This window comes from Pinus tabuliformis, chromosome 4_1 (assembly GCF_031772625.1).
Source record: "Pinus tabuliformis cultivar Carrire ecotype Pingquan chromosome 4_1, CPIR1, whole genome shotgun sequence".
NCBI lineage: Eukaryota > Viridiplantae > Streptophyta > Pinopsida > Pinales > Pinaceae > Pinus > Pinus tabuliformis.
The window spans coordinates 886,133,842-886,205,930 of record NC_142303.1 but is presented as its reverse complement, the minus strand read 5'-3'; positions in this window follow the sequence as shown (position 1 = coordinate 886,205,930).

Sequence of the window (72,089 nt, the reverse complement as noted above, 5' to 3'; positions counted from 1 at the left end):
TATCTAGAGTTAATATATATCATGATATATTATAATTTAACAAATTTAATGTTGTATTAATCTAAAAGTATTAAATTTAATAATATTAATATTATAATTATTAATTTATTATATTAGATTTATTAATAATAATAATATTAATCTTTTAATATTAATATTAAAGTTAATTAAAAAAAATAAAATTGCATGGTACTAATAATAATTTGGCCCATAGACTTCACCTAAATAAAAAAAAAATTGAGTGTTCATAAATATAAAGTGGATTATGGAGTAAATATAAAAAGAGGTTTATTTATATTTTTATTTATTTACCATACCTCTTTTATTTACCATGGTATTTGGCCCATAGGCTTGGTATACAATTAGATATTGATTTCTAATCTTATTTGATATATTTCTATTTATTTACCATACCTCTTTATACCTTTTTTTATATTTATTTATTTACCATATCTATTTTATAAATATGGGATTTGTACCATGGTATTTAGCCTATGGTATTAAAATGGTATTTGGCCCATAGTATTAAAATGGTATTTGGACCATACTTCTAGTTTATTTATATTTTTATTTATTTACCATATTTTTGGTTTGAGTGTTCGTAAACTTCTTTATATTTGAAATTTATATTATGTTTATACATAATAATAATTAGATTGATTTTTAAACAGGATAGACATTAAATTAAAAATGTTCAATATTAAACATTGCATGTTAAATGTTTACATTTACATTCACATGTTTAAATAAAAGTCCAAAATAAAATATTAAAAAATTTAGGATCAAGATTTTCAATTCCTTTGTGTTGTTGCCATGGATGTGGCCTTTGTTGCAAAGTTCTTTTTCCTGCCCCTATCGCCTGCTGGGTCTGCTGGTGCCGTTTTCGCCCTCCCTCGATGTCGCCTTGTGTGGTTGGTTGTTGCTTTCGTTTGGTTCCCTCTGTAGTCGTTGCGGTTGATTTCTGTGGCAAACGTGTCTTCTTTGTTGCCCTCTCTCAGGGCTTGTGAAGCCTCCTTGCTTAGGCGCATAGGCGCAGTCGAGGGTCTCTGTCGTCGGCCGTTGGGCCTGTAGGGTTGTTTTTGAAATGGTCCCTAGTCGCTTTTAACGTGGAGATGGGAGTTGAAGGGGCGGCGTCGATGTTGCTCTCCGGTTGTGTCGACCTTGGTTTCGTGCTTCTTCTTTGTTTTTCACTTCAATATTATTGTGTTTCTGCCATAGCTTTCTTTGGGAGGGGGTACCGGAGGTTGTTTTTTCGGGGTTATATGTGCAGCTTGTGCCCAAGTTTAGTCTAAAACTCACTGCAAGTTTTTCTGCTGCCTTTGGCCTGTGCCCAAGTTTTGTCTAAGACTTACCGTTAGGTTTTTTTGCTCGCTTCTAAGTTTTAGTTTCGCCCTGAAGTGAATGTTTTGGCAGGCTTCTAACTATGTACCTATAATGCCCCAGGCATCTGCAAAAAAATAATTGTTTTTTTAATAAGATACAGTTTTTTTAAAAAATATTATTATTATTATTATTAAAATAATTATTTTATATTAAATTTAAAATTTTAATTGAAATTTACTTAAAATAAAATTTTAAATAAATATTGTAATTTAAATTCTTTATGTTTTATATGTTTTAGTCAAAATTTCAAAAAATTTGTAAAAATTTGTTAGAAGTACAAATTTAATAAATAAATCTCCAACAATTTAAATATCTAAAAATATTTTCAGATACTAGATTAATTTATATATTAAAAACAGTTTTAAAAAAACCAACTAACAAAACAAAACAAAAACAAACAACATGATTTAAAAAAACAATTTTACTGAATTCTAATCAAAACTCTAAAACTTTAAAATAATTAAATAACACAGTAATTAAATCATATGATGCCCAATCCCACCTCATACAAAATTCCAATAAAACATATGAAATGATATGATGCCCCTATCTCACCTTATAACAAAATCCAATAAAAAGATCTGTCATTTCAATTAGAAAATTAAAAACCTCAATGTTCCTTGAACATGGGTTCACTGTCCTGAATTGACACCATGATTGTGACAAGCTTGTAAACTGGCATCTGCTCAAGTATCTGAGATTTGTTATATTTTTCCACCACATTGGTTATGACTATACATCACATTAATGAAAACCTGCACCACATCACATTATCTTAAAATTAGCTTAACCATCTCAGGCTCAGGCCATTTATGAAGTTCAAATGTTATAATTTGAATTTTACACTCTTGTTTCCATATACTGCTTTAGAAAATGTTGTCTTTAACTCAGACCCCCAATGAATAAATTGGATCTCCCTCAAATCTATTTTTTTCTTTTTTTCTAATTCATAATGACTTAGAATCGTGTAATTTTCTCGGATTCTTTTTTATTTAATTTTATCCTATGAGATACTTTGAGTTGCAGTAAAATCCTCGTTTATCAAAGTGGCTAAATTTCATAACTTTTCTTAATTGCAAATTTATATTAGCTTTAGTTTATAGTATTCTGCTGCACTAAAATTCCAAGCTGGCTTAGAAGTGTGAAGATTTGGAGGAAGCTCTTTCTCAAAATAGGAACGATAGTGTGTAACAGCACGAGAACCCAAACACATAAACCTCAGTTCTGCATCTGCTTGAGATTAGAGTACCGTGTATTCTGACAAACACACTATATCTGATACTCACAATATAAAAACTTTAGCTTCCTGATATTAAATAGGATCTGAAACCTTGTAAGTGCAATTATATTGTTTTGATTCAACACAGGAAAGAGATTTGGATTTTATTAAATTTTAATAAAAATATTTTTAAATTTGATGAATTGAAACTGAAAAGCTCATTTTACAATTTAGTATAAGAGGATGTGTAAATATGTTGTCAATTATCTCTTTTAAAATAAAAATAAAAAATAAAAATTATTTTTTAAATAGAAAAATAATATGGATTATAATAATAAAAAATGAATATGCTGTAAAGCAAATAGAAGTAAAAAAAATGTGCCCTCAACATGTTTCAATCTTATACTTTTCAAAAATATGTCAACAAAAGATTTAAATAAATTATTTGAAGATCTATAATAACTTCACATATATCTATATATAGAAAAAAAATTGTTAAAATAAAATATTTTAATGTCATATATAAAAAAAATATTCTCTATGGGTTTATCAATAAAATATTTTAAAGACATCTACTTAAGAATATATTAATAATAAAAAAAACATTTTAATAAAATCTCTAGATGTTCATGTTATGTAAAATATTTTAATGTCAATTACATACATATTATATATCATTTAAAAAAATTTATGTATATATTATCAAAAAAATTATTTTTTCATGGTTAAAATGTTTATTTAGTTCTATATATATTTTATTTAGCATTCAAAAATACAATTTAAACAATGAAAACTATTTAAAATAAATCTATAATAGTATATAATAATAGACAAATTAATTAATTAAATTTTGGTTAAGTATTAGAGAGTAATATATTAAATTCATAATAAACATTTCTTATAATAATATTTCATACCTATAAGGCAAAATATTATGTTAAACCACTCAAAATTTCACATGTAAACATAAATCCAACCCTAAATACTAATTACCAACCTGTAATATGAAAAAGCCCAAAACCCTGTCCTTTGTACTTCTTTCATGTTCTAAATGCGTAGACAGTTGGCACAGGCCTGAGTTCAACATAAAACTTCTACAAGAGCTTATATGTGAAGATGCATTTGTAACATTACAGAACATGACAGCAAAGTGTTTACCAAAGACCCAGCACGAAACGACAGTCCAGCCACAGAGGGCAGTGTACCGCTGAACAGCATCCAATGAAGAATTCTCTGCGAACTCTGTTCATCGGCAGAACTCTGTGAGAGATTCTTGCGTACCGCAATCCAAGTAAAATGAATGGGAGCCATACAAATCTGTATTTAGATTTATAGCAGAAATGTCAGGGGGAACAATTTGATCCCGTTGGGTTGCGTATTCTCTGCCAATCCGTACAGCGAGGCTGTTGAGAGAAGCCCAGTGTTGAGCTCCAAATACAGGTATTTGAAGATCATGCTCTCAGCGTAGGAGACATTGAAGAGCTCGTTCCCACTAAATTTGTGTTTAGTGCAACCAAAATGGATCAGCAACGGAAGAGAAGCTCAACATGCCGGCAGAAAACTTGAGAGCAACTCTTAAGGAATTTTCCACCTCTGGGTCTCCGCATCACTCATATGAATTCTCACCCAATCCTGTGTTTCATTCCTGCATTACATCTCAAATTTGTCAGCCCCGCTAACTCAAAAAAATACAAAGCCCAAAACACAGATACTGCAAATCCAATCTAGATCACATACTGAAGCAGAAAATCAAATTGAAAACACAAATCAAGGGAAATCCAGTGGCAAACACAAGCAATAAAACCAAAACGGTATTTGACATAAAGCTGAAACACAAATCAAGGTAAATCCAGTGGCGAACACAAACATAAAGCTGAAGATGTAGCCTATACAGCCTATACCCCATTGAATGTAATTGTTGCTAGCCGTTAGGTAGTGTACTTAGTCAATAGTTTTGGTAGTGCAAGTAGTAGTTTGCAATGATGAGTAGACCATATCAAACAAGGTGTTAGATTGAGTCAAACAAGTAGTTTTGTATATTCTATAACCAATTTTGGGTATGGTCTGGCAAAGTTGTATCTTAATGTCACAAGAGCTCTAAAGCTACATCGGTTTTTCCATATTGGTAATTCTATGATTTAGTATGTTTTTTGACTTTTTCTTTTAAATTCTGACATAGTATGAGAGTTGTAGCTTGATCCATCAAGCTAAAGAGAGCTTGTAAAAAAGGAGGTTGTGTTGAATATTTGTTTTTTGTATTGGAGTTTTTATGTTTGTCTGGAGCCAATCTATAGATCTGCCTAGACCACCATTAAGGCACAGTAACTACCATTGATTCTTTTTGCAGAGGTTTTTGTTTGTGTTGTAATCATTGACAAAGCACTATCAGGAGAGGAGCAACCACTAAGTTTTGCAAAGGAGAATTCGAAGAGGGGCCACCAAAGACATAAGCTGCCCTCTTTGAGTTTCATAGGGAAGAACCCCCACGCTAATGTTTATCTAACCCGCACTAAGTCAAGAGACCCAAGAGAGTGTTGTAGTTCGATATTGTCATCAATATAGAGTTGTAGCTCAATCCTGTTATCAAGAGGAGGAGTTGTTATATAAGGTAGTGAAAACAAAAAACAAAAAAAATGCCTTATATGCTAAACCCTTAAAGTTACCATCAATTTTCTTTACAAAGGAACCACCGTCAAGAGAGGGGCCCTATACACCAAAGTTGAGGTGAGTTTTCTTTATGGATTTGTGCATCCATCATAACTCCAAGTTTCTTTGTGGAGTTGCCACCAAATTTGCTTGCACTGAATTTTTTTTTTTGAAGCCACCATTGCAAATCCCATTCAAAGTCTTATAGGGGAAACTCCAATTGCACCAAGGTTTCTTTATATTCTCAAAGACACCATTATAAGCCATATCTTCTTGCACTGAGGTTTTAAGACCTCTGTTAGGGTTTCAATGAGTTGAAAATCGAGGAGAAGCCCTTGAATTCATAGTAAGAGGAAGCTGTTACATAAGTCACTCATGACTTTCACCAACAATAATAACACAGGGTTTGACACTGAATGGCACAAATATCCAATGTGGGCAATTAAGATGAAGAGTTTTTTAAAGAATTTGGATTGTTGGGAAGCAGTAGTCACAAATATGAAGAACCTAAAGCTACAAACTTAGCAGCAATGCCAAATTCACAATGAAATGCTTTAGCATAGAGCAAAAGAAAGGATTCAAGAACACCATGGAATCTACACAATGGAGTTGAAGACTTCATATTCCCTAAGATTGCAACAACAACTAATGCTCATCAAGCTTCGGAAATTTTGGAAACAACATACAAAGGCATAGACAAGGTTAAGAATGCAAAACTTAAGATCTTTAGGAAGAAGTTTGAAGCTTTGCACATGAGAGATACTAAAATAGTAGATCAATTTATGACTTAGGTCATGGAGATAATAAATCAGTGTATAAATCATGATGAGGATGTCACTGATTAAAAGGTGGTTAAGAAAATTCTCAGAAGTGTCCCACCTTTATTTGACATGTTTGTGATAGCCACAAAAGAAACTAAAGATCTACCCCAATTTTCAATTAAAGAATTGATAGGATCAATGTTAAATCATCAGTCAAGAATTAAAAGTAGAAATGACTCATTAGAAAATTATTTTCAAATTCAAGCCACAATTAGTATAGTAAGAGGCATAGGTAATAGAAACAAAGACAAAAGAGAAAGAGGATATTCTAGCAACAAAAGCAATGCATCAAGTTAGCCTAAGCAATCACATAATTAGCCTTAAAATCAAAGTGGAAGAGGCAAATGCAATAGAGGAAGAGGAAGGATGGACAAGTCAAATATGTAGTGCTATTACTGCAAGAAGTATGTCCATTTTGAAAGTGAATGTAGGAAGAAATAGTAAGATTTGAAAAAAGTCAATGCAAATGTTTCAAGCACTAATGAAGGTACAACATATTCCGTTGTTCTTTCTTATTCAACAACACAAGTAAACATCAATGAAGATCTTTGGTTACTAGATAGTGGTTGTAGTAACCATATGACAAGTAACAAAGATGTTTTTTTTTTAAGTTTTGATGAAACAATTAAATCTGAAATTAAATTCGGTGATGATCATCTTGTTAATCCTTTAGGCAAAGATATTGTTATAATTGTCAAAAATAAAAATGAAAGGAGGACATTCATGGTGTCTATTATGTACAAAGTCTGAAACACAATATATTAATTGTATGATAGATGAGTGAAAATGGTTTTGAAGTCAAGTTTAAAGGTCCTATCTGCATAATTCTTGATAAGCCACCTAGTTAAAGAGTAATGGCAAGGTTCCAAATGACCAAAAATATGATGTTTCCTCTAGTCATGATAAATGTCAAACAATCATTATCACATACTTTGTTTGGAATAAGTTTTGATGACACTTGGTTATGGTATCTTAGATATGGCCATTTAGCTTTTAATAGTCTTGATCTTTTGCAAAAGAAGTCTATGGTCCTAGGTCTACCTATGATAGATGTCCATCATAATCCATGTGAAAGTTATATCATTGTCGAACATCAAAGAAATAATTCTCCAAATGTTGCCATCTATAGAGCCCAAAGTCCACTTGAGCTAATACACACAGACCTTTGTGGTCCAATGCAAACCTAGTCAATAGAAGGAAGTTTTTACTTTTTAATCATTATTGATGATTCTAGTATTATGACATGGGTCTTCTTCATAAAAAAAATCTAATACTTTTGAAAAATTCAAATAATTTAAAGCCATTGCAGAAAAGAAAAGTAGCAAGCAAATTAAAGTAGGAAGATCATATGGAGGAGGTGAATATGACTCCCGAGAATTTACAACATATTGGAGAGATCAAAGTATCGAAAAGAAATTTACAACAAGGTACACTCCATAACAAAAGAGAGGAGCAAAAAGAAAAATGTCAAACCATCATAAAAATGGCAAGAAGCATGTTGAAGGTAACTTAAAATTTCCAAATCAATGTTGGGCAGAAGCAGTAGTATACTTAGTTTATTTATTGAATATATCTCCAACCAAAAACGTCAAAGACAAATTTCTCTTACAAGCTCAAAGTTGTATGAAGACAAGTGTATCATACTTAAGAATCTTTGGTTGTGTAGCCTATGCACATGCTCCAGAAGAAATGACAAGAAAATTGGATGACAAACATGAAAATTTTATATTTGTTCATTATGGTGAAGAATCCAAGGCATATATATATCAAACATTTTTTAGGGTGAAAGGCTTTTCGCTCTGCTATGGTTTCTAGAACTCTAGGGTTTCAAGATTATTTTATGAATGACTATCGTCAACTTAGTTTCTCCTTGCATACGAAAATGATAGTCAGCCCCGACGTCAGTTTTTAGCTGATTGGGCTTATGTCAGTGCCTCCCACGGGAGGGGATTAGCCCCCTCCTTCAAGAATGTTGTAACTGGTGCTCATCGCCCTTCCTCTGGCCTATCCTCAAGCGCATGACAACAAAAGGGAAAGCTAGCGGACTTGCTAGTGTTGGGATCTCAATGGAAGTCCAAAATGAGGGGTCTTTTCCTCCCAAAGGAAGCTCAAAATCCTCGTGTAGTGATCCCTAATCACCGTATGGAAAAATCCTGACATTTCATGTAAGATCATGTGATAATTTTCAAATTTATGGGCTTTTCGCCTAAGGAGTCTAGTATCCTTAGATGGATCCAGCTCAATTGGCAACCAAAAACCCCAATCGATCTCTGCTTAAGGGAAAAGGGTCCTTCATAGTGATTTTTGAGGATCTGGAAGATCGAAAGAGAGTTATGGACAATGAGCCTTACTTCATGAACAACACAGGGTTATTCATGAGGCATTGGGAACCCTGCTAAAATCCGGAGAAGGAACAGTTTCTGGAAGTGCCTATTTGGGTCCGTCTTTACTCTCTTCCAGAGGATTTCTGGGAGATGGACATCTTGGAATCGATTTGTAATTCCATTGGAAAATTTGTGCAAGTCTTTGGAATCACTAAACGCTGAAGGTTTTCCTCCTACTCCAGAATCTGTATTTACATGAACATCTACCAACCACTGTTGGAATCAATGGATAATGATTATTAGGATGAAGTTTCGATGGATTATGAGCATGCCCCTTTCAAATGCAGAATTGTTCATGATTACGGGCACCTATTCCGTGATTACCCTCAACAATAGAAAGAGGCATTCATCCCTCTTGTTAATATGCCCTAAGAGGGCTTCTAGGAGGTCTCAATTCAACGCTCTTTGACTAACAGGGATCCTCCCAACCATGCTCTGTTGCCTTTGCCATCAGCGGCCTCGAACTGCCCATTAGGGAATCGTTTTTCTCTTTTGGTCGAACCAGTGGAGAAAGAAAAGCCAAAAGCACCAAAAGCAGTGAGTCAACCTCAAGTAGCAATGGAAGTGGAAGCGGGCCCTAAAAACCCTAAGAGAAACAACCAAGTAAAAGGAAATCTCCAGAGGAGTTTTTGATTAGTAAGGATATTCAACGAGTCCTCTCCTAAGCTTAGTAGACCTTAGAGCATGAAGATAAAATGGATCAGCTCAATTCTGATGTGTTGGTTTTGGTAGCCTTTCTGCGGAATTGGGCCAAGGCAGGATCTGACGATATTCCCTAACAAAAATTGGACCAATTCCACCGAATCTACAAGGAATGGGAACAATGTCCAGATCCTGTGGAATATTCCCCAAACTTGTCCTTGGCTTACCGTGACGAGGAGGCATCCTCTAAGCATGTTGAATATAGTTCATGGTTTGAGAAGAGAAAGAAGGGTAGAAAAACCACTAGTGAAGTGCTTAGGGAATTTGGGATGATCCTAGTCAACTCAAGACAAACCAATGTCCTCATGGAGTAATAACAACACTTTGTACCCCCTCCTCAATGAAGGTAGTCTCCTGGAACATAAGGGGCCTCAACTCAAAAGGTAAGTTGAGGTACTTAAGAGATAGAATTTAGCAGGAACAACCAGATCTTATAATTTTTAAATAAACTAAGGTAACACGCGTGAAGCTAATTGAAACCATGAGTAGAAGTTGGCCCACGATAGATTGTATGGCATTGGATGCCAAAGGCAGTGCAGGAGGGCTAGGGATTATTTGGGACACCAGACCTATCTCATTTGGGGCTTGGATCACTTTCCCCAACACTCTTTTAGGACAATTCGAATGTACAGGCTCCTAAGAGAAGGTTTGGTTAACAAGGGTGTATGGTCCTACTCTCCTGGGGGGAAGTCAGGTTTTCTTAGTAGTTTACGGAAGCTAAAAGAAATTATGGGCGAGAACAATTGGATTCTTACATAATATTTCAATCTGATCAAGGATTTGGGTGAAAATAAAGGAGGACTCAGGCGGCTAAATCCTATTTCTCTCTTATTTCAGGAAACTATTCAACATCTCAAAGTAGAAGACATTGATTTCATTAATGGCTCCTTTACATGGAACATTCGACGAGGGGAAAGCACTAGATTGCTTCGCATCTAGATCATTTCCTAATTTCAGATGATATTCTCCAACAAGATATGTACCTTCAAGCTTCTATTCTTCCATGCTTGGGATCAGATCATTGGCATGTCTACCTGGAAATTGACTTGAGAATGGCCCCAAGGAATAGACCTTTCCACTTTGAGGCCTTCTGGCTTGAAAGGCCTGATTTCATTGCAAAGTTAGAGGAATGGTGGAAGGACATCATGGTAGTGGGGCATAGTCACATGGAAACTTTCCAACTAAAATTGAAGGAACTTAAGAAAAGGATAAAAGATTGGAATCATTTTGATTTCAACGATATCCAAAAAGACAAGCGGCGACTACAGAAGGAAATGTAGTCAATTTGACAATGGATTATCTTAGAAGGCTAGACGGGTACCCTTACATCACGGGAGGGGAGGGCTAGGTCCTAAATGATTTGGAGGAAAGGAGAAAAGATGAGGAAATCCTATGGAGGAAAAAATCAAGGGTCCAATGGCTCAGAGAAGGAGAGAGAAACAAAAAATTCTTCCATAGAACCATGTTAAAGCATCGCCTATTTAATCGGATCTTCTCCCTCAATGGCTCAGGAGGTCAGCGACTTGTTCAACATGAGGAAATTTCAGAGGAGTTGATCTCCCATTTCCAGACCCTATTCACAAAACAAAGGGTAGAGCGAAGTGAGGCCATCTCCAAAGTTAGACAATGTATTCCTCAATTAATTTCAGCAGATCAAAATGAGGTCCTCATGAGGGAGATCTCCTATGAAAAATTTGAAGAGGTTGTTCATGCACTTCCCTCTAACAAAGCTTTGGCTCCTGATGGATTCACCTCAAATTTATTTAAAGTTGGTTGGAACTTTCTTAGGCTAGAAATTCATGAATTGGTTGAGGAATCTCGTTGAACCCAAAGAATTTGGTCGGGTCTTAATGCCACACTCATCCCAAAGAAAGGTGTTGTGTTGGACCCAAATGGATTCAGGCCAATTTCTCTTTGCAATGTTATATATAAAATAATTTTAGGAATTCTAGTTCAACATCTTAAACTGTTAATGAAATCTATCATCAAACCTGAGAAATCATGTTTCATGGAAGATCAGAAAGTTATGGATGGTATTCTAGTGGCTCACAAGGTATTCCATTCTCCGACTTCGTCCGGATATCCAAGTATGCTTATTAAACTTGACTTGTCTAAAGCTTATGACCATCTGAATTGGAATTATCTCCTCTCTATTCTTGATGCTTTTGGCTTCTCTCATTCATGGATCACTTGGGTAAAATATTTGATTGAGACTCCATTCTACTCCATCATCATCAATGGTTCACCATCTTGTACTTTTCGGGGTTCTAGGGGCCTAAGAAAAGGGGATCCCCTCTCCCCTTTTCTTCTCATTATTGTAGCTAAGGGTCTGGGCCGTCTTATTAAATCTGTATCCAAGTCCAAATGTCTTAAGAGCCTAAGGTTATCTCCAAAGGCTCCTCCTATAACACATCAACAATTCGTTAATGACAACATGCTATATGGGAAGCCGACTTTAAAAGAAACTAAGCGCTTTGGTTTTTCTCGAGGAATCCAGCAAGCTTCGGGCACACTCATTAATGGGGAAGATTCAAATATTTTCTTTTCCAACACCCATCCCAGGGTTCAAAGACAATTGGCTAGGAACCTCGGTTTTCATATCAGTTCACTCCCAATCACTTATCTTGGAATCCCCTTGGTCTATAATTCTCGTAGATCACCATGACGGAAAGAGTTATTGAGCTACATTGATTGTAAGCTTTCCAGCCAGTCCTTCAGGGTTCTAAACTCGACTAGTCGACTAATTCTCTTAAAAGAAGTTCTTCAGTCTATCCCAGTCTATCAGCTTTCATCCCTTCCATCCCCTTGAAGTATTTACAAGAACATTACTTCCAAATTTCATATATTTCTCTGGTCAGGAGTGCATATTGGTAGGAAGTGGGCGTTGATGGTCTGGGATACATTATGTAGACCAAATACCCATGGTGGTCTTGGCCTGAAAGATACAGAGATCTTATCAAAATTTCTAAGTGCAAAAAATTGGTGGCGATGGGTATTACAAAAATGGCTCGTTCAGCATTCTCGACCCTTTGTCTAATCATCAGCACTTGCCGAGTGGTTCTTATATATGGAACCTGGCCAAAGAGAATCATGACATAATACATGATCATGGCTTCTGGGAATTCAGGAATGACTGTCAGGCTAGATTTTGGGAGGAGGCTTGGATTCAACACCTCAAGCTTAGTAAAGAAGAGCACCTCAGGGATATCCATATATTTACCTCTCAATTAGGAGTAGTGCGAGTTAAATACTTATGGAAGGACAATAATAGGTCGTCAAAATGGAGAGTGTGGAAGTCTCCAGCACACTAGCCAGATCACGATCCCCCCTTGACTTGGGAGGCCTTGGCCTTGATCCTCCAACAACACCCTATCTTAAACAATCAGGAGCCTGATAAAATCATATGGGGTCATATCCCTAGGGGTATGTTTTCTATTAACAAAGCATATTCTATTCTCTCCACCTCAGCGGATCTAGCCCTAGATCCTCTATGTAAAAGAATTTTTTACTCAGGGCTCTTCTCAAAAGTATTGCTATTCCTCTAGCTGATTGGGCATGGAAAATTTCTTACTTGGGATAAGCTTCGGAAGAAAGGGTTTTGTGGTCCATCACGATGTCTTATTTGTTCTAGCACTGAGGAAACAACAGACCATCTTCTTAATTTTTGTCCTGTGGCAATGGATATTTGGGGGCAAATTTCCACGTTGTTTGGGTTGTAGATCGGTTTGAGAATAGTCTAAGAGAATCGTTGGAATTGTGGCACTGGAAGCTCTTCAAGAATCCCATAGTGAATAGAGCATGGTGTCTCTCACAGGGTTTCATCCTTTGGAATCTTTGGAAAGCTAGAAACAGAGCAGTGTTTCACTCAGAGGTCATCAGGACCGATTAGGTTTGGGAAGTAACAAAGTGCAATATCAAAGAATCTATCTCTATTTCTTGTTGGTCGGAGGAGGATTGGAAAGCTGAGGGCAAGGAGAGTGACATCCTGAAGATCTTAGCCCTTAGCTCAGATTATAATATCCCAGGGGCCGCCCAGCCACTCTCCATGAGGGGGAAGATTTACCGACTCCTTTCATTGACGCCCGCCTGGTTTTTTCAAGTTAAAATTTGATGACACATCCAAAGGAAACTCTGACACATCTGGCCTTGGTGGCTCAATTTGAAATGATAAGGGGAAGGTCGTGAAATTTTTTGCGGCTTCGTGTGGTAGCTCTATCAACAATGTCACTGAATTCCTAACACTCGATAAAGGGCTTCAAATTTCCACTGAGATGAGATTGCATAGATTGCGGGTCTTTGGGGATTCGTAAATCGCAGTTTATATGCTATAAAAGCTTATTAATAGGTCCCCTCCAAACAAGTTGATCAAAATTTGGAGGCTAGAGCTTATTGGTGAGCGTATCCACTCATGTCTATCTTCCTTTGACTATGTAGTCACAGAACACATGAGAAGGCATGGGAATGAAGAAGCAGATAAGATATCCAACTCGGCTAGTGATAATACAAGTTAGGAACTTATTCAAGACTGGCCTTTCAACTTTCAAAATAACCATCTTGATGAGTTATGCCAGAAAGTGGCTTCTAAAGAGGGTTCCCTGATGGGGGTGATGAACATCGAGGCCTAGTAGATGTATGTGTTATGAATGGGTACATTCGGCAGGTGGTAAGGATGACAATTATCCTGTCCTCCCATTACGTATGGTGTACAGTGATTTTAATGATGCTTCATGTGAAGTTTCATTCATTCTCTTTGGGATTGTGTGTTGGAGAGGGAAGTGGGTTTATGGCACTTATCATGTTTCAGGAATGCTATTTTGTTGTGGTAGTATGGTGCATGGAAGTTTGTGGTCCGAGCTTTATTAGTCTTTCAGGTTTCTCCAACCCTCTGTTAGTTTGGGAGTGGTGGAAATTTCATTATTGTCATCTCCTCCACTGGGTCCAGTTTACAAAAGCGTTAAGTTCTTCTCCCTTCGCCTAGTTTCTCGCTTTTATCAGTGGCTTGAGTGAATTTTGCATGGTAATTTGGTTGGCCTTGGAGCCCACTCCTACGTTGCATGCTAGATTTCTTCCTGGATGTTATCTGTGTTCGAGAGGGTGTCTGAGTCTCTTGTCAGTCGGATATCTTCTCAGTCCTCCTCTCTTTGTGGGTTTTCCTTGGATTCCTGAGACCCACTACTAGGAGAGATGCAATTGGGTTCGGTGGTGGAAAAGTGGTCTGAAGGTGAATGTTATGGCTGGTAATTGGCTTGGGTTTGTATCTCATGTGTTTGTGCCTTGGTGTCAAGTCTTTATGTCTGTGACTTTGTTCCTAGGCACTTCCTCTAGTAGAGGTGAAGGAAAGGTCTTAGTCTGGTTGGCATGTTTCTTATCTGTGGGTTTGCTTGCAACTCCCTGGGCTAGAGAGAGGTGGTCGTCAATTCCGAGAAGTAGGCGTATGTTGGATAATTTTGGGCTGCCTTTTGGTCCGATGTAGTTCATAGTGTGTCAGGAGGTGGTGTTGCTCATTGTTGATCCTATCTTAGAGGTGCATCCCTAGGCCCTCACCATGCGACTTGCGTCGTGCAATTCCCACTTCTAGCCCAAACGAAGGGGAGCTTCGACCAACTAGGGAGGGTGCAACAATGAGTTGAAGGTGGCGTTGGTGGGTTAGGTTAATGCACATCCATCACAGGGCGGTCAAACTACTTGAGGTGTGATATGTGCGGCGTCGAGAGCCTGTGGTGGAAGGGCTGGTGCGATAGTAGTGTGGGGTGGTTGTGCAGCTGGGAATGGAAAGAAGGGTAGTGTGGCACGTGGGGTAGGAGAAGGTGTGTGGGGTCAGAATCGTTGGTTGGGGCATGCAGGGGTTGCTGGCCAACAGTGTTTCTCTGAGGCCTGTCATGACCTGTTCCAGTCTATTCTAGATCACCTAGAAGCTTACGATAAGGCCAGGAAGGAAGAACACGAGGTTGTCATCGCTACGCTTAATCAACTACATTATTTTCAATGCCATGTCAGAGAAAGAATTGTGGTGGTTTGGTGTGGTCAAAATCTGTTATATCAAAAGTCGGAGAAGCTGGAAACATGGATGGCTCACTTTGAGCAGCATGTTCAGTGCACCTATTTTCAGAAAACATGCATCTATTACTTCTGACGATTGAGCATGGTCACAAGTGTTCTTCTGGTTCTGTTTATCTTTTGGTGCTTTTGGCCTATCAAGCTATGGATTGTTCCTTTAGTTTTACTATTGTTTATTTGTCATATGGTGCTAGCTTTAGTCAACAAACCTGGTCGGGGTGAGACTACTTGCATTTTGATATCTATGTACTTTCTTTTTTATGAATGAATAGAACCTCGATTTACAAAAAAAAATAAAAAAATCCAAGGCATATAAATTGTAAAACCCTATCACCAAGAAAAGATTATTTCAAGAGATGTTAAATTCTTTAAAGATTAAACATGGAATGATCAAGATAATAAAAAAATAAAAATCAATTTTTTCCACAGTATTCGAACTAAGTGAAGCAACATAAGTGGAACAACGAAGACAAGGACTACCACAGTGACAACTTTTAGCTCAAGGGGAAACTAAAGAGGACATAATGCACATAGTCCATCCTTAAGTAGAGAATCTGATCACACCATTTTAGATAAAAGAATAAGTTTGAGAGAAATTTATGAAAAACTAGATAATGAACAAGTACATTTTTCCTTCTTATCTTGTCAGCCAATACATTTTGAGAAGCAGTTAGAAAGAAATAATGCGCTGATGCTATGAATAAAGAAATTGCAGCAACAGAGAAGAATGACCAATGGAGTCTTGTAGATATACCAATGGGAAAAGCAAGCATTAGAGTCAAATTGGTATATAAGACCAAGATTAATGGAAAGAGAAAATAGAAAATCATAAATCCAAATTGGTAGCAAAAGGATTTACACAACAATTTGGAGTAGATTATGAAAAAGCCTTCGCTCCAGTAGCAAGGTTGGATATTGTTATAACAATATTCACAATAATTCAACAATAAATAAGTGGCTAATTTATCAAATGGATATCAAATCAACATTTTTAAATGGGATCTTGAAGGAATAAGTTTATGTAGATCAACCTCCAAGATATGAAGTCAAGGGTCAAAAGTTGAAAATTTACAAGTTAAAAAAGGTTTTGTATGGCTTAAAACACGGTCCCAAAGCATGATACAACCAAGTTGATTCTTATATCTTCAACAAAGGATTCAAACACAACATTAATGAATCCTCTCTCTATACAAAATCATATTTGTAAGGAAGTATTTTGATTGTTTTAATTTACGTTGATGATATGATTTACATAGGAAAATTTACAGCTTGAAGATTTTGAAACAACTATGGAGAAGGAATTTGAAATGACCAATCTTAGTCACATGTATTGTTTTCTTGGAATAGAAGTTGAATAGTCTGAAAAGGGAATTTTCATTTTTCAGAGAAAATCTACAAGAGACATTTTGGCAAGGTTCAAGATGAGTGAATACAAACCAACAAACACACCAATTGGTTTGGGAACCAAGCTAAGAAAAGATGACGATAGTCCAATAGTTGATTCCACTTTGTACAAGCAACTAGTAGGCACCCTAATGTATCTCACCAAAATAAGCCCTGACATAATGTATACAGTCAATGTTATATTGCAGGAACAATATAGCATGGTATTTTGTATATTGATTCCAAAGAAAATTATCTTGTTAGTTACATAGATAGCGATTGCGTAGGGGGTATTGATGACAGAAAGGGTATCTCAACATATGAATTTCATCTAGTTATAGGATTGATTTCATGGGCATCCAAGAAGCAACTCATTGTCTCCTTTTCATTAACAAAAACTCAGTATTTTGTAGCAATAGGAGCAACATTCTAAGTAGCTTAATTAGGAAGATTGATATGTGATCTTGAGCTTGAAGAGAAGAAAGAGCCCTCCTATTTTCTGTGATAATAATTCAATGATTGAACTTTTCGGAAATCATGTGTTTCAGCGCAAAAGTAAACACATTGACACATGTTTTCACTTCATCCGAGAGCTAGTCAACAATTGTGAATTTAATCGTCAGTTTTTCAATTCAAAAAACCAATACATTTTAACAAAGCCAGAAAACACTTAGGAATTATCTATGCTGAAAATTGTAATGAAGATAAATCAAAATTAAGTAGTGTTGAATTTAATTTTTGACTACATCTTCCTACTATTAGGTGGCTTACATAGTCAACAAATTTGGTAGTGTAATGCATTCAATGCACAGGTAGTAGTTTGCAATATTGAGCTAGATTGTATCAAGCAATGTGTTAAAGTGAATCAAACAAATAATTTTATATATTCTCTATGTGATTAGTTGTTGGTATAGTTGGTAACACAATGTTTTACGATGTTTTTTCACTCTTCCTCTTTAATTAGTATAATTTTTCTTTGGGTGTACGAGGACTCCGGAGTTAGTACAGAGACTGGAAGCCTCTAAGGATAAGATTGCCCACGCTGTTGATCATTGGCTTGATCGTGTTAGGAGGATTTGTAACTGAATTCGCGGTCAATACCTCAATTAGCTATAGCGAGGTGGAGCGACGCTTTTTCAAACGACCCTGAGGTAAGTACTTGAAGTCTTTGAATACCTGGATTAAGATGTTATTGTCTGAAAAACGGGTTATGCAGATACCTTTGATGTTCGGAGCTACGCGAAGAGGAAAGACCTACAGGAATGAAGGAAGAAAGGGTCCCAAGTATAGTCCATTGATTTCACCTCCATTGGTTGACGAAGAGGGAGTCGTGCAGGCTTCTCCGTGAAGTACTATTTAGTTAATAAGACAAGGATTCCTGCGGCTTCCACCTCCACCCACACCACCTCCAACTTCACCACCATCACTTGCGACTTCACCCATACTACCACCACCTCCACCGCAGTTCAGCATGGCAAATTCAATGAAGCTACCTTTGTTCAAAGGCTTGGGCAATGAGGACCTGGACCAATTCTGGTTTTTCGTGAAAGTTGTATGGGAAGCTCAGGGCATTACAGATGATCACATGAAGAAGACAACACTGGTTAGTGCTTTGCAGGATCATGCGCTAACCTGGTACATTGAATACTCTAGTGATAACCCAAATTTGGAGTGGCAGACATCCAGACCATGCTAAATAAAGAATTCAGTAGACCTAAATCTGGGGCACAGTTGATTGAGGGGTTCAAGGAAATCACGATGAAACCGGGCGAGATGCCTTGGGAATTAGACTAGATATTGAAGTGTAAAATCCGTGAAGCTAATATGAACTTAACGGATGGACAGCACCACGAATGGTTTGTCGCTTCGCTCCTGCCAAACCTAAGGGTTGCCTTGTAACAACAAAAGATAACAACTTAGGCAGAGGCCTTGAATATTGCAATGAGACTGCATGAAACACAGATGCAAGATCCAAATATGGGGGTTCAGCAGATTCATGTGCAGTTGCAAAATATCTACCTTGAAATGCAAAGTTTGAAGCAGGACAGAACAGTTTGACCAGAGGTGCACGAAGAGGTATGGTCCCTGCAATGCAAGGGTCAGGGGCATGACAAAGACCATTTCCTGGTCTTTTCAAACTACATGGCAGGAGGAGGATCGATGCCTTTGAAGCCAAAAGTTCAAGTAGTACCAAGAGCGGGGCCTGCGTTGTGGTGCACTATATGTCAGGTAGCAGGAAAACATACCACGAATAATTGTTATTTGCTACAGAAGTTTGTACAAACACTGCAACAACTGTTCTGCAACTTCTGTAGGTCAGTAGGGCATGATGAGCACAATTGCAGAAGTTATGAATTGATGATGGATAGAACACCTGCCTATAGGGTTCAAGCAGAAACACATCCCCCTTACTAGAGCGTAGGAATGGCACGAACAGGATTTCAGGGGCGCGGATGAGGCCGAGGCGGAGGAGGACCTGGTAGAGATCGGAGATAGCTATTCTGCTATAATTGCGGAGGACCAGGACACTATGCCCATGATTGCACTAACCCAACACATCCGTCGTGTAAATATTACATTCTGTTTGATCATGAGATAAAGGATTGTCCTACGATGATAGCAAGGATACGTCACAAAGGGGCGTTACCATCTCAACCGACTCAGAACCTGCAGATGATGAGGTCTAAGCCTCGCTAAGAGCATCCGAAAGTGAATATAGTGCTCCAAAGTGGAATTGCAATAGGGGATGATAAGGGGAAACAGCCCGAAGATAACGCATGGGTTCGCAAAGCTCTAGCAAAGGAGGCTGAATTCGATTTGGAGCATGCATGTGAAACGTTCATGGAAGCAAAGAAGAGGTTCACTGAGGCCTCCACCTCATGGAGCAAGGATAAGCCTGATCAATAAATGGACCCTTCTATGCTTACAACCTTCCTAGATACCTACATGAAGTTGCTACGCAATAGCAAGGTTGTAAAAGGATTACAGGAACTTATAAATAGATGCGTTGGAAACACTCTAAGTGAACCTCACATGGTATGAAAGATTGGTAAGCATAAAACAAGGATAAGATGAGAGATGAGACTGACCGCGTGGATAGGAGAGTATGAAATGGATCAGGTTATTTTGGATCTAAGGTCAGACGCGAACGTCCTACCAAAGCAGACTTGGGAATGGATGGGAAGACTCACGTTGCAGTGGTCTCTGATTTAGTTAAGGATGGAAAATAAGTAGAAGATCATCCCCATGGGGCGGTTGCAAGGGGTGACTGTAGATATTGAAGGCGTGAGTGCGCTGGCTGACTTTGAAGTAATAGAAATTGTGGATGACAGCAACCCCTATCATGCGCTCCTTGGAATTGATTGGGCTACTGATATGAACGGGGTAATCAACCTAAAGAAGCGGAAGATGATATTTGAGAAGAAATCGCTCCACATAATAGTACCCCTAGATCTTGCTGAAGGATCGCGCTATACTGAACCAGTCCACGATTATGAGAGTGATGATGATTTGGACTATATCTATAACATAACAGCACAAGACCAAGATTGGGTGAATCCAACAGTGGATGGACAAATTAAATGGGATCGCGAGAGTTCCTGCACCTCGGACTCTGATGAAGAATTAGAGCGCCGGCAGAATCGGTTACATGAAGTAACCACATTGAATTGTAACATGATGACCTGGTCACTGCGTTGTGTGTCGTCAGAGGTAAGAAATATGACCACTTATGATGGCCTGAATGATGTAGATATATTCTTGGATGCATTTGAGAGGGAGGTACCAGAGAAGCAGTGCTTCCAGGCTTTGGACTTGGCACTGCATGCTACGCCCGCAAGGTGGCGGGGTACGCACAAGGGTATCTTTTATTATTGGTGCAAATGTAGGAGGATGATGAGAACACACTTTGGGAAGCCGAAGGTGCAAATGACAAAAAAGTATGACGGGAAGGATGATCCACGCGCACACTTAGCCAAATGGGTCGAGGCTTATGGAGTGAAGCCCCAACCTGAATGGGTGCACTTGTTCTGTCACACCCTGGATGTCATCCCAATGAACTGGTACTTGGAAATAGAGCTCCGCCATGGTACAGGTGAATGGGATATTCTACACGAAGGATTCATAATGACATTCAGCTTTGAAGACGGGTTTGACTGTATTGATGAGGCACTACAAGAAGTAAAAGCAGCAATCTTTAGGATACCACAGGATCCCTTGGACCTTATTCAACCTGATTGGACTACTCAGCTGAGTCACACATTGGAATGCTATAACGTAACTACTAAAGAAGAAGATGAGGATCCACAAAAAGTTAACATCCCTGAAACAGAAGGTCACTGCGAGGTTGAAGGACCATAGATTGAGAATCCTGATATAATTGTGCCACTGAAAATGAAACAGGTAAATATTGGTATGAAGGCAGAGCCCAAATTCACAAATATTGGAGATTACTGGGATGACACGATGGTGGATAAGGTCGCTGAATTGCTCCGTGAATACCAGGATTTGTTCCCTACCAAGTTTACGGATCTAAAAGGGATAATCGGGGACCTAGGTGTTATGAAGATCACGTTGAAGCCCGACGCGAAGCCGATTAAAAAAAGACCTTATCATCTTAATCCGAAGGATAAGGAGAAGGTCCGCTTAGAGCTAAACAAGATGCTCACGGCAGGCATCATTGAGACTGTGGAAGAATCTGATTGGGTAAGCCCAATGGTGGTACAGGAAAAGAAGCAGAAGGATGAAATACAGATATGTGTAGATCTTAGGAAGTTGAATGACGCTTGTGTACATGATCCTCTCCCGACTCCATTCACTGATGAGGTGTTGGATAATGTAGGTGGCTAGGAAGCATATTCCTTCACTGATGGGTTCTCTGGGTACCATCAAATCAAAATTGCGCCAGAGGATAGGAGCAAGATGACCTTCGCAACTGAGTGGGGGTGTTTTTAGTACACTGTAATGCCTTTCAGATTGAAGAATGTGCCTGCAATTTTCCCGCGGGTAGTTATTGTTGTGCTCAAGGAATTTATTCATAAGTTCCTGGAAGTATAATTTGATGACTAGACTGTGTTTGGGCCGGTGAAGCGTCATGTGGCAAGCTTGCGCCTAATGCTAGATACCTGTTGAAGATACCAGATCGCGCTCAATCTGAAGAAATTTCTAGTTTATGTTCCTTTTGGGACCCTGCTGGGTCATGTGGTTTGTAGATAGGGACTAATGGTAGATCCCGTGAAGATCGCGGTGATACTTAACTTAGAAGCACAAAGGAGTGTGAAACATATGCGTGCTACCCTAGGACATACAGGATATTACAGAAAGTTCATCAAAGGCTATGCCCAGATCACCGCGCCTATGGAGAAGTTGTTGAAAAAGGATGTCACATTCTGCTGGAACGAGGACTGTAAGAAAAGCTTGGATGTATTGAAAGAAAATATGGTCACCATGCCAATCCCAATCTTCTTGGATTGGAAGAAGGATTTTCATGTACATGTTGACGCGTCATGTATAGCGCTGGGAGCGAAACTAACACAGCCTGGCAAAGGAGACTTGGACCATCCCATAGCATTCGAAAGCAGAAGGTTATCTAAGGCAGAGAAGAACTATTCCACCACCGAGCGCAAAGGGTTATCTATGGTATACGCGCTCCAGAAGTTTAGACACTATTTCCTAAGTGGCCATTTTAAGATGTATATGGATCATTCTGTGTTGAAATACCCGGTCAATAAGCCTGTGCTGGGGGGGAGAATCTGCAGGTGGTTGTTATTGTTCCCGGAGTATGAATTTGAAGTTATTGTAAAACCTGGACGACTGAACGTGGGACTAGACCATCTGTCATGCATCGGAACAGGAGAAGAGCCCACTAATTTGGAGGAGGGATTTCCTAACGCACAACTATTTGCAGTGTGCATGGCGGATGGTCATTTTGAAGATATCATACACTTCCTAATGATAGGAACTGCCCCGGAAGGATACACCGTCCAGCAGAAAAAGGAGTTAGTGGTGCACACAACAGATTTTTCTATCATTGTTGGGCATTCGAACTCCGTCCAGCGGTCGGGAAAGCACTTGCCAGAGATCTTGGGGCTTACAAAGCGTATAAAGTTCTTACGACATTTGATTTGACAGGGATACAAAATGGGGTCTAACGAAATATTGCGACGATATGTACTGGAGTGTGAAATGAGCAGTATCCTTGCGAACACTCATGGGAGCACCCTGTGAGGACATTATATAGGGAGAGTGACTACGCAGAAGATTCTACGCATAGGGTTGTGGTGGCCAACCCTCCATCAGGATTCAAAATCTTACTGCAAAGTGTGTGATGTGTGTTAAAGGAATGGCAGGCCATTGCAGAGGGATGAGATGCCTTTGAATCCACAGATGACATTACAACCCTTTGAGAAATGGGCGATATATTTTGTGGGACCCATCCAGCCCAAAGGAAAGATGGGAGCAAGGTACATTATCACTGCGACCGAGTATCTAACTCGATGGGTGGAGGAAAAACATGTAAAGGATTGCACAGGCGCAACTGCTACGAAGTTCCTCTTTGAGTATGTACTGACGCGATTTAGGTTTCCAAAGATTTTGATGAGTGATCGTGGTACACACTTTCTGAATGAGACAAGTAGCGCACTAACGGAGGAATTTCAGGTATATCACCATAAGAGCACGCCTTATCATCCATGGGCTAATGGGACGGTGGAAGCATTCAATAAAGTACTAGAGAATGCATTGGCCAATATTTCCAACGATCAGCAAAGTGATTGGGACCTGCGCATACCGGCAGTTCTATGGGCCTATCGAACGACATGCAAGAAGTTAACTGGACAAACACCCTTTAGGCTTGCATATGGTATTGAAGCAGTAATGCCCATGGAATATATTGTGCCTAGTCTGCACATAGTGGCGCTCACGGGTATGATAGATCGCAGACCCCTCAAAGAAAGGTTCATGCAACTGCCTGAGCTTGAGGAAGAAAGATTTCTAGCTAGATTTCACTGACAGGTCCAAAAGCAACGCGAAAAATCATGGCATGATCGGCACATTAAGCTATGAAACTTTAAGGTAAATGACCTGGTTTTATTATATGCCAGCAAGTTTGATAAATTTCCAGGGAAATTTGGAATGCACTGGTTAGGGCCCTATGTCATTAAGGAGACTACCACCAAAGGAGCGGTTCTGTTGGTCAAATTGAATGGAGATCCCTTCCCAAGAAAGGTGAATGGAATTCGCTTGAAGCCATACACCAGTGGTCCGACCATGTGACTATATGAATGTAGCATAGTCTTAGTGCTTCAGGCAACTGAAAGGAGGCGCGGGACTATAAACTACACTGCCCGGGTTGGAGAGATGCACGATTCGAGGATTATGTGAAGCATGGAAGTGTCGCAGGGATCGTGGCAGTGCAAAGGGAGTTGCGCTACTCAGGAAGAAATTACGCAGGTTGACCGAAAAGTGACCATTAAAGTCACTATTTGTGATTTGACAGTAGAAATGTGGCCAAATGGAGTGGGCGACCAACATTTAAGACGAAATTTATGGGTCATATCCTTGAAAATCTACTGCCAATCTGGCATTAATGAACCGAATTTGGGGGAACGGTTGGATTTGAATTCAAAATGACCTATAAATTACAGGTGGTTGTCCAGTGAAAAACACTTGGCTTTTCAAGAATTTAGTTGTTGAGTTCTCAGGCACACATGAACCGCAAGCACTTCAAAGTTCTCATAGCCAATTCAGTATTTGAGACATTGTCAAAGGAGACATTGGAGTTTAAGTCAGTAAAGAAGCCGCATGGATATGCCATATCTAGCATATGTGCCCCTGCTATAAAGGTGGCTACATAGATTCTAGCAGGGAAGGTGATGAGGAAGTGTCACGCCGATGAGGTGACGGCACTTGCCATCGCGCTAGCAGCCCAGTGCGCCGAAGTACTTCAGTTCAATTGGGCAGACTATCTCCACGGTGAGTTCCTTGCAAACTGATGCGAAGCACAGGATCTCAGCAATACATTCCACTATTCATGGCTCTTGTTGACCATTGTGCTGGTAGCATGGGAGATGGCAGAGGACAGCCAATTCCCTTCAATCGCACCAGACCTACTAGAAGTAGCGAAGTACGCTTCGCTATGGGTGACCAAGGATGCATAACGAATAAAGGACAACAAGATCTTCTAGATCTTGATGGAGATGAACATTCGCATGACCATCAATTGAAATCCGCAGTTGTCGCCTACGGTGTTTGCCAACCTACGGGGCTACACAGAGTTCAAAGCAGATTTTCACCATGTGGCCATTAGGGTGCAGAAGGACCTTGCGCAGAAATGGTATGACTTGCCTTACCTGGCAACAGATGACGCCATTGATGCAGTACTTGATCAATGGTCGGCAGAATGGTGCACTACAACAGACTTGGCGGTGGGAGGGAGCAAGTCTGCCGCACAGAGAAAGAAGGAGGAGGCCAAGCTAAAGATGATGCAGCTGGCCGAAAAGAGGAAGAAGGAGGTCATTGACAAGGCCCAGGTGGAGCGCGATGCCGCTCAGTAGACAAAGACACAAACAGATGGAACAGAGTGAGTTGACAAAGGCATGAGGTCACCTTCACCTGAGACAGAGGAGGAGATGGACGAGCAGACAAAACAGCATGGCATGGACCCACAGGCGACGTCCGCCTACATCAAGTGTCCAAGGGAGTAGGAGAAAGGAGGGTCCAGGAAGAAATCTAAGGCTACTAAAACATCATTAGACCCAATCACCCTCACAGAGGGTGATTTGCATGACATCGATGACATAGTGCAGGATGTCACCGCGGAGGCCCTACAATAGTTTGAGCAGCAGCAGCAACTAATATTGGGGCTATCCAGACAGGTTTGTAGGAGCTATAGACCCGCACATCCCAGGCTAGCATGGTGTCCACCATTCTTGCTATCGGCACTTCAAAGGCTACCAAGATGCTACACACGAAGGCCTTTAGTGCGAAAGTGCTACCTGATGGAGCACTAACCATGTAGAATGAAGCTGACAAGCCCACTATAAGCACCTTAAATGGATTAGGGTTGAATCTAGTAGTGCTCCCTGGTGAAGCGCTCCACCTCTTGCAAGATGGAGTGATTGCGGAGCTAAGGGCCCATGAGCACCATGCCCTCCGGGTGATTAGTGAGCAATGGATTAACAAGGAGCAGATGGCACTATAGCAAGACTTGTCCATTGCCGCTGTGACCAAGGCAACCAACTAAAATAAGCGTATAATGCAGGTCATCGAGGAGGCATGCCAAATGGTCCTAAAGTTGGCCATTCCTGAGGAAGAACCAGTCAAGGTGTGCATCTGCAAGTTGGCTACAGGAGTGTACAACACTCGTACAGAAATGGCGAGGGTTTAGTTGGAGTTGAACCTGCATATCACTAAGTTATAGTTGAAGGCCCAGCCTTCAACCTCACCAGAAGTAAAGGAACAGCGTGCAACCACTGTCACAGAAGCAATAGCAGTGGTTGATAGTGCAGTAGCAGACTGCACATAACTTTTCGAGCAATCGTTCGAGGTCCTGACAAGCTTGCAGGAGGACCCTAATGTACAACGACTAGAGACAGAAGCACGCGAGCTACAACAGCACTATGATGAGGTCAAAGGCACAGCGTGAATCGTTGCGCTCACACAAAGATTGGAGAAGCTGCAGGAGGCCAAGCAGCCGAAAGAATAGGTGGATGCAGCGTTTCACAAGGAAGCAGTGCTAAAGGCACAACTGAAGCCCTAGCTGGATGAGCCTTACATGGTGACAACCTCTATTGAAGGGAATCTTATGACTCTGCAAGAAACTCAGCAAAAGCTTCAGGCCGGTAGTTCAAGAGCAGTGACTGTGCAAATGGTGGAAGACGTGAAGCAGGTGGCCGCACAATGCACTGTCGAGGTTGCGGTCGTAAGGGTTGAGCTGGGATGTCTTCGCGCTAACATCTCCATGCCTACTGAGTGACTCGAGGGCGAGTCACGATGTTTGCGTTGGGAGCCTATTTGGAACAGGATCCCCCAAGGAAAGTTTTGGGGCTAAAAGCCAATGTTTTGGGTCAAATTTTGTAATAAAGTTGTAAAGACTCCACATTTTGTGGTCGCAAAGCCCGGAGATGTCATGAGTCATAAAGGGTTGTTTGCCCTTATTTTATAAAGTAAAGTCAGTTGTAAAATATCTACCCATGGTCTGTGGACCATGGGATTGTATAAAAAGAAATAAGTAAGTAAGATTTAAGAAGTTCAGATGAATCATAGGTTGTATAAGGAGTCTTAAGCGATAAGGAGAGAAGTCTAAGTTTCGCTTCTTAGTGTAGGTAGAGGCTCAGCAGCTGAGTGTACAGAGGCCTAGGGTGGAAGTCCGCAATTGAGTGCACAGACCCCTGCAGCTGTGTCATGCACAGGGAAAATAGAGTCTGTAATCATTTGAAGACATCAATAAAGAGAAGTATTCTACAAATTCTGTGTCTTTGTTTCTTGTTAATACATCTGGTCATATTGTTTTGGAGCAAGATCCCTCAAGGGAATTTTTGGGGCGTAAAGCCTAGTTTTTGGTTAAAAATTGTAAATCCGATGTAAAGACTCCACATTTTGTGGGTGCAGAGTGCGAAGTTGTAAATGAGTCATAGGGTTGTCCGCCCTCAATTTTGTAATGTAATGTCAGCTTTAGAGATCTACCCATGGTCTGCAGACCATGGGATTGTATAAATAGAGCGAGGCTCTAAGTAGTTGAGAGATGAAAAAAAGAAGAGAAGAAAATAAAGGAATAATGAAGAATTGAGTCTTGTCTTAAGTGTAGAGTCGAGTCTTTGGGTTCTAGAGTAGGAGAAGGATATGCAGCTGAGTGTGCAGTGGCCTAGTAGTTCGAAGCTGAGTGCGCAAACCCCTATAGCTGAGTACGTAGGGCGAGATGAGTCTGTAACTGTTGAAGCATTAATAAAGAGATGTTTACACCAATTCTGTGTATTTATTTCCTGTTTTCTGCATTGAATGTATTGGGTATAAATTACATTTCTGTTGTTTATATGATGCGCAAACATATATGATTGTGTTAACTAAGTGAATGTAAGTTAAAGTATCTGGTTATGCGAAGTTGACTAAAATATATAAGAAGATAAGTACGACACATGGTGTAACATGGGGAAATAGTGCAGATCACTGCCATAGTAGCGCGAAATCACCTCAACCCCTGATTATGGCCACGCAAAAGGCGATCCTAATAGATCATGAAGGTCTCTCAGGTCAGGATAGTGTGCGAAGGTAGGCATAGTTGGACTAAATCAACCCCTCAGACATCTCCAGAGTGCAGAAACTTGGTTCCATCATCCCCCCATACTGCTTCGGGTGATACTTCAGTCCGCGCTCCGTGGGCTGATGCCAAAAGGGCCAGTAGTGTAGGTATTTGTTTGGCTAATTAACTCTGAACCTGGGTCAGGCCCCATCAAGCCAACATATTGTGTATGGATTTCATTTACAATGCTTATGTGATGTGCGAATATATGTAATTACGTTGGTTAATTGAACACAAATAAGGATATTTATTTACGTGGTGCTAACTGTGATTGTTTAATAAGATAAGTAAGAAACTTAAGCTAGGATGGGAATCTGCACGATATGCTGCTTCAACAGTGTGAAAGTACCTGAATCACAGGTTAGGGCTGTGCAAAGGCCAATCGTACCCCTTCGCGGAGGTACTAAAGGGAGGAATAGAGGGCTAGACTGACAGAGCCCTAGAACTTAACAACCTGCGCGAGAGTAGGAATAGAAGGAATAAACCGACATCATGACCATCTCAGGGTGCGGAAACTTGGTTCCAGCATCCCCCCATACTGCTTCAAGTAAGACTTCGGTCTGCGCTATGCGAGTTGATGCTGAAAGGGCCAATAGTGTAGGGATTTGTTTGACTAACTAACGCTGAACCTGGGTCAGCCCCCACCAAGCCAACACATTCAGAGAGAGGTTGCAGGAATAGGTTGAAGGCAGAGTCGGAATTGCAGGTGGGCATCCTAATGTTTAATTAACAATTTATCCTTGCTTCCTTCTGTCACATTGAACTACCCCTAAATGTTGCATACACTTTTTCCAGTAGCGATCTTGACCAACGTAACACACAACTTGGTGCATTACATGGCATAAATATTGCATAGGTTGTTTCTACGAAGGATGCAAGACATCAGTTTACAGAAAAGAACTGAACATGGAATATTTTTGGGTTGACTTACTATACGGACAAAATATGGAACAACCACCAAAGCTAACACTCAAAACGATTCTAGAAATGATGCAAGAGGAACATCTACAAATTTGTTTGATTTCACGGACTTAGAATAGGCATTAATCCAACTAAGGCACATTCCAGCAGAAGTGAATCTTATTCACTTTGAACCTCTTAATGGCTTCCCAAAAGGAGCATTTCATTATCCAGAGTACGAAAGAGAGATTGTCACTTCATTAATGTAGGGGTTTTTGGTTGCAAATTTTTGGAACCTCTTGGAAATATGGTAGGAAATGAATATATATATCTATATATATATATATATAATATATATATATATATATAATATATATATATATATATATATATATATATAATTAATTCAAAGGTACAATTATGTTGAGATTTTAACCCTTTGTTATTTATTTTTTATTTATAAATTGATTTAGTGTTCTTAAATTATATGGATTTTTGAATTGTGTAAATTAGGCCATTCAAACTTACAATTTCAACAATTTTATTATCAAATTTAGGAAAAAATTGACGAGAATTAAAAGATTGGAAAAAGACAAAAATTTAGAAAAGTTAAATTATGCCTAAACAATTTGAGTGCCCAAATTTTTCTATTTTTGCATTTCCATATTCCACAATGCAATGTTTTTTTTTTTTTTAAATTGATTTATTGTTCTTAAATTATATGGATTTTTGAATTGTGTAAATTAGGCAATTCAAACTTACAATTTCAACAATTTTTTTATCAAATTTAGGAAAAAATTGACGAGAATTAAAAGATTGGAAAAAGACAAAAATTTAGAAAAGTTAAATTACGCCTAAACAATTTGAGTGCCCAAATTTTTCTATTTCTGCATTTCCATATTCCACAATATAATGTTTTTTTTTTTTTCACTAGAGGTTTCTATTAAGAAAATTCCAGTACATATAATCTCATCAGAAATCTAATAACTGCCCAGAGAAGTGGCTTAGTTCAGAAACTAAGAGCTATTGCAATGAAATTTTCCAGCATTATGATGGCATGAAAAATCTAATAATGGCCATGAGCCCTTCTTCCATATGAAGACACTAACATATGTCAAGAAGTATAAAAAAAATTGATCTAGGTAGATATTGGTGGCCACCCGCCTATTCCACTTGGACCCCCACTGTTGTTTCTTTTTAGTTTCCTTAATTGTAGCACAACTTACTATTTTTGACAGTTTTTCTGGTCCTAAACTTCTGGAGTCATTTTGAGGGCCAAAAAGACATTTTTTTGGGAAAACTGAGAGATTGGAAAAGTGCCAAACCAATAAGTTGGTTTGTTCTTGGTCTCCTCTTAGAGATCCTAGAAATAAGGTATTATGGTAATCAAACAAAGATTATATGCCAAAGTTACAACCTCGAGAAGTTGACGTTCCAGCTAACTCCAACAGGGCCCACAATCTTTTGGCGCTTCATCTCCTGGGGTTAGGTTTTTTGATGTTTAGGGTTTTCCACTATTTCTTCACTATAAAAAGGCCGTCGAGCCTCATTGTAACAAATTTCAAAAGGCATGTAGCCACCAAATCTATTCTCAGAGATAAGCTACCATCACTTGAGATAGTTTATTTCCATTCTGCATGTAACAATTTTCAGTACTTTGTTATTAATGAATTGAAGTTATGTTTTCGCTATATCTTTTTGTTTCAATGCATATCCCCAACGAGGTCAGGTCATAAGGAGTTAGGGCTCGAACTGGTTGAACCTTAGCAAGACTAGCCTCATCGACCCTGGCAGCCTCCCATAGAAGAGGAAAGAAAGACGAGGGAGCAGGAGATCCTTTCAAATTATTGCTTGAAGAAGCCCTCGAGTGACAAAGGAACACTGTGATGGACAAGTTTTCCTATATCCTTCAGCAGATTCCCACGTGCTATGCTTCTTGAACCAGTTGCCACCCTGGAAACACCACTCCCTTTAAGGTATAAGTCAACTTTGACATTCCCATATTTGAAGGCCAAATATATGAAATAGTCATAGATAAATGGTTAACTCTATTGGAAGGATATTTTCTGGTTCATGATTTTTCTAATAGGAAAAATATTATTTTTGCACTCCTCAAAGACATCCCCCATGTTAAGGACATGTGGGAAACCTACTATGAGAAAAAATGCAAGAGGGAACCCTCACTGTTTTTAGTTGTGCCCACTTGGAATTCTTTCTGAGATGCCATCAAGGAACAATATTACCCTCTCAGGAACTATGAAGATAAGCACATAAAGTGGACCATATTGTAGCAAGGAAGGGAACAAGATGTGGTAGGGTTCACAAATATTTTTTATACCCTTCGCACAAAGCTAGGTATCGAGGATTCTGAGTAGCATCTAAAACTCAAGTTCGGTGACTGTCTACACAAATATATCTAGGACGAGATGGAGTTCTTGGACATCTCCTTGCTTGGCACCACCTATCGATATACTACCAAGATCAAGAAGAAATTTAAACAAAAGAAGTGATACTTTGGATCTGTGAATCCAAATCAAGGGAAAGGTTCCCCCAAACCACCAAACAAAGGACAAAGCCAAGGTGGGGTGACCCAAGGCAACCCGACGAAGCTGCAAGCAATGAACAACACCACGAAGACCAAGAAGGACACAAGAAAGTGGTTTGAGTTCCATAAGAGCCCCACTCACAACACACATGAGTGTCGAGCCAAGCAGTCACTGGTGGTTGAGCTGAAGGCTTTAGAGTTAGATGCATGTTCTGAATCTGAGTCAAAACCCATCAAGGGGAATGAGAAAGGGAAGCATATTATTGATACAGAGCCTAGCGCCACCATTTCCACCACCAAGGTCCAGAATACTGAGCCCAAAGATCTAGAGGAGGGGGAGCATCTCTTCCACTCAAAGATGTGGGTGAAGAGTTCTTCGTTGCAGTTCATTATCGACAACAGGAGCCAAAAGAACCTCATTTCAATAGATTTTGTGAAGTAGTTTGGCCTATTGACCACACCACGCCCACAGCCATACACCATCGGGTGGTTTCACCAAGGACGAGATCTCCACATTAGCCATCAGTGTCGCTTTCCCTACAACATCAATCCCTTCACAAATGAGGTATTGTGTGATGTTGCTCCTCTTGAAGTCTGTGATGTATTATTAGGCAAACCATATATGTGGAAGTGTCATGTTGTGTATGAGTCTAGGCCTCTGCACTGTTATTATTACTTTTGGAAATAAGTTCTATAGGATACTAGAGGTAGCCACGCCTACCACCATCTCTTTGATCTCTGCAAACCAATGCTGTAAGATCATATCCCAAATCGGGAAATTTGTTTTCTTTATGATTCAATCTCAAAGTAAGGGGAAGATCGTGGCCACATCCATGGCCCCCGGGGAAAGGTTCCTCCACACAACAAAAGCAAGTGGATAAGGTTGTGGGATAATACAAGGACATCTTCTCCTCACCCATAGGGGTTCCCTTTCATTGTCAGGTCAAGCATTAGATTGATCTGGATCTTGGAGCACCCCTACCCAATGGGCTGATATACCGCCGCTCTATTCTAGAAAATGAAGAGATCAAGCGGCATATCCAAAAGTTGCTGCAAAAAGGGTAGGTATGACCAATTTCCTCACCTTGTGGGAGATTGATTATACTTATATAAAAGAATTATGGGGCCTGGAGGCTCTGCATTGATTATTGGGCACTAAAAAAAATCAATGTCAGGAACAGGTACCGAATCCCATGGATTGATGACCTTTTGGACCAACTCAAGGGGGGAAAGTATTTCAATAAGATTGATCTGAAGTCTCAACATCACCAAGTTCCAATAGAGTCAATAGATGTATGGAAGACCACCTTCAAATATAAGGAAGACCTTTTTAAATAGTTGGTCAGGCCCTTCGGGTTGAAAAATGCCCCTGCTAGCTTTATGAGGCCGATGGATGGCATCTTGTGGCCCTTCACAGACTCATTCATGGTTGTTTATCTGGATGACATCCTCAACTTTAGCAAGAGTTGGGAAGAGCACTTGCAACACATTCGGTAGGTCCTTGAAACCTCATGAAAACACAAACTGTGTACCAACTTGGATAAATGCACCTTTGGCATTATTCAAGTCCAATATTTGGGTTACATCATAGATGAGCAAGGCGTGCATATGGATCTGGCTAAGATCCAAGTCATTTGGGATTGGCAAGCACCGACCACTTTAATAGAGCTTCGTAACTTTTTGGGCCTTGCAAATTTTTATTGGAGGTTCATGTTGGGACTCTCCCATATCACTTAGTATTTGAGTCAGATACGAAGGGAATATTGAAAGAAATTTTTTCCTAGTCTGAGTTCCAACATAGGGTGTTCATTGAGCTAAAGCACCACCTCTGCTCTGCACCTATACTCACATTGTCAGAATTGCAGTAGCCATTTGAAATTAAGACAGGTGCCTCTAATTATGTTATTGGTGCAGTCCCCACCCAACACAGACATCCAATGGCCTATCATAGTGAGACACTTTCCGATACAATTCTGAAGTACCCCACCTATGATAAAGAGATGTATTCTATCATGCAAGATTGCTGACAATGGAAACATTATATTATGGGGAAGGAGATGGTCATCCACACTGATCAATGACCTCTTCAGTTTATACAGACACAAGGGAAGTTGCAGAATCATCACCATCGAAAGTGGTCTACATATCTACAACAATTCCACTTGAGCATTAAATACAAAAAGGGAAAAACCAATCATGTTGTAGTTTACCTCATTTGGCCCCCAGTTGCAGCACTGAATACTATTCTCAACTCTTGTGACGATGAGATATCTGGATAGCCGCAACTATACAAAAATGATTCAAAAATTGCCACCACATGCCAGATGCTAGTGGATGGAAGAAAGTTCCTTTTTTCCACCTCCAGGATGCATTATTGTGCTACTTGGGCCACCTTTTTTTTCCTTCAAGTGAGCATGCCAAGCTAATTTGGGAGGCACACTACAGTTTGGTCACAAGACTCTTTGGTGTGGAGAAAATTGTGGCTATACTACATAAGTAATTTTATTGGCCAAAACTCCGACAAAATGTTGGAAAATATATCATAGCCTACATCATTTGTGCCATCGCCAAGCCAATTGTCAATAAGGAAGGCATATAAACTCTTATGCCTACTCCTTTCCAGCCCTGGGAATCCATCTCCATGGACTACCTATCTAGCCTCCCTTACACCAAGCATGGTAATGACTCTATATTTGTGGTCATGTATTTTTTTCTAAGATAACTATATTGGTGGCTTGCAAAAAGAATATCACAACAGAGGACACTGTTAAGCTCTTCTTTAAACGAGTGTCGGTACACTTTGGGATCCCACAAAACATTATATCAGATTGAGATTGTTCCTGAGCACATTTTGGCCTAGCCTCTAGACACTATTAGACACAAGGATCACCAAGTCCACTGCATTCCATCCCCAAAATGGCCAAACTAAGGTCATCAACAGGATGATAGTCTACATACTCCACATGTACAACTCCAAGCATCCATGAACCTAGGATGAAAGCCTTCCCTATGTGTAAAAAAGCTATAACAAAGATCTCCATAGCTTGATTGCGGTCCCTTTCAAGTGGGTCTAAGATTTCAAATATTATGTTCGATTGATGTCACCATGCATCATGCGACTACACGGATAGAATCCAGACATGTACAGTTTGAGGTTGATAAAGAAACCATGTTTACTAAGTGGATCCAACACATTTTCCAGCAAGTTCATGACATCTTGGAGAAGTCCAATGTCAAGTACAAGCAGCGACATAATCAACATCGGGTGCCACACAAGTTTTAGGTGGGCGACAAAGTTTGGTTGCATTTGAAGAAAGAACGCCTTACCAGAGCCCATCAGAAGCACATACCACTCTGATATGGGGCTTACACCATCACCAAAGATGTGGGAGATAATTATTTTGAGTTCAATATTCCCCCATTCCTTGGCCTACACCTAGTGTTCAATGTGGACCGCCTTCAGTCATACTTTCTACCATTTCTAGACACATCAGACATTGCAGAACATCTCACACCAACAGAGCTAAACCCAGTCTGCATGGAATAGACCACAATTGATCGGATCATGGACACATAGAACAAGAACATTCACCAGAAGAAGATCCAACTATATCGGGTTGTCAAAGCTAGCCAACTCCTGCACAAAGGCAAGTGGATCACCAGGACTAAGTTCAACATAAATTTCCCTATCTCATGGAAGCACTCAATGCAATGAGGACCCTTCCTTCTGAAGGGGGGAGGATTGATCTAGGTGGATATTGGTGACTACCCACATATTCCAATTGGACCCCACCATTGTTTCTTTTCAGTTTCCTTAATTGTAGCACAAATTACTATTTTTGGCAATTTTCGAGTCCTAAACTTCCGGAGCCGTTTTGAGGGCCTAAAAGATATTTTTTGGGAAAATAGAGAGACCAAAAAATTGTTAAACCAATTCACTCATTTGTTCTCAAATTCATCTTGGATATCTTTGAAACGAGGTATTATGATGGTCAAATGAAGATCTGATTGGAGGAAATTTCAACTCAAAAATAGCCACCTAAGAAAAAATTAAGAAATTGATAAAATAATGCCATGTAGATAAATTTTTAATATATAATTTTATTATTTTACGTTTATCAAAATTATCCAAATAAATGTGATAAGCAGTGTATATATTTTATATTTAAATTAATTTATTAGCACAAAATTTAATAAAATTTAAATAAAAATAAATAAATTTAAAAAATAAATTAAATTTAAATTTAAATTACTGAAGTAAACGTCACTTTTATCAAAATAACCGTATATATATTTTAAGTTAAATTAATTTATTAACACAAGATTTAATAAAATTTAAATTTAAAAAGTAAAGTTAAAATTTAAATTAAACTTAAATTTAAATTTAAATTACCCAAATAAATGCAATTTTTCAAAATAATTGTATGTATATATTTTATATTTAAATTAATTTATTAGCACAAGATTTAATAAAATTTAAATTTTAAATTTTAAAAAGTAAATTTAAAATTTAAATTAGTTACGCGTCATTAAAACATACTCAACCCATATTTTACCATTTTTTAAAAATATTCTCGATATTATAACTTATAAAGAATAAGATATTAATTTTATTTGTAATATTTAATGTAGTTTTTGGTCACTTGGGCATCATTCATGCTTAAGGTAGGTAAATTATATTATTAACAAATTTGTTAGTGCCTATTCACACATGCATCTCTTTTGAATTTTAAAGGATTTTGATTGGCTTACACATTATGACATGGAAATTCAATGTTAACCTTTTAAAACGAATTTCCTCTAATAGGCTATGCCAAAGTTATGACCCCAGGAAGTTGACATTCCAACTAACCCCAACAGGGCCCACAAGCTTTTTGTGCTTCATCTCCTAGGGTTAGGTTTTTGGATGTTTAGGGTTTCCCATTGTTTCTTCATAATAAAAAGGCGAGTGAGTCTCAATTTAACACAATTCAAAAGGCATGTAGCCGCCACATCTCTTCTCAAAGATAAAATACCTTCACCTGAGCTAGTTTATTTCCATTCTACATGTAACAATTTTTAGTACTTTGTTATTAATGATTTAAAGCTCTATTTTCATTGTATCTCTATGTTTCTATTCATATTTGTATTTCATTTCATTCCTTCATAAATCTGGATCAAAATTTGAGTGTCTCAACTTAAGAAGCTTTCCATTTAACTACAACCCTCCAGATTTAACTGTCTGGATCAAAATACTGGTAGTGATCCAAACCTTATAAACCATGTGAAGTTCGACCTTAAAAAGAAGTTTGAAATGACAGACTTAGGACACTTAGATTATTTCCTTGGTCATCAAGTCTTACAATCCAAGGAAGGTATTTTCGTTTCCCAATCCAAGTATGTTTGTGATCTTCTATGCCACTTTCACATGGAAAACTGTAAGCCATCCCCTTCTCCCTTTTAGTCTGGAGCTAAACTTTCAGTCACTTGTACTTCCCCTGAAGTTGATGTTACCTTATACCATTAGCTTGTACGAAAACGTTTGTATCTGACCCATACCTGTCATGACCTTTCCTTTGTTGTTGGCCTTATTGATCGGTTTATGCAAAACCCGCATGAAAGTCATTGGAAAGCAACTAAAAGAATACTTCGTTATGTTTGAGGTACAATTCAGTTTGGGATTCATTACAGTGCAGAAGCATCTCCTCTATTGGTTGGTTTCATTGATTCCGATTGGGCTGGTGACCCTGATGATCATAATTCTATTGCAAGTTATGTCTTCACTCTTTGTTCTAGACCTATTACATGGGCTTGCAAGAAACAAAGTGTCATTTCTCTTTCTTTAGTAGAAGCAAAGTATCGTGGCATCGTAGAAGCTAGTAAAGAAGCCCTGTGGCTTGGTCAAATCCTTTCAGAGTTTGGCTTTCAACAGCAACATCTGACTACACTTTGGTGTGATAATCAAAGTGCCATTCAACTGTGCAAAGATCTAGTCCAACATTAGCGCAACAAACACATTGAACTACACATGCACTTCATCAGAAAGCTCATTCATGACCATGTTCTTGAAGTGAAATATTGTTCAACTGATGATCAAGTTGCAGACATCTTTACAAAGGCTCTCACAGAGGCGAAGTTTACTAAACTTTGATTTATGGTTGGAGTTCAGGAAGTTGTCACTAAGGGGGGATAAGCTCTAATTCCTCCTTCCTTCTCTTATTGTGTCATATTTGTACATCCTTCAATCCTATCCCAAGTTGTTCTTAAGGGGGGGTGTTAGGATATTCCAACACATAGGAAATAGTTAAGTATAACTTGGTCTAGTGTAGAGTTAGGTAAATTGTGTTTCTTTACTATGTACATTGTAACTTACAATCCGACGATCATGATATTTTCTAGACATGAAGTGATCTGATAGTTCATTCTCTCCTCGGTATTACCGACACTTGATTTGTGGCTTAACACCCAATTGGTCCATAATATCTATTTAAAGAGGATGGAGGGTAATTTTTAGGGTGACCATTCATGAGAGAAGCTTATGTAAATTTTCATTCTTTTATTAATAAATTGCCTGAAGTGGCTGCATTAGCTCAGGCCATGGACTATTTCCTGCTTTGAGGGTTTTAACCACGTCAAGAATACTGGTGTATTGATCTGTGATCTATTTGTGAGTGGTGTCTTTTGGTGTTCTATCTAAGGAACTTACCCTGTAAATTCCTACATAGTATTAGAGCTATTTGAGGGTCACATCCATTGCTGATTCAAATCGGAAGCTGGTACAACTGCATCTGACTGTCATTTCGTAGATCTATTATTTCTGACCACTTTCAGGCCAAGAGGACTACTCTATTTTTTTAGGAGCATCTGTTTCAGTGAGGAACCCCTTTCGTTTCATGAGAAAAGGTTTCCGGTAACCCTAGCTACGTCATTTTTAAGATCTGGAGGTATATAGTTTTTATCTGCAGTTTTAGCTATTTATCTCTCTATTTATTTCGGTTTTTTTATCTCTCTGTTTTTTTATTACCGGATATATACCTTTCATTTCTGTGTATGCTCTTTGCCCCGTGACTCTATGTAATCTAGGCAAATCAGAAACAGAAATGAAGGATTTTTCTCATCAGTATGCTCTTTTCTGACGTGCCTTAGTGTGATCTTGAAAAATCAAAAACATTGAGGAAAATATTTAGTTTCTAGCGAACGCTAACTTCAAGCCATAAGGTTTGGTTTTTTTTGTATGTCCATCTTGGGTTGTGTGGTTTTTTATTTTGTAGACAAAAGGAACTTTTTCAAGTAAGCATGCACCCCAAAGCTTCAGTGATTAAAAAAAAAATCATTCATCTTTTCCAAAAATTACTAACCTTTTAAACTAGCTCACTTGGTCCAAAGTTACTTTATGAGAATAGATGCCTTGGGTTCAAGTCATTCTTTTGTTGAGTTACTTTTTCAAAAATCACATGTAACTTATGTTTTAAAGTTAGTTTATTAAAAGTGTTCAACCATTATAAAAAGTGAGTCACTTATAATTCTAAAGTCTCTTTATTTTTTATTTAAGTTACAATTTAGTGGGTAGCTCATAAAGTACCATTGTAAAAGTGATTTTCACTTATTTATAAAAGTGGGTCACATATTTTTTTTAAAGTGAGCTAATTAGATTATGTTTGGAAAAGGGGGGGTTTTTTTAGATATAACATTGTCATTTACTTCCGCACATTCACGCACTTCGTCGACATCTTCAGCACTTTTTCTTCAAAAAGCCATAACTTCATCCGGAAGCCGTTTTCAGAGCTGTTTTTTTTAATCAGGCCAATTTTTTGAGATATTTCCATTGGAATACTTAGTTTCAGCATCCATAGCTTCAGTTTCTTTTAAAATGGAAAGTCCACGCCATGTTATTCTTGACAACACCAACTACTTCCAATGGTGGTCTTATATTGTGGATTTACTTAGAAGTAAAGATATTTACAAAATAGCCTCATGCCAAGAAACTAAACCTAAAGATGAAGGTAAGGCAGCCAAATGGGAATATAGGCAAGATCAAGCACGTGGGTTGATAGGGATGTCTATTTCTCCAGACCTTAGATTCCATATCGTAGAACTTGGTACCCCTAATGAAGCAATGAAATAGGTCACTAAAGTTTTTGGAATTAAAAATGAAGTTAGAGTCCATCAACTTGAAAATGGGTTGCTTATGTTGGACCCCAATAATTTTTCTTCCATTGAAAATTTTTTGTCCAAGTTCAAAACCCTTAGACTTCTCTTGGAAGGTGTTAAGGTTAAGAAAGAAGATGGTAGCTTTATCTATTCCATTCTTACTAAGTTGGGACCAACCTACTTTGTGTTTGTTTCCACCTTCCATTCTACTAGAGAAGCCTTCATTTCTCAAGGACAAGACTACAAGTCACCCTCTTTTGATGCCTTTTGTGATTCTTTAATAAGAGAACAAGAAAAACTCTTACATCTTCATCTTCTTAATCTTGTAAACTCTTCTAAGAAAGCTTTAGCCACCTAGCAACAACCAAATTCAAAGAATCACAAGAAGTAGTATCCTAAAAAGAATGGTCCTAAACCAAATAAGGGTCCTAAGAAATTTCATTCTCAAAATGAAAAATCAATTCAACAAAATGATAAGGCAAATAAAAGCAAAGGGAAGAAGACTAATAGACATTGCAACTTTTGTAATCAAGATGGCCACTTCGAATCCAAATTTTTTAAGAAGATGGAAACCTTGGAAGCAGCAATGAAGAAGCATGACATCCATTTGGAGCACTCTTCAACTTCAACTTCATCTTCAAGAATAACACTTTATGCATGTGGTTGTCAAGCATCTCGGTTTGGTTATGCGCTAAATGTATCTTCTTCTTCTCATTCTCATGAGTGGCTTATTGATTCTAGAGCTTCATATCACATGGCCAAAAACAAATCCATGTTGTCTTCTTTAAATGATTGTAACACCAAACATATATATGTTGGTGATGATAGATCTCTTATTGTTGTAGGGGCTGGAACTATTCATCTAGACAATGGTCAATTTAATGATGTATTATGTGTTCCAACCTTATCCTGCAACCTTCTATATGTATATCAAATAACTCATTCAGATGAAGGTAAAATCGTTGAATTTTCACCTCATGATGTTTTAATTAAGGACCTAAGAGATCCTAGGAAGATTTTAGCTATTGGCATTGTTGATGATTATACAAGGTTGTATAAGTTTAACAACTTTGGGTCATCAACTTGTCCCTCAGTATTTGTTGTTCATAATGATGAAGTGAGCAAACTTTGGCATGAGCGATTCGGTCACTTAAACTATCGCTCCCTTCAAAATTTATGTAAAGAAAATATGGTGACAGGTCTTCCTATGGTATCTTGCCAAGATGGTGTTTGTTCTGGATGTGTACTCAGAAAACATCATCGATATAGTTTTGAAAAACATACCTCTTGGCACACCACAGCGCGTTTACAGCTTGTGCATATTGATTTATGCGGTCCACTTCCAGTTGTTTCATTCTCTGGCTACAAGTATTTCTTAACTTTCATTGATGATTTCTCCATATGCACCTGGTTATACTTATTAAAACTCAAGTGTGAAGTATTTAACATGTTCTTGGCCTTTAAGGCATTTGTTGAAAAACAATCTGGACATCAAATTTTTAAGCTAAGATCTGATAATGGCAGAGAATATGTTAACAACAAATTCATCAACGTTTTCACTGAGAATGGAATGCAAATGCAACATATTGTTCCATATACTCCACAACAAAATGGTGTAGATGAAAGGAAGAATCACACCTTAAAGGAAATGGCTAATTGTATGCTTCAATCTAAAGGACTTAGTCTTAATTTTTGGGTAGAAGCAGTTAACTATGCAAATTACATAGTAAATCACACTCCTACTAAGGTTTTAAAGAATATCACTCCAGAAGAAGCATGGAGCTCAATTAAACCATATGTAAGTCACTTTCGTGTTTTTGGAAGTGAAGATGGGCCCATATTCCAGATGAGAAACATAAGGCTTTAGAACCTAAGAGTGAAAAATGTATTTTTGTTGGATATTCTGAAGATGTCAAAGGATATAGACTTATTCCACTTAAGTCAAAAAGTGTTATCATTAGAAGATATGTAAAGTTTGTTGAAAATATATTGGCCTAGGAGCCTAGTTCGACGGATGTGCCACCTCTCTCTATCCCTTCTAGTTCTGAAAATATTTCTTCTTCAGATGATGACAACGAGGATGACAATCCTCCCCACGTTCTCGAGATCCTCCTTCAGCTACTTAGCTTCCAAAATGGGTCCATGCTACTCAGGATGCAGCAGGTGCTCTTGCAGGTGATCCTACAGATAAGCGACGTACATGTTCTCAGTTCGATAGAGCCTCTTCTTTATTGGCTCAAGCTTTAGCGAATTACGATTCTGACACCTTTGTAGAAGCTTCAGGCCATCTAGATTGGGACGCAGCTATGAATGAAGAATATCGTTCATTATTGTAAAATAATACTTGGGATCTTGTTCCTCTTCCAAAGGGACGAAAACTTGTTAGATGCAAATGGGTTTAGAGAACCAAGTATGGCCCAGATGGAAAAGTTGATAAACATAAAGCTCGTCTTGTTGCTAAGGGTTTTTCACAAGTTTAAGGCATTGACTATACTGAAACCTTCTCCCTTGTTGCCAAAATGAACTCTATCTGCCTTATTCTTACCCTTGCTGCCTCTTTCAAATCGCTAGTCCATTAAATGGATGTTAAATCTGCCTTCTTGCATGGGGACTTGCATGAAGAAATCTATATGGAACAACCTACTAGCTTTATACAAATAGACTCCAGCATTGTACGTCAACTTAATAAATCCCTTTATGGTCTCAAGCAAGCCCCTCGAGCTTGGTATGCCAAAATGGATAGCTTTCTTTTATATTTTGGCTTTTCTAGGTGTCATTCTGACAATACCGTCTACACCAAGAAAGTGGGTAAGTCTCTTATCATTCTTATTCTTTATGTTGATGATCTTATCCTTACTGGTAGTGATCCAAACCTTATAAACCATGTGAAGTCCTACCTTAAAAATAAGTTTGAAATGACAGACTTAGGACACTTGCATTATTTTCTTGGTCTTCAAGTCTTACAATCCAAGGAAGGTATTTCTATTTCCCAGTCCAAGTATGCCTATGATCTTCTATGCCACTTTCACATCTAAGACTATAAGCCAGCCCATTCTCCCTTTCAGTCTGGAGCAAAACTTTTAGCCACTTGTACTTCCCCTGAAATTGATGCTACCTTATACCGTTAGCTTGTAGGAAAACTTTTGTATCCGACCCATACCCGTCCTGACCTTTCCTTTGTTGTTGGCCTTATTTCTCGTTTTATGCAAAAACCCATATGAAAGTCATTGGAAAGCAGCTAAAAGAATACTTCATTATGTTCAAGGTACAATTTAGTTTGGGATTCATTACAGTGCAGAAGCATCTCCTCTATTGGTTGGTTTCACTGATTCTGATTGGGCTGGTGACCCTGATGATCGGAAGTCTACTGCAGGTTATGTCTTCACTCTTGGTTCTGGACCTATTACATGGGCTTGCAAAAAACAAAGTGCCATTTCTCTTTCTTCAGCAGAAGCAAAGTATCGTGGCACCGTAAAAGCTGGTAAAGAAGCCCTGTGGCTTCGTCAGATCCTATTAGAGTTTGGCTTTCAGCAACAGCATCCAACTATACTTTGGTGTGATAATCAAAGTGTCATTCAACTATGCAAAGATCCAGTCCAACATCAGCGCAGCAAACACATTGAACTACACATGCACTTCATCAGAAAGCTCATTCATGACCATGTTCTTGAAGTGCAATATTGTTCAACCGATGATCAAGTTGCATACATATTTACAAAGGCTCTCACAAAGGCGAAGTTTACTAAACTTCAATTTATGGTTGGTGTTCAGGAAGTTGTCACTAAGGGGGGATATGCTCTAATGCCTCCTTCCTTCTCCTGTTGTGTCATATTTGTTATCCTTTAATCCTATCCCACGTTGTTCTTGAGGGGGGGTGTTAGGATATTCCAACACATAGGAAATAGTTAAGTATAACTTGGTTTAGTGTAGAGTTAGGTAAGGTGTGTTTCTTTACTATGTACATTTGTAGCTTACAATTCGACGGTCATGATATGTTCTAGACATGAAGTGATCCAACGGTTCATTCTCTCCTCGGTATTACTGACACTTGAGCTGTGGCTTGACACACGATTGTTCCATGATCTCTATTTAAAGAGCATTGAGGGTCATTTGTAGGGTGACCATTCATGAGAGAAGCTTATGTAAATTTTCATTCTTTTATTAATATATTGCCTGAAGTGGCCGCGTTGGCTCAGGCCATGGATTGTTTCCCTCTTTGAGGGTTTTAACCACGTCAAGAATACTGGTGTATTGATTTGTGATCTGTCTGTGAGCAATGTCCTTTGGTGTTCTATCTGAGGAATTTACCCTGTAAATTCCTACATTGCAGAAGACGATCTGATGAGCCTAACACTTCTAGGACTTCTGATCCAAAATGGATCTAACATAGACTTATAAGTCTATGAATTTTCCTCACATAGGAAAAATGAAAGTCAAAGTATGCTCCTAGAAATAGTCTCGTTGCAAAGATTTCTTCATTCTGAATCTAACACAATTTGAATGGGTTAAAACGGACTTCGGATGAAGGAGTTATTGCAAAAAGAAAATTTCCCATTGTCCTTTGAAAAGGAGGCATTTTCTTATTAAATGGGACTTAGGAGAAATAAAGGCTTTCTATATAAATATCACATCGGAAGAGGTGCAAAGGGTGGACTTAGACCAAAGGCCGAATGGACCCCCAATCAACAATCTCCAATATATCACATCGGAAGTATGCCTACATGCGATATCGGAACCTTGGGTGAGGCGATTAGCGATTGCAATTGCGATCGGCCGATTGGCAGATCGGCGATCAGCACAGTCAAAGGGAAGACCCCGGGGCCATTGCGACAATGATATTGCGATATGCTGATATAGCGATGGGGCCGATAACGATACGCCGATATCGGCGATCAGCAATCGGTGATCCCCGATACAAAGGGCCAATGCACATCGTGATTATGACTTGCGATAAAGAGCCCAGACTAGATAGAATTATGGATGTGATTTCATAAATTTTGAAATCCGGAATTATGGGATTTCTATGTATTTCCCATGTATTTGGTTTTTTGGCCATACGCCTATGCGATTGCAATTTGTGATAGAATGGCGGACCCAATGGGTTTATAGATGCGGTTGCATTCTAGTTGAAGTCCAGTTTTTGCACCCGATAGTGTATTTCCATGTATATTCTCTGTGTATTGGAAATATGGTTATTTCACGGATTTTGTCCTGGAAAGAGGCTATCGATTCCTTTGAAACTGTCCTTGTTCTTGAATCATTTGTGCCACGTTGTAAGCGGGCATTTCGTAGCAATGATGTGTTGTAACAGGAATGCATTATACGCAGAGAGACACAGAGCCACAAAGCCAGATGGCCAGTCACAGAGCTACAAATCCAGAGAGCCAGAGGGCCAGTTGAAGAGACAGAGGGATGATTACACACAGAGAAACGGACAGGTAACCGCAGAGCCGGAAGGATGCCTCACAAAATCCAGAGAGAACAATTGAAAGGGGGAGCTTTGAGTCGCTTGGAGGTTGAGCGAAATCAGAAAACTCAACTGATGGGAGTCACTTGGAGGTCAATCAAATCAAGAAGCTCATAAGAGCCAAGAGCCAAAGCCAGAACCAAGAGCCAGAGCCAGAGCCGAGAGCCAAAGTGAGAGCCAAATCCAGAGCTAGAGCCAAGAGCTAGAGCCGAGAGCCAGAGCCAGAGCCGAGAGCCAGAGTCAGAGCCAAAGCTAGAGCCAGAGCCAGAGCCAAGAGCCAAATCCAAGAGCCAAACAACTAGGGATAAGATGGTATTCTAAACCCATAGGTTCAATGTAAACCAATGGAGTTGAGTGTGTAACTTGTAAAAGAAAGATTACCATAATCCCAGAGAGCCTAGTCGAGTTGACTAGAGCTCAAGGAGATGTAGCCCAAGAGGTTTGGGTGAACTCCATATTATATTGCTGTTATGTGTGATTGCTTATTGCTACATTTTATTTGTTGTTATATGTTTTATATCAGTTTAAGAAAATAAACTTAATGCACTTAACAGTTAAAGCACAAACACAAGCCTACACCTATTTCAAGTTATTTATTCCACAAATTGTCAATCATAAGCATAGATCTTGGGAATATATTTAAGCTTTGGATTGGGAGAGGTTCTTGTAAGTTGACAAGAAGCCTTTTAGTGCCCCATTTCAGATCAGGTGGTATCAAAGCAGGTCATATCAAATCTGGTTTTATCAGATCCAAAGATTGATTAACCAGACCTTCAAAGAAGGTTATATCAGAACTGGTTATACCAGAGCAGATGGTATCATGATGCAAGTGGTATCAGGGGTGGATGCTTGATTGACAGAGCAATCTATATGCTTGTTTGACTTGAAAGGTTTTCAAACAGCTGAATTCAGAGTATTTGATTGTTTGTAAACTGACTGTTGTTTGAGTTTTCAAAGGTTTAGGGAAAGTTGTTGTTAGCTAAGTCCAGGAGAGGACAAGAAGGAAGAAGGGTTGAAGGCATTCTTCTTATCCCAAAGGACCTCAAAGCAATCCTTGAAGCACAAGAGGTTTGTTGCAAAAGGTTGCTTGAATAAGCTCTTTGTTAATCTTGTTTGAAGTTCTTTTGTTCATTTTGATAATGACAACTTCTACAAGTGAGTCCTCAAATTCCTCCTTCATCACAAGATTCTTAGATGAAGAAAAGAAGCAAGACTTGTTCATCATGATGGATATGGTGAGAGAAATGAGTGTTGGACTTCAAGAGCAATTGAATTCCATGAAGGAAGAGAAATAGTTGCTTTCTGACAAATTGCAGGAAATGGATAGGCAACTTCATATTATAATTATGAACCTGAAAATGATGCATGAGTTAGAGACACAACTCTTTGTTGCCAAAGAATCTTTAGTCAAGTATCAGCTTGAAGAAGAGGCAAACAACTCCTGTTTGTCTTCAAATTCTTCTAAGAATGTTTATATTGGTTCTTTTGAAAGACATACCAGAGGCATAGGTTCCAAGTTAATGTCCAAGATGGGCTATGAAGGAAAAGGCTTGGGAAAATGTGCACAGGGTATTGTTGAGCCAATAATGGTTGAGGAAAGGCCTAAGTATTTGGGTCTTGGCTATGGAAAGTCTTATGGAGAAAGTTCCAAAGCCGCCATGAAGGCCAATGAAACAGTTCCAAGAAGGAGTTTCATTCCAGGTGTTCTACCTCAAGAGTGTGAAGATTGTATTCATGGATAATGCAATAGCGTGAAACATCATTTGTAGGATGCAGGTGTTCATAAGCATGCACTTGAACCAAAGAGTTGTCGAAACTCTGAAACCGTTGAAGAGGTTGATGGTGTTCCAAAGGGAGCTACTTCTTCATTTAATTCACCTCCTCATGAAGGTAATAAAGGTGAAATAGAAAGGTATAAATCTGGTTCTAAACACATTCCTTTTGATTGTGTTAAGCATGATAAATTTCCATATAAGCATGGAAAAAGAATTGCTTGTTCCTTTTGTGGTTTGGTTAACCATAATGTTTCTAGATGTTGGAAGAGAATGGCCACATATAAGAAACTTTTGAAGGAAAGGAAGAAAAAAGGCAAAGGTCCATTGGACAAGGCAAATCATGCTGTCAAGAGGATGCACATGTGTTGTGCTTACTGCCATAAGCAAGGACATGTTGCTGCAAAATGTTGGACTTTGAATCCAACAATGCTTCCATGAAACTTGAAGAAGGTGGAAAGAGAAAATGGCAGGTATGGAAAGAAATATTCCATGATTGATGTGTTTCAGGATGATTCACATGTTGATGCAGATGTGCAGACAAAGGTAACACCTTTGAAATGGATTGGTAAGAAATGGTTAGAGTTCTTATCCAATTAAGGTTGCATGTCTTTTGATAATTCATCTATTTGCATTTCTTTGTTAATGAGATGCAAGTTACAGGATTTTACCAAGAAGGTGAATGGAAAAGTTGAGTAGGAGACTCACTTTATTGTTGTAACATTATATTCATTTCAGCTTCGAAAGTACAATGTACTTAAGTGAAAGTTGAAGGATGAAATGCATGCATGAGAATGATGTGCATGAACATAGGGATGTTGACGATTTCCTTGTATTTGAACATGTATGTGTAATTAACTTGAAGGGTTGATTGCTTTGGCATGCATGTACTGTTAATATTGACTTGGAAAAAGTTGATTTAGTCTCCAGGATGGAGATAATGATGAAGTGCTTCATCTTTGAAACTGAACTATAGAATTCTTTTTCCACATGCTTGACTTGAAGGGTCAATTGTTTTAAAGGCATGTTTTGTTGGCTTGTTATCTAGTCAATCATTTGTATGCAGATGTAAAGACATGGAGGTGTTCACAAGATGTGAAATCTATTTCTTTTGTTGAAGCAGGAGTTTAGGCCATCCAGTTGTTGTCTGTAATCCTGTTGTTGTTGACAGTATGTTAGACAGGTACAAATCAAAATTTTGTGAATCAGATGTAATTTCACATTGGTTTGAGCCACCTTGGATCAATGATCAAGGCAGAGAAGTTCAAAATACCTTCTGTAACCTTCTCAGCAGGAGTTCTGTAGGAAGTCAAGGAGGAAAATAATTCTTCCCACGAGGACTAGCACATCCAGGAAGGAAAGTGGTCAAAGGCTTTGGTTTAGAGGCACTATGCAAGGCAAGTGTATGAAGGCTGAAAGAATAGGGTGTTGTACTCTCATCTACTATTCAGATCAATATATCAGACTTTTGGAGACCAAAAGCTTTTTAGTGGGTAGGCGTGATTCAAAATGGATCTAACATAGACTTCTAAGTCTATGAATTTTCCTCACAGATGAAAAATTAAAGTCAAAGGATGCTCCTGGAAATAGTCTCATTACAGAGATATCTTCATTCTAAATCTAACGTAATTTGAATGGGCTAAAACGGACTTCGGATGAAGGAGTTATCGCAAAAAGAAAATTGCCCATTATCCTTTGAAAAGGAGAAATTTTCTTATTAAATGGGACTTAGGAGAAATAAAAGCTTTCTAAAGGAAATCACATCGGAAGAGGTGCAATGGGAGGACTTAGACCAAAGGTCGAACGGACCCCTGATCAGCAATCTCCGATATATCGCATCGGAGGTAGGCCCACATGCAATATCAGAACCCCGGGTGAGGCAATTAGCGATTGCGATTGCGATCGGCGGATCGACGATCTGCACAGTCAAAGGGAAGACCCTCGGGGCTGTTACGACAACGATATTGCGATATGTCGATATAGCGATGGGGCCGATAGCGATACGGTGACATCTGTGATTGGCGATCGACGATCGATGATCCCTGATACAAAGGGCCAATGCACATCACGATTGTGATTTGTGATAAAGAGCCCAAACGTGATAGAATTATGGACATGATTTCATAAATTTTGAAATCTGGAATTACGGATTTCTATGTATTACCCATGTATTGGGTTTTTTGGCCATACGCCTATGTGATTGCGATTTGTGATAGAATGGTGGACCCGATGGGTTTATAGATGCAGTTACATTCCAGTTGAAGTCCGATTTTTGCGCCCGATAATGTATTTCCTTGTATATTCTCTGTGTATTGGAAATATGGTTATTTCACGAATTTTGTCCTAGAAAGAGGCCACTGATTCCTTTGTAATTGTCCCTGTTCTTGAATCATTTGTGCCACGCTGTAAGCAGGCGTTTTGTAAAAATGATGTGTTGTAACACGAATGCATTATACACAGAAAGCCACAGAGCCACAAAGCCATATGGCCAGTCCCAGAGCCACAGAGCCATAGATCCAAAGGGCCAGTCGAAGAGACAGAGGGATGATTACACACAGAGAATTGGACAGGTAGTCGCAGAGCCGAAAGGATGCCTCACAAAAGCCAAAGAGAAAAATTGAAAGGGGGAGCTTTGATTTGCTTGGAGGTCGAGCGAAATCAGAGAACTCAACTGATGGGAGTCGCTTGGAGGTCGAGCGAACCTAGAAGCTTGTGAGAGCCAAGAGCCAGAGCCAGAGCCAAGAGCCAGAGCTAGAGCTGAGGGCCAGAGCCAGAGCTAGAGCCAGAGCCAGAGCCAAGAGCCAAACGGCCAGGGATAAGATGGTATTCTAAACCCATAGGTTCAATGTAAAACAATGGAGTTGAGTGTGGAACTTGTAAAAGAAAGATTACCATAATCCTAGAGAGCCTAGTCGAGTTGACTAGAGCTCAAGGAGACGTAGCCCAAGAGGTTTGGGTGAACTCCATATTATATTGTTGTTATGTGTGATTGCTTATTGTTGCATTTTATTTGTTGTTATATGTTTTATATCAATTCAAGCAAATAAACTTAAAGCACTTAACAGTTAAAGCACAAACACAAGCCTACACCTATTTCAAGTTATTTATTCTACAAATTGTCAATCATAAGCATAGATCTTGGGAATATATTTAAGCTTTGGAGTGGAAGATGTTCTTAAGCTAACAAGAAGCCTTTTAGCGCACCATTTCAAATCAACTTCCCAAGAGCTGGCATAGCTACCAGGACTCAATTAATGGGAGGGAGAAGCTACCAGAGTAGGAGCGTTTGTGGTCTGACTTGGTACAAGAAGAGATTTCGTGGAACACCAAAGATGGACCTCATCCAAAGAAGTGGAAGAGGAATTTGCATTAGTCAGAAAAGAAAAGAAATCCAAGGGAAAGAATTCCCAAGGCAAGGAGGGTGGCAATAAGAAGGACTTGTTCAACATCAAGTGTTTTCATTGTCACGAGTTTGAGTACTATGCCACTAAATGTCCACAGAAGAAAGCAAGAAAAAAGGATCCAACAGTAGCAACAATAGGTGAAGTTCTAGCTTCAAAATTCGAACTTGATTTCCCTCTCATTGCATGCATGGAAATCACTATAATGGGAAGCATGTGGTATCTTGACAACGGTGCCTTGTTCCATATGATGGGGAATAGATATCTCTTCAATGACTTGGAGGAGAAAGACCTAAAACAGAACATAAAGTTTGGAGATTATGGGAGGTATAATGCGACTAACATCAGTATTGTTACTTTTTAGAGGGAGTTAATCTCCCCTGTCAGACTCACAGATGTGATGTGTGTTCCAAGATTAAACAAGAATCTTGTTTCCATCGTGCTATTCAAAGACCATGGCTATGATGTGATATGTAGAAAAGGAAAGGTTTTCTTTAGATACATCACCACAGGATAAGTGAAATAGATTGGTGTGTGAGTCAAGAACCTGTATGCAGTTGAGGTACAAGATGCATGAAAATCCTTGAGGAGCAAGGAAAAGGTTACAGACTTGGTGTTTGAGAGGGAGCATGAATTACCTCTCAAAACGTAGCCTCGGAAGCAACTTTAGCAAGTTGTGGAGAAACCACAATTGGAGAAGCAAAGAGGAGACCGAGTGGAGACATCCACCCAAGGAGATACCTCCAGTAGGGGGGGAATTCAAGCCAATTGGGCAGAGGGATTACATGCAGCCATACCTCTAGATGAGAGGTGGGGCGATATGAAACCATAGTCCCAAGGGGTGCAAAAATAGGGCAGGATCCATTGAGGTGTTTTTTGTCTCATGGATCATTACCTTACTATGGGGTCCCACAATATTCAGTACCATGAGGATTAGTGTTATTCAAATACTGAGGAGTGCAAAGCAATCTTAATAGTAGAGGAGAAGGCTCAAGAGCAGAGTTGCAAACACAATTTATTCGATTTATTTTTGGATGCTTTTTGGTTGTAGTAGAAACAACAACAAGGATAAGAGTTGCATGCAGAACATTCCAAAGGTACCAGATTGAGATAGAGTTGAATTCCTTTCTTGTTGAGAGGGAGTGCTGAAAATAGCAATAAGAAATGTTAAAAATAACATAAAGAAAATCCTAATTTAATTTGTCCTTGAAAATATTAGGAACTAAATTGTAATTCTATTCTCACAACAACTTGTAGCAGTTAACTTGGTAAATTTGAGTTGGAAGTCTATCTAGAGTCATGTAGAGTGATCCCTAAATTTTAGGGGCCCATGTTGAGTTTTTATTGAGTTGTAATTATTTAATTCAGTTTAACTGAGTTAAATTCAATTAAACAAGTTCTAACTGTTGGAGGAACTAGTGAGAGGTCAAGTGAATTAAATTGGATTTAATTCACATGCAGTGATCAATAAGATAACAAATAATTCACTCAAAAACAACTCATGCATGTCAGTTCAGAGGAAGACCCTGTTAAGATTAGAGTTTAGGGACAGTGTAATATCAGTTGTATAATTTTATGACTTGTCTGATGGAGCATGCAATCAGTAGAAGGTCTGCGATGGATTGCGCAGTTGTAGTGAGGGATTTTCGCAATTAAATATGGGTTAGTTCCCTTATGGATTGCGCAAGTAGGGGCTTGGAAGGTAGCAAATTTGGCTAAGTGTTGGCTTGAGATAGTTTGTACTCATGCAGATATTGTTCAGGTTGAACAACATTGTATTTTTTCTCAGATATTCTAGTTAATGCAATATAGATAGTGAGAGTTTTAAGCAGTTGCTTTCCCCAGAAAAAAAAATATTGTGTTATGTGCGATTGAAATTCTTCCTTTTTTGCTTCATGATTTCATCAATCAATTTTTAATTTTCGTTGATGAGTAGAGTAGATTCAAGTATTTTGTTATAGCATATCACATAAGCAGTTTGAATCTACAGTAAAAATCTACACCACTATATATTTTTGCAATAGTCACTTACTTACCTTCCCAAGACTATTCCAGATCTTTGATCCCCTTTTGTTATATGAACCTCCCCTTCTATACCATTTGACTAGGGGCATGTGGTTGGGATACTTATCAAAAATAATTTCCTACCAGAACCCTAAGCTAAAAAATACCCTCCATAAACTTTTGGTTAAGAGAACCCATCTAAACATTTGCAGATTCAGTATACCCAACCCCCAAACTGCTTATCAATGGTGATGGAGTCCAAACAAGCAAGGTGAAATTTGTATTGGACCTTAGCCCCTGACCATAAGAAATGTGCAATGATGGTCTTAATCTGATGGATGATATTTGAGGGAATCATGAAGAGATGCATCCAATAGACCAATATATGTTGGAGAACATCTCGAATGAGCAGGTATCTTCTGCCAAAGGGAGTCATTGATGTGACCAAGAGGATAAACGCTTTTGGAATTTTTCAAGGAGGTAATGTCGGTCCAGTCCTGTAGTTATTGGGTTTAAGAATGAAACCCAGATATGTGAAAAACTCCTTAATATTGGACACAAAAACATCAAATAATTTGGAAATGTTGGAATATCATCAACATCACCGAATGAAAAAATATGATTATACTTGTTATCATTGAGGCATAAGCCCAAAGCAGCACCATACCCGGTGAACATGGAATGAAGAATGTTCCATTATGACCAAGAAACCTGACCAAAAGTGAGGACATCATCTACAAAAGAGAGGTGTGAGACAAATACCTGTCTAGATACCTGAATTCCTTGAAAGAAACTACCCCTGCGAGCCTCTGCAATTTTGTAGCTAAGACCGTTCATGATAAGAATAAAAAGAAGAGGGGAGAAGGAGCACCCTTGTCAAAGCTCTCGACCAGCCAAGAAAAAAATTGAAGGAGTGCCATTGACCAAAATTGCATAATATACCGAAGTAACACATTCCATGATCTAAGAAATGATTTCCACAGAGAGGCCAATCCTTGTGAGAATCATTCTTAAGACGACCAACCCACATAGTCATACATCTTGTGAATATCCAATTTCATGACCAATGCCTCTCTTTTTCTGGTGTGTATGGTATGAAGGCATTCCTATACAATAAAAACAACATCTTGAACTTGTTGCTTTGCGAGGAAGCCAAATTGTTTCGAAGAGATGAAATCAGATATAGTATCCTTTAACCTAATGGCAATGATCTTAGAAATGAGTTATATGAGATGTTGCAAAGAGAAATAGGGAAAAATTCAGTGAAATAAGTCGGATGGGAGGTCTTGGGAATGACGGAAATGAAAGTGGAATTGAGTGCACTCGATACCTATCCATAAATGTGAGATTCTTCTACCATCTGTAGGAGATCATTCCCCATAATATCAAAAAAATGGGTGAAAAATTCAACAATCCATCCCTCAAGTCTCGAGCACTTGTCCTTTTTGAAGGACTTCAGGACCATCGAAATTTATTCCAAAGTTATCGGTTTGCCCAGATTTCCATTTGATGCCTCATCAAACATGTGAGGGAAAGCTTCAATCCCCCAGAGCTCATATAATGTGTCCACATTAACGTGAGACGAGAACATGTGTTCAATTTTTTTTTATAGATTCCAATTATATGTCATGAGTGCTATAAACAGGGTCCCCAAAAGCCATTTTCTATTCCCATATGTACTTCATATTTCACCTTTATGAGGCAAAATGGTGGGAAAATCAAGTATTTTGGTCCCCTTCGTTGACCCAAATAACACATCTCTTAAGCCTCCAAGTGATCCCATGGACTTTTAAATTATGCCTTTTCTTGTTTTCCAATTCCTGCATTCGAGCCAAATGAGAAAGAGACAGAGAAAAAAGGTTCAATTGTCTCGCAATAAGATCCATCTCTACCACAATCCTATCTAGATCCTCCATTAGCATGTGTTTTTTTGTGTATTTCCCATTTACAGACAACCTATTTTAAAGACTTCAATTTCTCTGATAAACAAATCATACTCGAGAGCTCTACTGGCCATATCGATGTCTTCCATAAATCCTGAACCAACATCCTCATCCTCAAGCTAAACCCTGTTTAATTTAAAAGAGTCTGCTTTCCAAATTTTTTCACGCAATGTTACAATCTTACCAAAAATGTAAAAGCCAAAAATTCACTTCTTTAAAATTATGGAGAGGAAAAAAAAAAAGTAAAATCATCTACATTAACATCAATCATAAAATTTTAATAATACATTTACTATTGTATGTTTCATACATTTTTTTTTATAAATATTTTAAAACGATTTAATTTTAAATCAAAATTCCACTTTTCCACAAAATATAATATAAATATTCTTATAAAAATTATTTAATTTTAACTCAAACACTCCATTTGAAATATTCCACCGTCATTTTTATGCTTAGTCTTACCCCTTTTTAAACTCGCATTGTTCTTTTACAGCGTCCACATTAGTCATGACCCTTGGTCATTACTTATAGTAGTGTGCATTGTCTATGGTTTCTAGCTATGAGTTTTCTTAAAAGCCAACAATATTTGTATTTTGGTTTTACGTATTTGGTTTAATGATTAATTATTAAATTTTTGGTTTTTAGTTCTGAGTTGTTTGAAATGCCAACCATATTTGTTTTTTGTTTTTTTTTGGGGTTTACTAGTTGATGTTAATATTATTTTAATAGTTAATTATTATAATATTAAATTGTTATTTCAATAGGAAAATGTCAATTTAAAAAAAAAAAAAAAAAAAAAAAACCTAAAATATATTGTTTTTCAATTTATATGTTAACTTTATTTATTGTAACAATGTCAAACTGTTGCATATAGAGGCTCTACAACTCAATATGGGTAGATGTAATGTTTAACATTTAATATTTAACAAATTTATTAGATATGTAGGCCTAATTGTTTAAAATTTAGCATAAATATTTAACATTTATATGTTGACTCAAATAAAAAATAAATAAAACATTAAATAAACAAAACTTAAAAGTAATATAAAGGCTTAAACATTTAAATGTTGACTCAATTTAATAATAAAAAATTAAAGTTGAAGTCATTTTGTTATTAAATTGTGAATAGTCTTTGTTACAATACCATTGGCCAATACCATGGCTTATCGATATCACATGCTCAAAAGCCATAACTTATTTCACAATCAAAATATTTTATAATAATATGACATGATTCTTAACCATGGATATTCATCCCCACCTTACCGTCCATATTATTAACATGTAAATAAGCTTTGTTTCAATACCATGGGTCAATACCATGGCTTATCAATCCCACATGCCCAAAAGACAACTTATTTCGAAATCAAAATATTTTATAAATATGTTATTTTAATTGAATTTTGTAACATTTTTTCAATTAAATCGAACAGGAAAAAGGTTATAATTACTTTTGAGATATATCTAAACTCTCTATCTTCACGACTACTAAAAGGATTCCTATACAAATTAAATCTAGGTTATAATAAAATTAAAAATGAGAATACTTTTATATATAAATATGTGAAATTTATATAATATAAATAATATTATTAAGTAGCATAGATCCATCTTAACTAAGGATCCAAGTGATGAGAGCAAGCCAATTGATTAACAATAGTAAAGGAAAGATGGGGGCGGAGGAAGGGAGATAGTGATAAAGTTGGAGGGTGAAGAGAGAGAGACAGAGTGATGGGGGGAGAGAGAGGTAGAGAGAGGAAGGAAGAGAGAGAAGGGGGGGAGAAGGAGAGAGGGAAAGAGAGAGGGAGGAATGAACAAAGACCTAGAGAGATAAAGGTGGAGAGGGAGAGGGAGTGTCAAGGGAGAGATGGGGAGAGAGTGAGGGAGAGAGAAGAGGAGGGAAGAGAGAGAAGATGAGAGGAGAGAGATAGAGAGAAAACATGAGACACAAAGATGGAAGGGAGAGAGAGAAGGAGAGAGGGAGGGAGATATTGACAAAGTTAGAGGGAAGAGAGAGAGAGAGAGAGAGTGATGGGGAGGAGAGACAAAGGGAGGTGGGAGATAATCACAAAGAGAGGAAGGAAGAGAGAGAAGGAGAGAGGGAGAGAGAGAGGGAGTGACAAGGGAGAGATAGAGAGAGAGTGAGGGAGAGAAGAGAGTGGGAGGGGAGAGAGATAGGACAAAGAGAGAGGGGGATAAGGGTGAGAGAGAGAGAGAGGAGGAGAAGAGAGAGGGGGAGGAAGAGAGGGGGAGAGAGAGAGATGGAGAGAGTGTGTATGTTTGGGGGTGAGATAGAGAGAAGGGATAAGAAATAGATACATAGGTATTATATAGATATTATATAATATTATATAACCAACTTAGATCCATCTTAACCTCGGATCTATCAAGCACCGAGAGGGATAAAATATTTTGAGGTGACAACCTTTCCTCAAGTTTTGCACTCAAAAAAGAGGTTTTCACCTCAAGAGAATTGATCCCTCTTGGTGCTTGGTAGTTCTGAGGTTAAGATGGATACAGGCTAGTTAATTTGAAATGGAAATGGCATTCATGAGTTGGTGACGCCTTTTTCTTCATTATTGACTTGTTAATTTTAATTAAGTTCCCAACTATATGTCAATGTTATTCTAACCTTTTTTCTAACTTATTCTTTTATGCTTTTAAGTAATGGTATTCTTATGAGACAAAATATTACACATATGATATTCAAAATCTATTTAAAAATAAGAAATGTTCTAATCAAAAGTGGAAAAAGAGAAAAATCAATTGCATTACATTGTTAAAATTGTTTTCAATAACTTCCCTTAGTGTTCATTATTTACATCTAGCATGGTTGCCTTACAACATTAACATTAATCCTACATATGCATGCTAGTAATGGCTTCACCATATACAATAATCAGAGATCAAGTAAAAAAAAACCCATTTCATGTCAACTTGGAGCCCTTATCAACATAATGTTGCTAATAGAATTATGTTAAGTTATTATACTGCCACAGCTTGAGCAAAGAGCACACTAACATAAAAATGGTTTTTTGGTCGGCTGAATAATCTTATTAAACCCTCACCCTAAGATCTTCTTTATAGTTAAAGATTGATATTATAAGGGCTTTTGGCAAAGAAAATTGACTCTATCTCATGCTCATTTCCACATGTGTGAGTTATATTGAGTACTAAGTGAATTATGGACCCAAATATTCATTTTCAATAGTAGGTAGGATTTTTTCTTTCTATTGGTGTTTCTCCCACTAGGATACATACTGACCATGTTTAGATATGTGTTGAACAATGGGTGCATGCAAGTTTGCTTGTAATGGGAAGGGATGCATTCTTATTGAAAGCAACATTCTATATCAATGAAAACAACTCAATACTTCACAATATAGGATTCAAGAGGATGTCTCCCTTAATGCTAGGTATTGGTTGGAAAAGAATGAGCCAATTGTATTCCTTCTAAATCAATAGCAATTTACATTAGGATAATGATGAGATGGCATGTGTAGTAATCTATTATATGCAAACATAACAACATCTTTGTGATGGATTCAATTTCTAATATAAATATCTACAAGACATTTTGGTTTCTAATTGCCTTATTTACCAAGTTACTTTTATTCTTCTATAAAAGGAATTCATAAAATTCTAGTTTTGAGTGACATATTTATTAGGTCAGCATTATTTTTTTATGATATGAATTATTTTCTAGGACAACATTTTTCTTATGTAATATGTAATTCATAAAATTATTGCTTCTAGTGACTTTATATATAAGGTTACATTATTCCTCTTGTTGGAAACATAATCCTTTGGGGTTATGTGAACTTGGGTTTTTCACTTGAGAGGAAGGTGAAAAGCCTCAAGTGAATGCCAATAGTCATGAGAAGTCCAAGATACTTCTTGGAATATGAATTTCAAGGGTGAATGAATTGCATTGATATGTACATTTTGTGAGCAATATGTAATTCATGTTTATCTAGTTCTTATCTAATTTTGTGTGAGTTCAACATGGTATTAGAGTCGGTGGATAAAACCTGCCCCTATCATATATGCTTCTAGGGAGTCCTAAACATTTTTTCCTATTTTTTTGTAGTTCAAAATCCTAACGTCAATTTTTCTAAGCTAAAAATTTCAAGCACTATCGTAGGCTCTAAAAATTCTTGCGCCTATATGTGTACCCTATTTTTATGTTCCGTTTCATTTTCTTTCTTGCACACTTTCCACCTTGATGTAATAGTTGGGATTACACTATGTATTGCTACAAGTTGAAGAAATCATAATGCAAGGAATAGGATCCAATGAAAAATACAAGGAATCTCTTGAGAAAATTTGGGCTCTGGAGTGATGGTTTCCAAAAGGCTTTAGGAATGGTTATGGACTAAAAATTGTAGGAAGCATGTGGAATTTGATGTCGAATAGAAATATTTGAAGAAGGCACGGTTGAGCTCAACATTGCCATTATAAGAATATTTCAATTTGGCAAAGCTGGTATTCGCAATCCTGTAAATTGAAGGCATACAAGCTCATAAAAATAGGTGTGAAATTTGCTTGGCTTTGCAAAAAATATCATGTTGAGGGCTTGGTAGTTAGGTTGTCCCTCACTTCATCTATCCGAGTATGTTTACATTGGCCTATTCACTTGAGAGGAAGGCGAAAATCCTGAAGTGAAATTTAATAGTCATGAGAAGTCCAAGAGACCTCTTGGAAGATGAAACTAAGGGTCAATGAATTATATTAATATGTACATTTTGTGAGTAATATGTAATTAATGTTTATCTAATTCTGATGTAATTTTATGTGAGTTCAGCGTGGTATCAAAGAAGGAAGATAAGATCTGCCCCTGTCATATCTACTTTTGAGCAAGCTTGAATATCTTTCCTATTTTTTTGCAGTTCAAAACCCCAGCATCCATTTTTATAAGCTAAAAAATGTCAACATTATCATATGCTCTAAAAACACTTGCGCACATCTATGCACCCTCTTTTTTTGTGCCCATTTCATTTTCTTTCTTGCACACTTTCCACCTTATTGTAATAGTTAGGATTACATTGTGTATTGCTACAAGCTAAAAAAATCACGATGTAAGGAATAAGATCCAATGCAAAATATAATGAGGAATCTCTTGAACAAATTTGGGATCTAGAGTGATGGTGTCTAGTAGGGTTTAGGAAGGTTTTGAAACCTCAACACCTCCCTTAGTTTTTGACAAAAATAAAGGCCTCCCCATAAAAAATTTGAAAATAGTACCTTCATTTGCCTTTGATTTTGTCTTGCTTGATTTGAAGATTTGACTTGATGATCATATTCCTTTGAGTTTTTTACTTTGAGTGTTTTTTTTCTGTCTCTCGTGGAATGATGACTTGGGAACATGATTATTTTGAAGTAAAACCTTTAGAGAAATTTTGTGCATATGATTTCGTTAAATGAAATGAACTTGTTTAGAACGATTTCATTTCTTTGTTTGCTCCAATTTGGGTTTTCATAAGATTTCGTCAATTTTGTCAAAATTCGGCCTTCAATTTTTATTAAAAAATGAGTTTTACATTTTCCCCCTTTTGGCAATTTATATCTAGAATCATAATACACATATTTATCATTCTATTCTTGTGGTCTCAACAATGAATTCCATGAATAAAAGAATAATTTAAACACCAATTTGTGGCTTTGTATAAAAGACAAATGAAATTTGTCGAAGAATTTTCTTTTTGTTTGCTTGTTTAAAAATAAATAAACATAAGAACCAACCTAGATCTATCTCAACCCCAGATTTATCAAGGGCTGAGAGGGATAAAATCTCTTGAGGTGAAAACCTATTCTTTTTCTTCTTTTAGTGCAAAACATGAGTCATATGGATATTAGTATATAGATGGATCATTGGTGTGGATATGCAACATGAGTCTTAACCTTTAAGCTTTATACTTTGGCATTCGAACTTTAGGTTGAACAATGGACAATGTAGGATTGCATGATGTGAGTGGAGATATATAAAATTTCCAAAGACTCATTATGGGTGAGTTTGTGCTTAGGGCATTATGTGTTTATGTTAAAGTCACATTATGTAATCACAGGGTTAAATCCTATGGAGTATGTATACCTTTATAAACTTTAGCCATCAGATATTTGAATTCCACAAATCCAATAAATATTTGATGGAATGGTATGTTGAACTATGAAGTTTACACAATCCAAGTACACAAGGATATTTTCAAGTTGTTCAATCCATTTATGCATTCAAAGCAATTACATGTGTTATAGAATCATATAGATCCATGTTAACCATGATTTATCAAGTGCCTACAAAGATCAAATTTTCACCCTAAAATGGGTTTTCACCTAAAAAGATTTGATTCCTTTAGACAATTGCTAGATCCATGATTAAAATAAAATGAATCTATACTGGTATTTGCTTCTCATTCATACCATGAATTCTAGATTTCATCAATAAAACTTACAACTTGAATGGTGCCAAATGTGTTCCAGATTTATGCAAGAATGCAACAAAATACAGATATAAACATAAACATAGAGATGAAATATAAATAAAAATTCATTTCATTAATATTAAAGAACTGAAATATGCTTACATGCAAAATGGAAATAAACTAGCTTGGGTGATGGTAGCTTATCTCTGAGAAGAGATGTGGTGGATACATGCCTCTGAATTGTGTTACAATGAGGCTCAAGGGACTTTTTATTATTGAAAAACAAATTGAAAACCCTAAACAACCAAAACCTTAAATCCAAGCGATGAAACACCAAGAATTTGTGGGCCCCGTTGGGGTTAGTTGGGAAACCAACTTTCGTGGTCGTAACTTGGTCATATGATCTTCCTTTCGTGTGTGCGATACCTCGTTGGAAATTTCTCTCCAAGTAATACAGGATTTTACATAGGCCCTTACCTATGGTTATGGGCCTACTATGGAACTCAAAAAAATGCCATTTAGGGGGTCAAAACAATTACGGAAGTTCAGGACCCAAAAAATTGCTAAAAATAGTAAATGTTGCTATAATCAAGGAAATGCACGAAACTGACTAGATGTATAGGTGGAATAGGCAGGTGGCCACCAATATCCACCTGGATTAGTCCCCCCCCCATTAGGAAGCAATGGTCCCCATTATGTTCACAGCCTCCATGAGGTGATGAAATTTTTGTTGAACCTAGTCCCTAGTGAACCACTTGCCCTCGTGAAGGAATTGACCTACTTTGACAACTTGATATAGTTGGATCCTCTACTAGAGAGTGCTCTCGATCTTTCTTTTCATGATCCTATCAGTTGTGGCCTGCTGGAAGGAACTCAAGTTGAGCTCTATTAGTGGCAGCTGCTCAACAACGTCAGATATGTCGAACAATGGAGGAAAGTACGATCGTAGTCGGTCCACATTGAATACTAGGTGCAGACCAAGGAATGGTGTAATGTTGATCTTGAAGGAATTATCCCCTACAACCTTATTGATGGTGTATGACCCATATTGGAGCAGACAAAGATTGTAGTGGGGCCCAACGAGGCACTCCTTTTGCAAATGCAACCAAACTTTTTTGCCCGCCTGGAAGTTATGTAGCACTCTATGCTGATAATGACACTGCTTGTACTTGGCGTTGACTCTATCCAATATGTCATGGACCTGATGGAGGATGTGTTGGATACACTCAATGAATCTCTTAGCTCAGCCATGTTCAGACTGGACATGAGCTGAATTTTCTTAAGTAGTTGCAAATGGTATGGCCACATCACTGGGATATAGTGGTTGGAATCCCAACTCCACCTGAAAGGGGTTGTGGATAGTTGAGCTATGGAGAGCTCTGTTGTAGCTATGTTGGACATAGGGGAGGATTTCATCCCATATGTGTGGATGCTTCGATTTGTAAATGTGAAAAATGTGCATGATAATCTTGTTGACGACCTCTATTTTTTACATCAGTTTGGGGGTGGAAGGTTGTGGAATTTGTGAGCTTGGCATCCAACATCAACCAGAGGCTTAACCAAAATGTTCTAAGGATCCCATTGTCCCAATCTAAGATAATGGATTGTGGGATCCCAAAATGTACCCACACTTGTTCAAAGAAGAGATTAGCAGTGGCTTCTGATGTGATACTCTTATTGCATGCCACCAAAATGGCCATCTTAGAGAATCTATTGATGACCACGAAGACACAGTTGTTGCCCTGATTAGTAGAAGGAAGGTCCAACATGCAATCTGTTAGTGTCAGTCTTTGCAGCCTTCCTCCAGTGATCAAACATGCTCTTACAAAGTGATTTTAAGGTGTCAAGGTCAAATTTTGTCATTTCAGTGAGTCTTCAAGCAAAATTTGGTCACTAGGCATTAGGTCTAGGGTTTGATTTTACCCTTGTCAAAGTTGTCCAAATGTCGGTCCATGTCACCGTTCAACTGAGTGTACCATCATTCAGAGAGTTTTCATTATCATGTCAATTCCCACTGGGTCATTTTACACCTTGTTCATGCTTCAATTGCGCCTAGGTAAGGTCATTTCCCTCTACTAGGGTTTTGAAGGCAATTTCTCTTGGACGGCCAAATCATCGGAAAAACTTGTATCCTGATGTTCATACACCTTCCCCTATCCTTAAAGTACCTTATAAAACACTTCCCATCACTAAGATCCCCCAAATTCCTCATTTTCGCACAAACCCTAGTTTCTTGCTACAACCTGGCAATTTTCTAGGTTGGACCTGTGTTTTGCCTTTTTGGACCCCTTCCCCTCACTCAATCTTTGAGATTACACTTTCTCCTACTTCCTAACATCCCTCCCTACTTCCCAAAATTTCCTCAAGAATTTAGAAACTTCCTATCCCCTTCATTTCGCTTCATTTCGACAAATCCCTTGTGCCACACATCGGGATAGGTTTTACTCCAATGATGTTTCTGAGCAATAGAAGATGAATTTTGGAAAACTGAGAGATTTTTTTGTCCAAAAAATTCCAAGGAAGAAAAACCCTTCACTTTTTACACAGGTGTCATGGTTTAGAGAAATGTCAAAAATAAAATCGCCTCGGGAGAATTGATGCACCTCTAAAGTGACCTTGGTAAAATCAACTTTTCTCCTAGCTCAGTTGGCCAAATGACTTGCTTGATGAGTCAATTAATAACTAGACACAAATAGCTTTCCAATGAGCTACTATGAGCTCAATTTGGAGTTGAGTCAGTGTTATAGACATTTTTGTGCCTCGCGTCAAGGAGCAGGAAATGTCGATAATTACAGGGATCCTCAGTCCCTAAACATGTTGTTCTTACCCCTAAAAGAACAAGGTCATCAATCAACAGCACTTCCGATCAGTTCTCCACCTGAAAACACTTCAGAACAGGCTTATTTTGGATCATGTCAGCTGCTTAACTGAGCTTCTGCGCTGTATTGCAACTGTCCCACTCTGTACCTGCGCTGGAAGTCAAAAACAATGAAGGCTACCTGCGCTGGGCGAGATTGGCCAAGTGGCACAGTCATCCTGCAAGGTGTCAATTGCCCAGGAAGCTTCCAAACTGACACTTGGGTCATGAGATTCGCCCTGTGATGAGTAAGAGGTACTTGATCACCATGTGTAAGCAAGGATCTCCAAGTGGACACAGGAACTGAAGATTAACTGAAGATGGAGAGGACACAAGGCAGCTTCATGTCAGTCTCAAGCTGACTCATCCTTTCCTCTTCTCTCCTATATATAGAGCTCTTCTATGAGGTCTAAAGAGGCTGGAATTTTGTATAAGCAAGGAGGTGCTGTTGGTATACTGCCAGGATTATTGGGTGATTGTTTTACTAGAGGTGAAGAAGAGAGTTCTTGCTGCCGAGGAGGTGCTGCTGGATTGGGGCCAACATCATTGGTTGTAACTTCCTCTGGAACCCTGTTACTTTCTATCAATAAAGTTTGCATGTTCTTCTATATACTTGTTTTACATAGATGCTTTTGTGTTTACATGTATATTTGATGCAACCTAATCCATGCTTCAATTATGATTGCTTGTATCTCGTAGTTTGCTCCTTTTGTTGTGCAGATTCTGTGTGTAGCTGGATCGGCTTGGAGAGTAAAGAGCTGGGAACGAGATACAAAGCGAGAAGGACAAGGATCGACTAAGCGCAAGACACCAGGTTGGTTGATCCTCTTTCTATTCTCTCTGTGCTTTTATAAAGATGAACATGAAAACTTTGTCATTCAGTTGTTGCTAAAGTCTGTCACCTTTAGAAAGGGTTAGTGTCATCCGCATCGGATACTTTTCCCCACAACAAACTGGCGACTCCGCTGGGGAGGTCCTAGTATCTTGTTGTTGTAGTATTTTGCTATTCATTTCTTGAAGAAAGGAGTACCGAATCGAAAAGCTTTTGACTCTATCAAAAGCGAAGTAGAGGGTTTTTGCTACTCTTGCTCCTTTGCTGAGCAAATTCAGGATTTAAAGAGCTAATCTACAGATGAATCCTTACTCTTTGTGATAGATCTTTATCCTCTTGATCATCCCTTAGCCTGTACTTAACCCATAGCATTTTATTTCAGTCAAAACAGTACATTTTTGAGCTTTTTATGACCCGGAATTCTTAGCAGACGTAACTCTCGCAAGTCAGTGCAGGCTGTCCACAGGCAGTCTGCATTACAGCGCAGGTGCTCCCTTCGGGAACTGCGCTGAGAGTGAGATTGGCAGGCCAGTGCCTGCGCTGGTCCAGTTGGCCTTAGTCTAGCTCAGCTCTTCCTTTGTGTCTTGGCCCTGTTTGCACTTGTTTTTGGCTGATTGTTTGCTGGTTATTGTATTTGCTGTAGACCTTATCTCCTTGACATTATTCCGCCTCAGTTGTGTGATGAAATTGTAAACGTTCTTTCAGTATTTCTTGTTTCAGTTACAATTTCCCATTGTGAAAAGCGAACCTAGTAGCTGTGGCCTCTTAGATTGCGATCTTATGAGTTAGTGTTATTGCTGTTCATAGCTGTTTTGGATTGGTTTGCTTCTCACTTTATGGTTTGAATCTATACTTTTCTTGTATTTAAAACAAGTCTTTCATAAGGTGTTCTTTTGATTGTGGACAAGCTTGTTTGTTTTTACTTGAAAGTTGATTCAAAAATCATACAACAGTTTCCTTTTGTTAAGCATCAACATTAAGGATAACGAAAAGAAATACATGCATTGTGCATTTTGCATTTGACTGTATGCTTGACGATTTAGGAAAATGTGCATTTTAGTGTGTGTTCTTTGATCTGTGGAAAAAGTTGTGTCTTGCTCTTTCCTCAAGTAGATTAAGGTTTTCAAAGTTGAAAGATTGAAAAGATTTTGCTTCTCATTCTTAGATTGCATATAGGAAGTTGTATATATACATCTCGTGGCGAACCTGAAAGGCAAACTGTTAAGGAAGATCAACATTAAAATAAACTCAATTTACATAACAACGCTTTGGAATTTAACGCAAACATCTAGAGGTCTAGGTAGAGACGTGTTCCGGCGTCGTTAAACATAGTGACTGTCGATCTCTACGAAGGTGGGTGATTCCTCCTGAGAGTCGGTGGCACTAACACGGATTTGAGCTCCCGCGTATCGTCGCATATATTGGGAGACCCCTATAGGCTTTTATCCTTTATCCTTAGGAAACCGTGTCGGCCGCCCTACTGATCGCGATGCAGTGAACACAGCATTCACGAAGATCGACCACCCGTACCGTAAAACGTATTCTGTGGTTTCGCGAAAGGTTTGGCACACCCTCTGCCTAGATCTCCAGAGCAGTTTCTTTTGGCCTTTTCAAACTCTATAACTGAAAAGGTCCAACCGAGCATTTGTCACTTCGGGCTCGTTAATACATCGAAGGTGACTAGAGTCATCTTTAGCTTTTTCTCGACTCTTAAAACATGAAAAAGCAAGTTTGTGTCTAAAAGCGTCGTAAATAAAACTTATTTTAAAGCGGAACATAATCACCTGTTATTCCCACGTTGATCTTTCAGTTGAAAAGTATGGAGCCCACCAACCAAGGAAGTAACCTTGGCGGAAGTCCAAATCCCTTCTCCTCTTGGGGAGATGTTGGTGCGCCTCATATGGCTACATTGTCACTTCCAGGATTGACAATCGGCCTTCCTGTTTGGCTCTTTTCAACTAATGTTGTCCAAATCGCCACTAATCCTGAGCAGTCGAATCAACTGTCAGAACAATCTAGAACTACCCACCAGCCTTCTACCTCTTGTGATACTTCCTCTGATCCTTCATCTTCGCAGGGTAGAGCCGGCAAAAGTCAGCCTCCCAAGGAGAAGAAGGAAAAGAAGAAGAAAGGGAAGAAGCAGAAGGAGCCTCTGGCGAAGGCGACTGGGGGCAAGCAGAAGAAAACTGACAAAAACCCACACACTGCACCGACCGGGCCTAAATCGCCATGTGTCATTTGCAAAGGGATCCATTTCCATCGTGATTGTCCTTGTATTCCCCGGATACTAAGGGACTGGTCCCCGAGGTTGCACAATCCGGTAGCATCAACCTCTGGTTGTCAAGTTGATTGCATTCCCTCAACTAGCGAGAGTGAAGGACGAAGAAGGGGACCAAGATCACCCTGTCTATTGTGTGAAGGTCACCATGCCATCCACAAATGTCCATTCTTAGATGAGGCAAAGAGAGTTTTGGAAGATCGCCCGGTGTCACCGGTGCAACTTCCGCCTGGATACCGAAAACTCGCGCCTAATCCCTCGATAGTTGAAAATCCAGTTGAACCACTCAAGTGGTCAGCTGATGTGTCAGTCATTGAGAGTGAACCCACCGAATCTAGACCAGACGAAAGTCTAAAGGTCGAAACGGCAGTTGACCCGGTTCTTCCTTCAAAGGTTCTATCGTCCAATGACTCCGTCATTGAAGACCCGTCTTCAAATGACACCGTCACCGAAGTGTCGTCTTCATGTGACACCCTCACTGATGAGAACAAGGATGACACCATCCAGGTTCTCTTTATCAGCACCGACTCCGACGAGCATCCGGGCAATGCGCCCATTCCTTTATCGCAGGAAGGAACATCATCTGAGTCGTATCCGGCCGTATATTCGGTCCCACCACCAAGCAACCTGGTTGTATCCTTTGATTGGAATCAACTAGGCAGACCCCGGTTACCAGCCAGTACACCATTTAGAATCATTGTCCAGATCTATAAAATGGTTATGGCTGGTACTATCATTGATGAAGGGGCGTCTGTGAGTATCCTTTCCTCTATTGCTTGGAAAGCACTGGGTTCCCCAGCGCTTTTACCTGAGTTGAGAAATCTCTCAGGTTTTGATAAAGGAACCAGTCGACCATTAGGAATCCTCCCCGATGTACCTGTTACATTGAAGGGGAAGACCGTCAGGATGAACGTGTTGGTAGTTCAAGGACCCTTGGATTATAACCTACTCCTTGGACGCGACTATATTTATTGCATGGGAGCGATAGTCTCCTCACTCTTTAGAGTAATGTGTTTTCCACACGAAGGAAGGGTGGTCAAGCTCGTAGACCAGCTTTCATTTCCGGGATCTCGCATCGCAAATAGTCAAATACCAATCCTAAATGGTCTGTTCACTCAAGATTTGCCTCCGCCCCCAGTCCTCCTTCCCGATGAGCGCGAGTAATTCGGAAAGAAAGACTAGGACCCAGGGGGCATGCACCCTGGTCTGCTTCGGGCAGAAGAAACTCCGGGTATAAGGAAGAATTTCCGCAGGAGAACATGACTAGTCCGTACCTCGTCCGAAGGAAGTGGGGTTGTTCTGGAATAATGATCTTTTGTTAAAGTTATGTGTTTGGGAATCATTCACCTTTGTCTAAAAAAGTGGGCAATGCCCAAGTAGGAATTCCCTTATTGTAACAAGTAGTCACCATCTTTAAATTCAAGCCTCGCCCATCGAAACATATGTTTTGAAGGATAAGCAGGGGCAGTAAACTAAGAAGGAGACCGTATTGTTGTGACAGAGGGTAACCATCTTTGGACAACCCAATGATAGACACCGCCGAAGAAAGAGATTGATTTGCGGCAGCGAATAGAACCACTCTTCGGATAATAAGAAAGAGGCAGGCCTCCCTCGATAATACCAATCTTTTATCTTTGAGTAGTGTTCTTCTATTGTCACAATAGCTGTTTGTTAAAAGTGGGCCGACAGGAAGTCTGAGTACTGCGTAAGACCCCTTAAAATAACGAGAAGACAAGTATCGTTAGCATTAGATTAGCAAGATGACAAATAACTGTGAACACCCAAAGAAAAGCAGAAGTAGGAGAGAGGAGGGGCAACCTTGAAATTCTATCCTATACCTGGGGGCATGCAAACTTTCTGGAGTGCAAGCTAGGGGCGGTTATTTATCTGGTTTTAAGATTAGCCGTTTCCAAACTTACATGAAAGAAAGCCTGTGGGGCAGAAGTAAAATTTGCCAAAATAAGAGCATAGCTGTAGTAAGGCATAAGCTCTATAAAAAATTGGTCCTTATAGGAGGCATTCTTATGACTGGTATATCGAGCAGTTTTAACATATAGTTCATGCTCGTTAAAAAATAAACGCAAAATTCGAGCAGTTTTAGGCCTGAATTTATGCTCGTTAAAAAATAGAAAAGTGTGAGCAAATGTTTCCCCCAGAGTTCAAGCTCATGGAAAAAATGAACCGGTAAATAACCTTTTGAGATCGTAAATTCATTAGCCATAAGAACCTTGATCATGTTTTCATCCACCACCTCCACCGTTCATTTGGCCGATCATTCACTTCCATTTGTGTGTTTACCTCTTTTTGAGAAACAGCTGCGAAGAGTGATTTCACCTAGCCATCCTTGTGACACTGCCGTGATTGGAAATTCCAACCTGTACCTGGAATCTGTAGCTATCCCTGTTTATCACTCGTTCCTCAAAAGACGAGTCTTCTTTCAGCTCTTTTCACTGACTCGTAAAATATGAAAAGTTTGCTGAGTTTTGGCCTTCCAGCTCGTTAAAAATGACCGGAACGCTATCCCTCCTCTAAATTTTAATCTTTTTGGACTTGAGGGATTATTGCACAAAAGGATCGAGCGCTTGCCTGGTTCAGCTCGTTAAAAATACCGAACAGCCATCCCTTCTGTATTGTTTTATACTTTTTCGGACTTAAGGGATTAGCTGACGAAAAAGGAATTATGGAGTTGACTTTCTGTACCTTTTTAGACTCTCTAAAAATGAAAAGGACCGAGTTTTCCTTGTCGTTAGACTCGTTAAAATGATTAAATAGCGACAAACTTGTCTTTAGACGAGAACGAGTTTCCCTATCGCTAGGCTCGTTAAATCTTAGCGATGGGCTTGCCCGAAGGGCAGGTTATAGAACAAGCATATGTTATCCTCCTCAAGCTTGACAAAAATAAAGAGGTACTGGTCAGAAATGACTGGGGAAAAATTGGGAGAACATCAAAGTTTAGAGGTAGCAAGTCACTCTTGAACATGACACTTTTTCTTCCGTATCACATCGGGTTGGGTTGTCTCATTCACCAGTTTCATCACCATGGTCCTCGCCACACCATCCATTCGGGGTAATGCTACCGATCCATCACATCAGTGTCGTTATATGTTCAAGAGGGGTCATTCAGAAAGTGTCAACCGTGTCCCATCCACTACCATACATTTTCCTTCATCCATTTCATGATCGCCACCCTGAATCATATGTCACAGTTTGTTTCACCTCCACTAAATCATTAGCTCCGTTCCGTGTCATTGATGTGGGATTCATCAAGGCCCTCCTTTGACGGATCACTTCTTGTCGACTTCAGCTCATTATCCAAGAAGTCGATCTAGGAACACCCCCATCAGTACTTTGAAGCTTGCATGCCTCAATGGCAAGTTTCTCACTTCCGGCGACAGGTATACCTCAATGACCTTCGACCAGAAGATTTTGCGTGGCGTTCGACGCCAAGTCCTTTATTCACGCCACGTGAATTGTACTGCCGTACCTTGAGGGTCATCGTCATTATTGGTGATTCCTCTCGCGCTTGTTAACGGTTTTCATTATTGACCGGTAATCAAGCGATGTCTTTCCATGTTCGACTTCAGCGTAATTCTCACATGGATCGACTTGTACTTAGAGTAAAGATCGAACGAGTTTGAAGACCCCGGATCTAGTTTCATCCATCCGGGCTGCGATATATATTCAGGAAATATAAAAGCATTTGCCATGTACATCATTGCAGCAGATGATCATCCTCCTCAAAGGATGATAATTTTAGCGGAAGATTATCAGTCTGTCTTCAGACGATCGTCTGTCATATGTACCAAAATGTATTTATAGAAAGCTGAGCATGGGAATACCCGCCTCAGCTAGATCATGAGAATAATGATGAATGAAAGATAATGTATTGTATTGTATTGTATTACAGGGCACTCTCCTCAGCACTGGAACGAACTTCGGACCCTCTAGCTAAAGCATTTCACCCGATTAACGGCCTCATACTTTAGGGGGCAACTGTTATAGACATTTTTGTGCCTCGCGTCAAGGAGCAGGAAATGTCGATAATTACAGGGACCCTCAGTCCCTAAACATGTTGTTCTTACCCCTAAAAGAACAAGGTCATCAATCAACAGCACTTCCGATCAGTTCTCCACCTGAAAACACTTCAGAACAGGCTTATTTTGGATCATGTCAGCTGCTTAACTGAGCTTCTGCGCTGTATTGCAACTGTCCCACTCTGTACCTGCGCTGGAAGTCAAAAACAATGAAGGCTACCTGCGCTGGGCGAGATTGGCCAAGTGGCACAGTCATCCTGCAAGGTGTCAATTGCCCAGGAAGCTTCCAAACTGACACTTGGGTCATGAGATTCGCCCTGTGATGAGTAAGAGGTACTTGATCACCATGTGTAAGCAAGGATCTCCAAGTGGACACAGGAACTGAAGATTAACTGAAGATGGAGAGGACACAAGGCAGCTTCATGTCAGTCTCAAGCTGACTCATCCTTTCCTCTTCTCTCCTATATATAGAGCTCTTCTATGAGGTCTAAAGAGGCTGGAATTTTGTATAAGCAAGGAGGTGCTGTTGGTATACTGCCAGGATTATTGGGTGATTGTTTTACTAGAGGTGAAGAAGAGAGTTCTTGCTGCCGAGGAGGTGCTGCTGGATTGGGGCCAACATCATTGGTTGTAACTTCCTCTGGAACCCTGTTACTTTCTATCAATAAAGTTTGCATGTTCTTCTATATACTTGTTTTACATAGATGCTTTTGTGTTTACATGTATATTTGATGCAACCTAATCCATGCTTCAATTATGATTGCTTGTATCTCGTAGTTTGCTCCCTTTTGTTGTGCAGATTCTGTGTGTAGCTGGATCGGCTTGGAGAGTAAAGAGCTGGGAACGGGATACAAAGCGAGAAGGACAAGGATCGACTAAGCGCAAGACACCAGGTTGGTTGATCCTCTTTCTATTCTCTCTGTGCTTTTATAAAGATGAACATGAAAACTTTCTCATTCAGTTGTTGCTAAAGTCTGTCACCTTTAGAAAGGGTTAGTGTCATCCGCATCGGATACTTTTCCCCACAACAGTCAGTTATTCAAAAGTCGACTGTAACATCACTCTGCCTTTAGGCAGCCTCATTTGGCACATTTTGACCAGTCTTGGGAGATTTGATTTTTTATAGGGAAAATGAACTCCAAATTGAAAACTTCTAGTTAGGTTGGAAAGTAGACTTAAATACCTTTCGAACGAGCTATCCTAAACCCAATTTGGACACCGGGAAGGCCTCCAAAAGTCACCTGGAAAAGGGCGCGGCGCACATGGGAGGCGCGGCGCACAGGGCTAAAAGGCCTGAATTTCATTGAAATTTGCCTCCAAATTTCCAGGTAGGGTCTAAATCATGGATTGCTCATCAAATTTTATGGATGATATGGTGGTTCTTGGCTATGTTCAATTGCCACAAAACTCATAAGACCAACCACTCAAAAAACACCAAAAAACCATGATGGCTAGGGTTGCTAAAGTGGGTTGTTAGTGCCAAGGTTCCATTCCACCCATCATTTTCCCCTCACCTACCATTTTTCCTATCCTCCCTTTCTCATTTTTCCTAATATCCTTGCCCTAAATTACTACCAAACCCTCTCACCTATCCCTCCACTATTTGGTCAACA